We start from the raw sequence: 72,089 nt of genomic DNA, 5'->3' as shown, positions 1-72,089 counted from the left end.
GAAATCCGTTTCATCCGCCCATGAAAAATGTCCGACAGGTTTGACATCGGCGAGAGGTGGCAGCGCTGGCCGAGTCAGCTCAATTGCGTCGGTGACAACAGGCGTGCTATGTTGCATGGCTTCTGGCCGTGGGGCTTGCGCACGATCTCTGTTGTACGGTTCACCATCTTGTGGATGACGCGTCTCCGTGGCAGAGGAGAAAGTGTTATCGTGTTCTCCGTCAGTGTGATGTGCCAGCTCTTCGTCCTGCGGAGGGGGCTGAATGGTCGATTCTGATGTCTCGCAGCGTTCTTTTCGTCGTTTGGGCGACTTCTGCTTTCGGCAATGAGTTTCGGTGTCTGAGGAAGGAAGAGATTCACGTCGTTCCGGTACAAAAGCCGCGGGTGCCATGATGCGGTCTTCATTCTCCAGAACACTCTCATTGGTATCCTTGTGATCTTCTAGCGTTTGTGTGTCCGGCTGCTGGACATGTTCACGGGCGGCATCGCCGGTGTCAAGGTGCTCGGACGTCTCCGGGTGTATCGGGCCAGAGAGACGCTCATGAACGGCGCCTGAGGGCTGGACGTGCAGTGTCGCCGCATAGGTGACTGGAAGGGTGGTCGTGGTTCTGTCGGTGTTCGTATCGTCGTGCCTTAGTTGTGTGATGCTGCGTTGTAGGCATTCATTACGGACGTGGCCTTCTTTGCCACAACCGGAACATGTTCGAGGTTGTCCGTCGTAAATGACTACCGCACGGCAGCCGCCGATAGAAATGTACGATGGAACGTGCCGTTTGAGATCGATTCGGACTTGTCTCACACCATGAAGCACCGGATACGTCGTAAACTGCGCCCATGTCTCGGCTACATGGCTCTGGACTTTTCCGAACGGGCTTAGCGCCGCGATGACTTCATCTTCATTCACCTCGAAAGGCAGTTCGAATACACGGATCGTCCGAGGACCTAGTCCTGCATGGTCGACATCCACAGGCCCGACTTTTCCGTCGGAGTGCCGAAATTTTAGTCCATGTCGCGTCCTTTGAATAATCTCGTTGCAGGCAGCGTCGGAAGTCATCTTAACATAAACGACGCTGCTAATGATCGATAGGTGTATGCCGATGGGTTCGTCACGAGGGATCTTCACGTCTTCGCGTAGGAAGCGTTCGACGGCCAGTGCTCTGGGTCGTGCGTATTCGTTTGAGAAGGTGAACTTAAGAGTGTTTTTCCTGTAAGAGTTGGCCATTACAGCTTGTTCGACTGAGAAGCGCGGTGACGAGGAAGTAAACAAAACACTCCGCGCGCGCAGCGGCGTGGACGGCCGAGCGCGGTGCGCACTGTTGCCCTGCCGAACGCTGACTGCTACCACTGAGCTACCCAAGCACGACTCGCTCCCCGTCCTCACAGCTTTACTTCTGCCAGTACCTCGTCTCCTACCTTCCAAACCCTACAGAAGCTCTCCTGCGAACCTTGCCCGCGAAAGGCAAGGGTCCCGAGTTCGAGTCTCGGTCCGGCACACGGTTTTAATGTACCAGGAAGTTTCAGGATATAAGATGATCCTCAATGAAAGCAAAACACCGTTAGAGGAATGTAGTCTAATTAAATCAGGTGATGCTGAGGGAAGTAGATCAGGATACGAGACTCTGAAAATAGTAGATGAGCTTTGTTATTTGGGCACTAAAATAGCTGATGATGGCGGAAGTAGAGAGGTTATGAAATGTAGACTGGCAATGGCAAGGAAAGAGTTTCTGCGGAAGAGAAACTTCTTAACATCAAATTTTGATTTAAGTGTTTTGAAGTCTCTCCTGAAAATAAATGGTTCAAATGGCTCTGAGCACTATGGGACTCAACTGCTGTGGTCATAAGTCCCCTAGAAATTAGAACTATTTAAACCTAACTAACCTAAGGACAGCACACAACACCCAGCCATCACGAGGTAGAGAAAATCCCTGACCCCTCCGGGAATCGAACCCGGGAACCCGGGCGTGGGAAGCGAGAACGCTGCCGCACGACCACGAGATGCGGGCCCTGAAAATGTTTTTTTAGAGTGTAGCCATGTATGGAAGTGAAACGTGGACGAGAAATAGTTTAGGCAAGGAGAGAACGGAAGCATTTGAAATGTGATGCTACAGAAGAAAGCTGAATATTAATTGGTTGATCATGTTATTAATAAGGAGATACTGAAAAATATTAGGGAGAAGAGGTATTTCTAGTGCAACCTGAATAGAAGAATTGATCGCTTGATAGGACACATTCTGAGACACCAAGGGATCACCAGTTTAGTACTGGAAAGAAGTATGGGGGCTACGACTCGAAGAGAGAGATCAAGAGCTGAATACAGTAAGCAGATTCAGAAAGATGTAATTTGCAGCAGTTACTTGGAGATGAAGACGCATGCACAGGACAGAGTAGCATGGAGAGCTGCATCGAACCAGTCCTCGTAATGAAGACTACAACAACAAGCAACGGGGAGGACCGAGTGATAAGACACCTTTCAACGAAATCTTTGTAGACGAACTACAGGCATGCATTGCAGCGTAAAATTATCCTACCCTCAAGTATTCCAATGTGCCAACCGTGTGCTGTTTATTTTTGCAGGCAGGTTAAAATGTTCACAAAACAATTTCAAATTGTGCCCGGTTTGTTGCAGACTCATACGGAAATCGCTTTGAGAGATGATTTCATAAAAATGCATTCTATGGTTTTGCATCAAAAAACTAAGTGCATCTGCTTCCACAGGAATGATCCATCACGCGCAGTTCGCATCAAAGTTGTTCGAGGAAATTTAAACGTACTGTGTTTACCGGTACCGCTATTGAACAATTCGTTTGCCTGTAAAGCAATACTTACTTATTTACTGCTTGGCGCTACAGCCCATGTAGCTTCTCTGATGATCACAGCCAAATCCTGACGATTTTCTGCTCGTTTCCTCCACCTCCTGACTCCAATCTTCCTCAAATCATTTTCCTCATTCTCCAGCCATCGTTTCCGGCGTCTCCCTTTGCCCCTTTTGCCACCTGGCTTTCCTGTGTAAACCTTTTTGACAGCTCGATCCTCCGACATTCGCTCTACATGGTCCATCCATCTCAATCTGTTACACCTAATTTCTGTCACCAAGTCAGGATTTCTATACAGTTTTTCCAGTTCCATGTTTCTTCTTATCCTCCATTGCCCCGCGTCATACACGGCTCCAGAAATCTTCCTTAATATTTTCCTCTGCCATCTTCTCAAGAGCTCTTCTTCCGCTAGAGTCATTGTCCATGTTTCTGAGCCATACATTAGCACCGGTCTTATGACTGTTCGGTAGACAGTCACCTTCGATTTTCTGCTCAGTCTACTTGACTGAAGGATGTATTTCCTGCAGCAATCCTAGATTTTATTTCTTCTCTTATTCTGCTATCCACCGCAACCAGCACTCCCAGATACTGGAAGTTCTCACATCTCTCATAATTGCCTCTGTTCAACTTAATATATTTCTCTTTAACAACAGCTTTTTTCCTGGAAGCAAAGAGATACTGTGTTTTTGTGTTGCTTACTCTAAGTCCCAACTGTTCTATCTCCTTTTCCAGTCTGAAAATCTTTCTTCCATTTCTTTCAAACTTCTAGACAGCATACACACACCATCGGCATAAGCTAGATTTTGGTGCAAACGGTTAAATAGAGTGCCACCTCCGTTGTCAGTCTCCACCCTTCGCATCACTCTCTCCAATGTTGAAGAGTAGCGTGGATAATACATCACCCTGTCTTAACCCTTGTATTGTATTGTATGTTAACAGTGGGCCTAGAAACGACGGAGAGGCTCCGTCCCCACCGCAGCTGCAGTGGTCCAGAATCCCACGACGACTACCGCAGGCCATCCCTCCACCGCTCAACACCGAACCACTCTTTCAGGGTTTCTTGCGGTTCGGACCCCCCCCCCCCCCCCCCCCCTCCCCCGCGAACGTCTCACATCAGACGAGTGTAAACCCTGCGTTTGTGTGGTAGAGTAATGGTGGTGTACGCGTACGTGGAGAACTTGTTTGCGCAGCAATCGGCGACATAGTGCAGCAGAGGCGAAATAAGGGGAAACAACCCGCATTTTCTGAGATAGATGGAAAACCTCCTAAAAATCATCCACAGACTGGCCGGCTCACCGGACCTCGAAATAAGTCAACTGGGCGGACTCGTGCCGGGAACCCGGTGCTCCTTCACAATCCAGAAAGCCGTGCGTTAGACTGCGCGGCTAACCGAACGGGCTGTCTTAACCCTTGGTTGACCTCTTATTTCTTTAGAATGTTTTCCTTCATCTTTTACCTGGCATTTTGTGCTGCTGAGGGTCATCTGCACCAGTCTGATAAGTTTATTTGGGAATTCCATCTCCATTAAGGTGTCATATAGCTTTTTCCTTTTAACACTATCATAGACCTCTTTAAAGTCTACAGAAAGCTGGTGTACATCCACATTATTTTCAAAACTCTTGCCCATTATTTGCCTTATAATGAAGATCTGCCCCGTCGGAAACCGCTCTGGTAGTCTCCGAGTATTTCTTCTGTAATTGGTGCAAGGCAGTAATCTTCACTAAAATGTGTGATGCTCTAAGAATTAAAACTTCAACATCGATTTTCTCGGGAACTAGGGCCAAGCTCATGAAAATCCGCTAGCCATGCACCCAGGATACCTAAGACACACCAAAATGCGTTATTGGCAGGTCTGATGGTCCCACTGTGAGGGTCTTCCCTGGTCATTCATTACCTATCTGGTTCTTCCCCAGCTGCATGCAAAGGTCGTTCGTTGCAGCACAGGAATCTTGGTTCCGTTCATCTCGAGACTTTGTTCTTTCTTGTGAAAACTATTGTCGTGCTTAAGTTATTCGGTGGGTTCCTTGAAACAACGGACGTGGTAGCTATTCTCTGCAGCGAGAACCGCCTTATCTGCGAATTTTATTGCGTGTACGGTCTCATACAGTGCGTGCTGCGCCACTGCTGATTTCTCCACTTATCCCAGCGCACATTGCCGTTTATGTATGACGATCCTGGTTCTGATGGATCATCCGGTCATTGCGTCATAGACTTTTTCACACGCACATAGTTTGCTGTATACTTCCAACAGAAGGGTCACATTCACAGTATTGAGAATGTTCTTTGTATTTTACTACACATGATCTCATATTTACGTAATTTATGAACATTTTCAGGCTGGTAATGCACTTCGCAGCCGAAGAAGTTGAAATGTGAAAGCTGTTTCAAACCATGCTCAATGAGCACTATTTTGGCACGTAAGAGATATCTACATCTACATCTACATTTATACTCCGCAAGCCACCCAACGGTGTGTGGCGGAGGGCACTTTACGTGCCATTGTCATTACCTCCCTTTCCTGTTCCAGTCGCGTATGGTTCGCGGGAAGAACGACTGTCTGAAAGCCTCCGTGCGCGCTCTAATCTCTCTAATTTTACATTCGTGATCTCCTCGGGAGGTATAAGTAGGGGGAAGCAATATATTCGATACCTCATCCAGAAACGCACCCTCTCGAAACCTGGCGACAGTGTGCCTCTCTTGCAGAGTCTGCCACTTGAGTTTATTAAACATCTCCGTAACGCTATCACGGTTACCAAATAACCCTGTGACGAAACGCGCCGCTCTTCTTTGGATCTTCTCTATCTCCTCCGTCAAACCGATCTGGTACGGATCCCACACTGATGAGCAATACTCAAGTATAGGTCGAACGAGTGTTTTGTAAGTCACCTCCTTTGTTGATGGACTACATTTTCTAAGCACTCTCCCAATGAATCTCAACCTGGTACCCGCCTTACCAACAATTAATTTTATATGATCATTCCACTTCAAATCGTTCCGCACGCATACTCCCAGATATTTTGCAGAAGTAACTGCTACCAGTGTTTGTTCCGCTATCATATAATCATACAATAAAGGATCCTTCTTTCTATGTATTCGCAATACATTACATTTGTCTATGTTAAGGGTCAGTTGCCACTCCCTGCACCAAGTGCCTATCCGCTGCAGATCTTCCTGCATTTCGCTACAATTTTCTAATGCTGCAACTTCTCTGTATACTACAGCATCATCCGCGAAAAGCCGCATGGAACTTCCGACACTATCTACTAGGTCATTTGTATATATTGTGAAAAGCAATGGTCCCATAACACTCCCCTGTGGCACGCCAGAGGTTACTTTAACGTCTGTAGACGTCTCTCCATTGATAACAACATGCTGGGTTCTGTTTGGTAAAAACTCTTCAATCCAGCCACACAGCTGGTCTGATATTCCGTAGGCTCTTACTTTGTTTATCAGGCGACAGTGCGGAATTGTATCAAACGCCTTCCGGAAGTCAAGAAAAATAGCATCTACCTGGGAACCTGTATCTAATATTTTCTGGGTCTCATGAACAAATAAAGCGAGTTGGGTCTCACACGATCGCTGTTTCCGGAATCCATGTTGATTCCTACATAGTAGATTCTGGGTTTCCAAAAACGACATGATACTCGAGCAAAAAACATGTTCTAAAATTCTACAACAGATCGACGTCAGAGATATAGCTCTATAGTTTTGCACATCTGCTCGACGACCCTTCTTGAAGACTGGGACTATCTGTGCTCTTTTCCAATCATTCGGAACCCTCCGTTCCTCTAGAGACTTGCGGTACACGGCTGTTAGAAGGGTGGCAAGTTCTTTCGCGTACTCTGTGTAGAATCGAATTGGTATCCCGTCAGGTCCAGTGGACTTTCCTCTGTTGAGTGATTCCAGTTGCTTTTCTATTCCTTGGACACTTATTTCGATGTCAGCCATTTTCTCGTTTGTGCGAGGATTTATAGAAGGAACTGCAGTGCGGTCTTCCTCTGTGAAACAGCTTTGGAAAAAGGTGTTTAGTATTTCAGCTTTGCGCGTGTCATCCTCTGTTTCAATGCCATCATCATCCCGTCGTGTCTGGATATGCTGTTTCGAGCCAATTACTGATTTAACGTAAGACCAGAACTTCCTAGGATTTTCTGTCAAGTCGGTACATAGAATTTTACTTTCGAATTCACTGAACGCTTCACGCATAGTCCTCCTTACGCTAACTTTGACATCGTTTAGCTTCTGTTTGTCTGATTGGTTTTGGCTGCGTTTAAACTTGGAGTGGAGCTCTCTTTGCTTTCGCAGTAGTTTCCTAACTTTGTTGTTGTACCACGGTGGGTTTTTCCCGTCCCTCACAGTTTTACTCGGCACGTACCTGTCTAAAACGCATTTTACGATTGCCTTGAACTTTTTCCATAAACACTCAACACTGTCAGTGCCGGAACAGAAATTTTCGTTTTGATCTATTAGGTAGTCTGAAATCTGCCTTCTATTACTCTTGCTAAACAGATAAACCTTCCTCCCTTTTTTTATATTCCTATTAACTTCCATATTCAGGGATGCTGCAACGGCCTTATGATCACTGATTCCCTGTTCTGTACATACAGAGTCGAAAAGTTCGGGTCTGTTTGTTATCAGTAGGTCCAAGATGTTATCTCCACGAGTCGGTTCTCTGTTTAATTGCTCGAGGTAATTTTCGGATAATGCACTCAGTATAATGTCACTCGATGCTCTGTCCCTACCACCCGTCCTAAACATCTGAGTGTCCCAGTCTATATCTGGTAAATTGAAATCTCCACCTAAGACTATAACATGCTTTGAAAGACATTGTTAGTCTTTATGTGAGATACGTAAAAAGTCTGACCGAGCGAGGTGGCGCAGTGGTTAGCACACTGGACTCGCATTCGGGAGAACGACGGTTCAATCCCGTCTCCAGCCATCCTGATTTAGGTTTTCCGTGATTTCCCTAAATCGTTTCAGTCAAATGCCGGGATGGTTCCTTTGAAAGGGCACGGCCGATTTCCTTCCCAATCCTTCCCTAACCCGAGCTTGCGCTCCGTCTCTAATGACCTCGTTGTCGACGGGACGTTAAACACTAACCACCACCACCACCACATAAAAAGTCTACTCCTTTGATATCTGGACTAAGCAACGTATGGTTCTTCTCAGATCGTCTCAACTCTCTTTTAAAACTGTTTGGTCGTCAGTAAACATTGTAATGATTACCTGATTTTCTAGGCCTTGTAATAGATACTAAAAGTTGTGGCCGATAAGCTACGCCCTTATCTCACACCTCTGTTAATTTTTATGGTTATAGTCTTGTCTCTGTACATGTGTATGCTGATGTTTTATTACTTGTTACAGGCTTGTAATAATGTGTACTAACTGTTTGGAGTATCATCGTGCTCCCCAAATACTCCGTAAATATGTCGGATAACGTGGTCGAAATGTACGTCGTAGACTGTAAATGCAATATGTGTTTCATATTAAACTCTTTTTTCCTATGTTGCATTACAGTAATATTATTGCCACAAGTACTTCCCGTCCTAAACCTTTTGTGATCTTCTAATAGTAATAATTTGGTTAAGTTTATAATGTGATTACTTATTATTCATCCGTGTAACTTGTAACAGTTATTAAGAAGACGTACTCTACGCTCGATGTTGCAAGTTATTTCGATCAACTTTCTTACAAAGTGTTATTACTTCACCTACTATCTAGGCGAGTGTTATTACCTTTTTCCAGCAACTGTTCACTATTTTCAAGAAGTTTAGTTCCAGCAATGTCCTCCATATTATAGTAGCTCTGTGTTAATTTCATCTGGTTCCATGGCTGTACTACCTTTCACTTGTCGTAGAAATTCCCGTAGATCGTTCATGGTTACCTAAGATTGGCTGCATTTTTCTGAGATGTTGCTGGTAACTGCCCGCTCCTCATTTCTCTCCCTAGCATCCAGTAATCGTCAATAGGGATACCTTAGTCTGTTACTTGCAGTCGAGCATTATCTCGACCAGTTTTCTTGAGTTGTACCTTGAGTTTGTATATCACTTCCTCCCTGCCTAGGCTATCACATTCTATATAATTTTCTATCTTCTCCCAAGACTCGTCATAGGCTTTTTGAAAGGGTACCGTCTATCTTTTCTCTGCTTCCGTGTGGTTGTTATTCGATTACAGAAGTGCTCCGTGTCCTACTAATCGGAATGCTCCTTGGTCGACAACTCGACTTTAAATTATTTTAACGAATTGGCCCCATAACTGACTAATTTACGGGTTAAATGTAAACCTGTAGAATCTGGTAATGGAGTTAATTGAAAACGCAACGGTTAAAGCGTTGGGTTAGGATAGGTTAGGTATGGCACGCTGCCAAGGAACTCCATGTGCACCACATGAAGCATGTACTTCTTTCCTCTAAAATACATTTTTTTATCAAACGTTGCAAAACGAACCTCTATGGATAATAAATCGTTCCCCAAAAACAGTTGGAATTGGGGTAAAATACTCTCAGGATTATTACTTAATGGGAGAGTAATTTCACATTGCAGTGAAACGAATCTATATAAATAAAAAATCAATTATGTATGAAAGATCACCACTTGAGAACGGCTCTTCGGATTTGGCTGACATTGTGTGTGTGTGTGTGTGTGTGTGTGTGTGTGTGTGTGTGTGTGTGTGTTCGTAATTGTCAGGAAAGGGTTTGTATGAAGTAAAATTTTTGGAAAATCCACTGGAAAAGTTGGAAATTTTGATAGTATTTTTGTATGAAACCTCAACGGAAGAAACGCCACGGTCTGTTTGACAGTTCTGATTTCATGTTTTCATACGAAAATAAAACTTTGGCGTTCAGTTGGGCTGCTCTGCCGTCGCATGTTTTCATAGCAACAACAAATTCCCCATTGAATATCGATGTTTCGCGAAAACGTATTGAAAACGATATTTCAGCGTGTTATCGGTTGTGATCAAATCTTTAGTGTGCTGCAAATACTGAATTGATGTCAATTCTTGGTAATTTGGTGCGTTGCACACATTCAGTTGATTTCAGTTCGTGGTTAATTTATTTGAAAAAATGCCACCACTGAGGCGTCGAAATACCGGTCGGCGCACGCGCAACGCAGACCAACTACAAACTACGTACAAGATCGTCGAGTCAGTGAGTCTGACGAAGAGCGTAGAGAGTGTTTGGAGGCAAAACAAATAAGAACTTCTCAGGTGGATCTGTCATGGCTCCGAACAACGGATACGGCCGAGCTCGACCAGATACGTTGGAGTTTACTCGCAAAATAATTTGGAACGTCGACAAAACAGGCGGCCATACGTGACAATTCGAACTCAAATGTCTGACGTTCAGGTACGATCCAACAGTCGATTACACCGCGAATGTATTGGTGACTTCAGAACGATGAACAATGTTTGTCGACAATGCAGTACTTTGAGGTTTCGTCTTGGGCCGCCAGGAGTATGTTGTGCGGTTGGAAAGAGCAAATTACCACAACTGACACCGCCAGCAAAGGCACTGGCACCATCAAACCCACTTCATTCGTGGAGCAAATACCACGACAAATTGGCTGAAGACATTTTTCATCGAATACTTAGAACAATATAGAATCTCGAACTTGAATTTCATGCTGGGATCCACAACGAGGAGTTGACATATCTGTAGAGAATTTGTGCCTGGTGATGTCGGTAAATATTTTGCACAAATTGGAAATACCAGCGTCGAATCGCCCTTTGCATGATGCATTCAGGCGAGCAATTGAACGAGTACAGCAATACTATCGAGATTCTTTGAGTTAGTCAGCACGAACATATGTCCCACTTTTGAATCAGCACCAAAATTCCACGTATGACGTATAAAGAACGATCCTCTTCCTCGATAAACCTGGCGGAACTGGCAAACCGTTTCTCATGTCAATAATTTTGCCTTAAATTCGCGAACCAAGCAAATAGAGCTGGCCGTACATCGTCTGGGATCGCAAGGAGTTCTCAAACTGGCACTGAAATTGCGAACGATAGATGAACCGACGTGCAACATTGCCATAAATTCAGCAGTGGCGAAAGTACTATAGAATTGTAAAATACTCATTTGTGGCGAATGTACAAGAGCGTGCGAGCATTGTGGAAGCTCAGTGGAATATTGAGTTATTTTCGCAGTAATCTGGATATCTTTGGAGGTACCATGATTCTGCTGGCAGGCGATTTTAGCCAAGCGTCGCCGGTCATTTCAAGATCAACAGCTGCTGATGAAGTATAAACGTCATCGACTCAGTGGAGGTACATGAAAACTCTAGCCATTGTGGGAGACGATTCGAACATGAAAATTCAGTCAAATCTTTGGCCAATTTCATTCATTTAATTAGACAGCCTGCGTTAGCGATCCAGATGAAGTCGTCTGTTACGCAACTGAATTCTTGAGTTCACTGGATTTTCCAGGAACGCCACCATACAGTTCGAAGATCTTGGACGGCTTGGTGATGATCCTGTTGCGCAATCTGAATTAATCGAAAGTACACAGTGGTATATTCGCTGTTAAAAAGCTGATGAACAATGTCATTGAAGGAATGATAACTATAGGGAGGTTCAAATGGGAGGATATTGTTATTCCAAGAATACCACTGATTCCAAACGACTTGCCGTTTCAATCTAAGGCTTGTCCAGGTTCCCGTTCGCCTTGCATTCGCGATGGCGATTAATAAATCGCAAGGTCTGTCGTTAGGAGCGTGTGAAATAAACCTTCAGTTTTTGAGTTTGCATTCGCGATGGCGATTAATAAATCGCAAGGTCTGTCGTTAGGAGCGTGTGAAATAAACCTTCAGTTTTTGAGTTTCCCCCATGAACAGATGTACATGGTGTGCTCGAGAGTCCATAAACCACCGTTGCTGTTCGTTTTCCCTTCAGATCGAAAGACAAAAAATATCGTTCATCACCAAGAGGCAATAAACTACTGTGAAATAATGAATTCCGATTTATTTCGTTGCAATAAATTCATGATCTTACTGAAATAGTTTTGTTTCAGTTCACACAGATTCATTATGAGACGAGAGGTTTCACTTTACTGCCCCGAACATAGACTGATAAAACTGTTATATCAATGTCTCCAAACATTCATTTGTTTTAATATTAATGCTTTCACTTGTTTGTTTTATATCTTATCCGGCCTAGCTAGGTTATGGAAGTGCAGATATGCTCTCAATTAATAAAAATGCGTCCTCATTTACGATTTTCAGAGCCATGAAACAAATTAAGCTATCTTACTGCCCAGATGTTAAAGAATATTACCTCGATATAGAACGCATACTTCCGTCAACGGTTTTGTAACGGATAAAGCAAAATAAAATTGAATTTACGTGAATCTGAGTAATCGCAGCAAAGCATGAAAACTGTGTAATGCAATGTGGTTTAGAGCCCCGTACAGTGGTTTGGACATGTGGAAAACACAACACAGCACATCAAATAAACACACTTTCTGTAGCACAAATAGCTGCGGCTCTGCTGCCGGGTCAACACAGACACTTGCCTATCATGCCTAAATATCGTGCGCAAAACTTGGAGTGCACTATTCACATTAATTAATGGTGGTTTTTATGGTAATTGCAGTGAGAAATTTACACAATTTTACCAATTTTGGAACCCAAGTAGCGCGCTTCATATCACTGATCGTGTGCTGACTGCTGAGTACAAGTCAGTCTGAACAGGTTCAAAATGGTTCAAATGGCTCTGAGCACTATGGGACTCAACTGCTGAGGTCATTAGTCCCCTAGAACTTAGAACTAGTTAAACCTAACTAACCTAAGGACATCATAAACATCCATGCCCGAGGCAGGATTCGAACCTGCGACCGTAGCGGTCTTGCGATTCCAGACTGCAGCGCCTTTAACCGCACGGCCACTTCGGCCGGCAGTCTGAACAGGAAAGTGGTCTACAAGGAAAGACTGATTAGAAGCAATACTTGAATCTACAGGGTGATTCAAAAAGAATACCACAACTTTAGGAATTTAAAACTCTGCAACGACAAAAGGCAGAGATAAGCACTATCTGTCGGCGAATTAAGGGAGCTATAAAGTTTCATTTAGTTGTACATTTGTTTGCTTGAGGCGCTGTTGACTAGGCGTCAGCGTCAGTTGATGCTAAGATGGCGACCGCTCAACAGAAAGCTTTTTGTGTTATTGAAGTGAATCATGAGATAAAGATGGGGCACTGAGAATCCGCGGGAAACAACTCAGTATGAACGTGACTCGCCTAAGGTGAACGTTTTCTGTGCCATTTCAGCCAATAAAGTTTTTGGTCCCTTTTTCTTGGAAGGTGCTACTGTAACTGGACTACAGTATCTGGAGATGTTAGAGAATTGGCTGTTCCCTCAGCTCGAACAAGATGCACAACAATTCATATTTCAGCAGGATGGAGCGCCACCACATTGGTGTCCGTAACTACCTGAACGTCAACTACCCGAGGCGATGGATCGGCCGCCAGGCAGCCCGTGACAGAGCACTTCATCACTGGCCTCCAAGAAGCCCTGATCTTACCCCCTACGATTTTTTCTTATGGGGGTATGTTAAGGATATGGTGTTTCGGCCACCTCTCCCAGCCACCATTGATGATTTGAAACGAGAAATAACAGCAGCTATCCAAACTGTTACGCCTGATATGCTACAGAGAGTGTGGAACGAGTTGGAGTATCGGGTTGATATTGCTCGAGTGTCTGGAGGGGGCCATATTGAACATCTCTGAACTTGTTTTTGAGTGAAAAAAAACCTTTTTAAATACTCTTTGTAATGATGTATAACAGAAGGTTATATTATGTTTCTTTCATTAAATACACATTTTTAAAGTTGTGGTATTCTTTTTGAATCACCCTGTAAATGCAAACAACTTTCTTCGAAATGAATTAAATTACAATAGCTCGTGTAACATTCGTGTTCAGAAAACACTGAGTTCCAACACGTAATAAAATCAAAGAAAGATCAATATGAGTCACATACCACTGACAAATGTGAGAGTAACGAAATTAAAAGTCCTACATCCCAGATGAATGAATACCAAAGAGAGTCTCTACCGAGTCTCGAAATTTACTCTCCTTACAAAGACAAAAAGATCCCATTTCCACTTATGAAAGTTTCAGTATCTTCATTGTGTGAATCAAGAAACTAATTATGCATGAGCCATATGCTCGCTATGAATGATTAACAAAATCGTCAAAACAAATATTTCTCCAGTCACGCATGACGCGAAGTGTTTGCTAAAACTCGCGATCCAGCATTCCCGGTGAGGCGGGACATGACCTGATTGGTCGGCTCAACCGGAACTCAAAGAATACTTCTAGAACACATGAGCGACTGACCCAAAGGAAACTAAGGTGTTCGGAATCGGTAACTTGAATATATAATTGCAGTTTTGCAGTAAACCTGCAATAACCAAAACACGAAAGAACTGACTACTGGAAATCGCAAATTAAATATTGAAAGTTGTAAACGCAACAGCCAGTTTTAAAGTTTTTTACTAATTTAAATGCGTCACATTTTTCTTTAATTTTACCGTGCGCTAAAAGATCAACTACAGTAACAGGAAAATATATCAACAAGTTGAGACTGAACATAGTGCATAACGTTTTTGCTCGTTCTTGCATGCTGTAAGAATTTCGTGCGGGAACTCCACGTGATGGCATAAAATTCTGACAACGATTGCTGGCCTCAGTTCTCATACCCTATGCACCGTTGCATTCGATGGAGTGGAAAGAAATACAAAATTGAACAGCGAAAAATCCCAGCAGTTAAAAAATGTGTGCTATTGCTGACGGGAAGATCATAATTTGTTTAGTGCCTAGGTTGATTTATGACACCGTATTCCATTTGCTATTGGATGCTAAGAGGCAAGAAAAAAACTCCTATTTGTCTGTAAGAGTTTGTCCATAAACGTCTACACCTATACTCCGTAAGCCATCTTAATGTGTGTGGAGGAGAGTGCCGTGTACCGCAGTTACTCTCCCCCTCGACACCATTTTCTATTCCAACGCAAATGGTCGGTGGGCAGAACAATCGTTGCTTAATCTCTCCGTCATTTCACAGTCAAAGTCTTTACGCGAGATGTACGTAAGAGCGGGGAATATGTTAAGTGACTCTTCTAGGAACAGCTGCTCACCCAATTTTAACAGTAAACTGCACCATGATGCGCAACGCCTCTGTTGTGGCGTTCGCCACTGAAGGTGACTGACTTTTTCCGTGATGCTTCCGCAGTTGTTAAGCGAACCTGTAACAGAGAACGGCCTTTTTTGGATATTCGCTATGTCATCTATCGTTCCTGTCTGGTTCTAATCCCAGACCGATAAGCAACACTAAAATATTGGACGAAAGATGGTGGGCTATATTTCCTTAGGGTTTTTCTTATGAATATCAGTCTGCGCGTACTTCCAGGAAGTTAAAGATGTAACTGTTTCCGGCGATTGTCCTTCAAACGTTCAGTTATGTAAGCGACAGTAAATGAAAGCGAGACATGTAAATTGTTTATTACACTACTGGCTATTAAAATTGCTACACCAAGAAGAAATGCAGATGATAAACGGGTATTCATTGGACAAATATATTATACTAGAGCTGACATGTGATTACATTTTCACGCAACTTGAGTGCATAGATCCTGAAAAATCAGTATCCCGAACAACCAACTCTGACCGTAATAACGGCCTTGATACGCCTGGACATTGAGTCAAACAGAGCTTGGATGGCGTGCACAGGTACAGCTGCCCATGCAGCTTCAACACTATACCACAGATTATCAACAGTAGTGACTGTCGTAATGTAACGAGCCAGTTGCTCGGCCACCATTGACCAGACGTTTTCAATTGGTGAGAGATCTGGAGAATGTGCTGGCTAGGGCACCAGTCGAACATTTTCTGTATCCAGAAAGGCCCGTACAGGACCTGCAACATGCGGTCGTGCATTATCCTGCTGAATTGTAGGGTTTCGCAGGGAACGAATGAAGGGTAGAGCAAAGTGTCGTAACACATCTGAAATGTAACGTCCAGTGTTGAAAGTGCCGTCAATGCGAACAAGTGGTGACCGAGACGTGTAACCAATGGCACCCCATACCATCACGACGGGTGATACGCCAGTATGCCGATGACGAACACATGCTTCCAATTTGCGTTCACCGCTATGTCGCCAAACACAGATGCGATCATCATGATGCTGTAAACAGAACCTGTATTCATCCGAAAAAATGACGTTTCGCCATTCGTGCACCAAGGTTCGTCGTTGAGTACAGCATCGCAGGCGCTCCTGTCTGTGATGCTGTGTCAAGGGTTACCGTAGCCATCGTCTCCGAGCTGATAGTCCATGCTCCTGCAAACGGCGTCGATCTGTTCGTGCAGATGGTTGTTGTCTTGCAAACGTCCCCATCTGTTGACTGAGGGATCGAGACGTGGCTGAACGATCCGTTACAGCCATGCGGATAAGATGCCTGTCATCTAGACTGCTAGTGATACGAGGCCGTTGGGATCCAGCACGGCGTTCCGTATTACCCTCCTGAACCCACCGCTCCATATTCTGCAAACATTCATTGGATCTCGACCAACGCGAGCAGCATTGTCGCGATACGATAAACCGCAATCGCGATAGGCTAGAATCCGACCTTTATCGAAGTAGGAAACGTGATGGTACGCATTTCTCCTCTTTACACAAGGCATCACAACAACGTTTTACCAGGCAACGCCGGTCAACTGCTGTTTGTGTATGAGAAATCGGTTGGAAACTTTCCTCATGCCAGCACGTTGTAGGTGTCGCCACCGGCGCCGACCTTGTGTGAATGCTCTGAAAAGCTAATCATTTGTGTATCACATCATCTTCATCCTGTCGGTTAAATTTCGCGTCTGTAGCACGTCATCTTCGTGGTGTAGCAATTTTTAATGCCAGTAGTGTATTTCGAAAATGTCGGCGTGACTGTTAATACATTTTTCCAACTGCGAGACAAGACGGTCAGTGCCTTCATGGAAAAGTGTTCACGGTTGCCTGCCAGACCATGATTTTACCCAGTCATGAACTTCGTCTGAATCCATAGATGACCACGAACGTCTTTCCTCAGGGCTTCAAAAATATGGAAATCGCTTGCGAGAGACCGGGACTGTATGAAGGATGCATAAGGGCTTCCCAGTGAAACTGCTGCAGTGCAGTCGATACAAGCTTGACAATATGTGGGTGGCCATTATCCTGCAACAGAATGGTGATCAACATTGCTGAGCGTTTGTTCTTCATGGTGCGTTTCAGTTTTTGCAAAGTGTCCAGGTGTCTCCAAGGCAGTTTCGTCTAGGCTGCAGATATTTTGCTAGGAACTGTCACACATTCTTAGTGTAGTCCTTATCTCTTCTCATGCTATTCCTAAATGTTTGGTGGCCTGAGGTACAGCATAAGTGGCCATCGATTTGCTTCGGACGAATAGGTTCATATTTGGCTATAATCACGGATCCAGGACGCAACCTCACAGTGGGGTAAGTGTATTAAAATTCATACCGAATACTTTTGAAATAATAAACAGTTTACTTACCTTCTTCCATCTGTTTCTTCTCCAGTTACTGGCTCTTATACGATAATGGATCCTTCTGCCAACTCGCATTTATGCGTGGTACGTTACCGATCTTAGTGCTGAGAGTCAACTACCAATGTCTGCACCAGGAGTCGATCCACTGCAGGTTTTCCTGCATTTAGTTTCAGATTTCTAGTGCTGCGACTTCTCTGGTAAACAAAAGCATCATCCTCGAAAAGTCTCATGGTACATCCGACATTATCCTGTGGGCCATTTATATACAGGGTGATCCATTGATCGTGGCCGGGTCAAATATCTCACGAAATAAGCGTCAAACGAAAAAACTACAAAGAACTAAACTTGTCTACCTTGAGGGAAACCAGATGGCGCTATGGTTGGCCCGCTAGATGGCGCTGCCATAGGTCAAACGGTATCAACTGCGTTTTTTCAAATAGGAACCCCCATTTTTTTATTACATATTCGTGTAGTACGTAAAGAAATATGAATGTTTTAGTTGGGCCACTTTTTCTGTTTTGTGACAGATGGCGCTGTAATAGTCACAAATATATGGCTCAAAATTTTAGACGAACAGTTGGTAACGGGTAGGTTTTTCAACTTAAAATACGGAACGTAGGTAGGTTGGAACATTTTATTTCGGTTGTTCCAATGTAATACATGTACATTTGTGAACTTATCATTTCTGAGAACGCATGCTGTTACAGCGTGATTACCAGTAAATACCACATTTGTGCAATAAATGCTCAAAATGATGTCCGTCAACGTCACTGCATTTGGCAATACGTGTAACGACATTCCTCTCAACAGCGAGTAGTTCGCCTTCCGTAATGTTCGCACATGCATTGGCAATGCACTGACGCTTGTTGTCAGGCGTTGTCGGTGAATCACGATGCCAAATATCCTTTAACTTTCCCCACAAAAATAAATCCGGGGGCGCCAGATCCGGTGAACGTGCGGTCCATGGTATGGTGCTTCGACGACCAATCCACCTGTCATGAAATATGCTATTCAATATCGCTTCAACCGCACGCGAGCTATGTGCCGGACATCCATCATGTTGGAAGTACATCACCATTATGTCATGCAGTGAAACATCTTGTAGTAACATCGGTAGAACATTACGTAGGAAATCAGCATACATTACGTCATTTAGATTGCCATCTATAAAATGGAGACCAATTATTCTTCCTCCCAAAATGCCGCACCATACATGAACCCGCCAAGGTCGCTGATGTTCCACTTGTCGTAGCCATCGTGGATTTTCCGATGCCCAATAGTGCATATTATGCCGGTTTACGTTACCGCTGTTGGTGAATGACGCTTCGTCGCTAAACAGAATGCGTAATTTCTCTTGTGCCCAGTGGCAGAACTGTACACGACGTTCAAAGTTGTCGCCATGCAATTCCTGGTGCATAGAAATATGGTACGGGTGCAATCGATGTTGATGTAGCATTCTCAACACCGACGTTTCTGAGATTCCCGATTCTCGCGCTATTTCTGCTAGTGATGTGCGGATTAGCCGCGACAGCAGCTGAACCACCTACGTGGGCATCGTCATTTGTTGCAGATCGTAGTTGACGTTTCACATGTGGATGAACACTTCCTGTTTCCTTAAACAACGTAACTATCCGGCGAACGGTCCGGACACTTGGATGATGTCGTCCAGGATACCGAGCAGCATATATAGCACACGCCATTTTGATCACAATAGCCATACATCAACACGAGATCGACCTTTTCCGCAATTGGCAAATGGTCCATTTTAACATGGGTAATGTATCAGGAAGTAAATACCGTCCGCACTGGTGGAATGTTACGTGATACAGCGTACTTATACGTTTGTGACTATTACAGCGCCATCTATCACAAAGCGCAAAAAGTGATCCAACTAAAACATTCATATTTCTTTACGTACTACACCAATATGTAATAAAAAATGTGGGTTTCTATTTTTAAAAACGCAGTTGATATCCGTTTGAACTATGGCAACGCCATCTAGCGGGCCAACCATAGCGCCATTCGTTCCCCCCTTCAAGCTAGAGGAGTTTCGCTCGTTGCAGTTTTTTCGTTTGATGCTTATTTCGTATAAGGCAGGGACAGTCATTGCACGCTCTCTTTTTATTTCTGCTCTGTTCGGTGTTAGACACACGCTATACTGGATAAGCTCTGTAGGTGATGATAAGGTTCTTTAATTAATTATTGCATTTAATATAACGAAGGAGAAAAGACAAGGCAAGATGGCAGCACCATCTAGGGGGCCAACCATAGCGCCATTTGTTTTTCCCTTCAAGGTAGACAAGTTTAGTTCTTTGTAGTTTTTTCGTTTGCCGCTTATTTCGTGAGATATTTGACCCGGTCACTATCAGTGGACCACCCTGTGTACTGTGAAAATTAATAGTCCTATAACGATCCCTTGGAGCATGCCTTAATGTACTTTCACGTCTGCAGATTTGTGTCCGTTAAGAATGACATGCTGTGTTCTGTTTACCATAAACTCTTCAGTCCAATTACACAGTCCTATCTGACATCTAGGTACGGCATATCAAAGGTTAGAAAATAATAACCTTGACGACAAAGCGTACTCTACTGGACGACTAGCGGAGGAAAGAAACCACCTTACAGAGCATCTGCCGCTGCAGTAACATCATTAGTCGCCGAAGTAGAACTATAGCGGAGGTTATCCTTTCTGGAGCATTCAGGCGTCCTCCAATTAAAATTACCGCCATCCAAAATTACCGCCATCCGGCGCCACTTAAGACCCGTAAGGGAAAGGAAACAAAAGGCTACGGGAAGACCGGGAATGGGGGAAGGAGCGGAGGCAACTGCGCAGCGCAGGAGGTGGGCGTGGCCGTTCCGCTTGAGCTGGCGCACCCGCGGGTCCGATCATGCTCGATGGACGTGCCGCAAGGGAAGGCGAAAGGGACCGTCGGTCGAGCCCTTCTCTTCCTGGTCCCTGCTTTCCTGCAGGTAATTTCAAAAGACAGTTCTGTTAGTAACAGACTGCTCGAAGGAGTGTTACAAACACATTTTACCGAAAAAAGGAAACGGGTAAACACATTTTCTGTCGTAGCCTGAGAGCAAGAGAATAGGGTAGATCGTATCAGCGAAACATGTAGCGCATGGAAACGAAGACCTACACTGAGACGACTCCAGAAAATGCAGTTGAGACCGAATTTACTTATAGTGAGCTCAAGTCAGTAGCAATAAACAACACTACACACAGATTTCCAAATTAAAGATAGTTGTTGCTGTTGTTGTTAAATAAAAAGTAAGTGGATGTCAACACATGAAGAAAGAGATTCAGCACCAAACCTCGCCTCAATTAACCGCAACGAATCAGACAGAGGAACACGAGTGAAGAGAGAGACCACATAGAAACTCACTAAAATATCAGAGTCATTCAACCTCAGTCCCTCCAAATGGGTTTTCCGACCTCCATCTAAAATTAGAGCGCTTTTCAGTTCCGTTAAGAATGATCTTGGACTGCGTAGGGCGGGTGTATATCGTATTCCTTGTAGCTGCGGCATGGCATATATTGGTCAAACTATCAGGACCGTGGAGGACCGATGTACTGAGCATAAACGGCACACACGATTACAGCAGCCAAATAGATCTGCTATTGCCGAACATTGCTTGGATACTGGTCACCCCATGTTATATAATAACACCGAGATATTGGCATGCACGTCCAGCTATTGGGACAGTGTTATTAGGGAGGCAGTTGATATTAAATTAGCGAGAAACCTCGTTAACAGGGATGGAGGTTTCTGTTTAAACTCTGTTTGGAATCCGGCTCTCTCCCTTGTCAAAAAACAGAGGGACAAAGCCAATGCTACCTCACCTGCGAATTCATAGTCTCGCTATCGATAGCTCTGACTTTGGTCATCTTTGGTGGCACTAGTGTTCAGTGTGTGTGTTATCTTTCCTGCTTCAGTCCGAGAACCGAGGTTTTAAATTTGCATGTACGCCGCCTGTCCGTTGCAGTTTGCCTTGAAAATGGCGGGGTGTGCTCCTGCCGAAATATCGGCGGTCGCTGAAAGTGTTACCTGGCTGAATTCCCGGAAGTTATTTGAAACATCCCACAAATGTCTTTTCTCTCAAGTTCAGTTCCTCTTCATTAGCTACGCCTTCTACCTATCTAAATTTCAACATTTTTCTGTAGCACTACACTTGAAAAAATTATGTGCTGTTCTTCTATGCCGAACTGCTTACCGTCTCCGCTTCACTTCCGCGCAAGGTTACATTCCAGACAAGTGCCTTCAGAAAAGACTTTCTAACACTTAATTTTATATTTAATTTTAACAAATTTCTCTTCTTCAGAAAAACACTTTCCTTGCCATTCCTCTTTGCTACGGCCATGGTTAGTTATTTTACTGCCAAAATAACAAAACTCATCTCCCACTTTAGTGCCCCATTTCCTAATCTAATACCCTCCGCACTGCCAGATTTAATTCGAGTGCATTAAATTACCCTTTATAGCGGTACGCCACATAATGTGAAAAAAAAATTGAAGAATTTCGCAAATTTAACAAATCTGACGTCGTAACGAAATAAATATTATGTTACAAAAATCGAAAAGACTATGTAATCAACTAATATGATCTGTGATTGTTACTGTAATCCCTGTTCTTTTTGATGAAGGATCACACACACACACACTTCCCTTTTGTTTCTTGGATGTGTAATAAGCCATTTTGTGACGAAAACGTGTGAGTTTCATGTAATATTTAGACTAAACATAATCGAATAGTACTTAAAAGCGTCGCTAATGTTTTACTGTAACAGATCCTATACTCATGAAGTGAGTGACTTAAAAAATTTATGCAAATTTTATAGGGGAACATTGGTGCAGAGATGAACGCCGTTGTTCTTAGTGATAACGGCCCTACTATCCACTATCTTCGACAAATAACAAATATAAATTTAAATGAAGGAGATTTCTCTTGATTAGCGGTTTTTCTTTTGAACCACTAGTAGTAAACAGTTTTACTAACATTTACCTATAACATAATTAAAATAAATTTTACTGATGCCCACTTAACGGAATTTACGAAAATCTCCTCAGCATTGCAATTACACAAAAGTAAAATAATTTAAACCTGAGGTTATGGACTTGTAGTCCGGGGTGATATGTTACAATACAGCATCACCGGTCTATTGCGGTCTAACTGTGTTGGTGAGGCGGTAAATTTCCACAGGGCAGTGACTGCGTCACTGCAATTCACTTTGGAGGTGTGGCGGTGGGACTTGTAACAGATCCTATACTCATGAAGTGAGTGACTTAAAAAATTTATGCAAATTTTATAGGGGAACATTGGTGCAGAGATGAACGCCGTTGTTCTTAGTGATAACGACCCTACTATCCACTATCTTCGACAAATAACAAATATAAATTTAAATGAAGGAGATTTCTATTGATTAGCGGTTTTTCTTTTGAACCACTAGTAGTAAACAGTTTTACTAACATTTACCTATAACATAATTAAAATAAATTTTACTGATGCCCACTTAACGGAATTTACGAAAATCTCAGCATTGCAATTACACAAAGGTAAAATAATTTAAACCTGAGGTTATGGACTTGTAGTCCGGGGTGATATGTTACAATACAGCATCACCGGTCTATTGCGGTCTAACTGTTGGTGAGGCGGTAAATTTCCACAGGGCAATGACTGCGTCACTGCAATTCACTTTGGAGGTGTGGCGGTGGGACTTGTAGTCCCGTACCACCCTCTTACGGTGATAGTACTACATGAGTCAGGCAGTAAAATTTCGCCTAACAGAGGCGGGTGAGGGTGTGGCGGTGGGACTCACCCTCCGCATGTGTGCACGACCTGAGGTTGGTGGTGTCTTATTATAAAAACAGACGGTAGGGCAAACTAACTGCGAGAAGTACCATAGCAGAGTCAATGATGTAAATAATTTTTCAGTTGTGAAGCAGGCAGAATAATACAAATACCAACAATATAAATACCATTTTTGTCCTCCTATGGGGACGCTGTCCATTCCATTCAACTGCACTTCGAAATCTTTTGCTGTCCGTGACAGTGACAGAATTACAGTGTCACCGATAAGCACAAAAGTTTTTTATTTCTGTTCATGAACTTTAATTCCTTCTTGAACTTTTTTTTTTGGTTTCCTTTACTGTTTGCTCAACGTACTAGAATAACATCTAGGATCGCTTCCCTTTCATGCATTTAGATTCGTATAACTACCATCTGGTTTCTGAACAAGCTGTAAATATAACCTTTCGATCCCTGTAGTTTACATCTGCGACTCTCTGAATTTCATCCCTGCGAAACCCTACAATTCAGCAGGATAATGCACGACCGCATGTTGCAGGTCCTGTACGGGCTTTTCTGGACACAGAAAATGTTCGACTGCTGCCCTGGCCAGCACATTCTCCAGATCTCTCACCAACTGAAAACGTCTGGTCAATGGTGGCCAAGCAACTGGCTCTTCACAATACGACAGTCACTACTCTTGATGAACTGTGGTATCGTGCTGAAGCTGCATGGGCAGCTGTACGCGTTATCCAAGCTCTGTTTGACTCAATGCCAAGGCGTATCAAGGCCGTTGTTATGGCCAGAGGTGGTTGTTCTGGGTACTGATTTCTCAGGATCTATGCACCCAATTTGCGAAAAAATGTAATCACATGTCAATTATAGTATAATATATTTGTAGAATGAATACCCGTTTATCATTTGCATTTCTTCTAGGTGTAGCAATTGTAACGGCCAGTAGTGCATTCAGATTCACTGGTAACCTTCCTTCCAAGATTTTAGACTGCTGAATTCAGTTATGTGCTCCTGTAATGAACTTATTATGAAATACAATTTCATTATTTGATTCCAACTAGTATAATTTGAGAATATAAACCTGGTACTGAGCAAAGATGAAAGTATCTGCACCAACTAAAGGCCACTGTCCCAGAGACGGAGCTAAAGGCAGGTTCGCACTAAAAATGTTAAAAAAAAGCGATATTTTATTGCATTTTTAGAAAGTTATAGGTGTCTAGAATGTTGGGAAGGAAAGGTTTTTTAATCAGCCCTTTACAAAAGTTTCACCCAGATCGTCTGAAGCAGCGTCACGGCCGCCGTGGGCTTCTCTTTGCCGGAGACGCTCGGCTCAGGTAGAAATCTTGTCGTGTCGTGGAGAACGTTCACAAAATGATTTATAGTGGTGTACGCATGCAAACATATTCGCCGAAAAAGCTGAAGAACATCGTGTGCAGGCCGCCGAAAGCAGCATATCCTGCTCACCCAGATCGGCTTTTCTCGCCAACAGGAAGGAGGGACATGATCTCCGGGAACAATTCCAGTTATAGGAGGGGTTGATAGAGGATTCTGGAATTGCAGACCAAACGTAAGTAATCAAAACACTCTGTTCAAATTTTGATCAAAATTGGTCGAAAGATAAAGTTTGGTCCTCCATATTGGATTAGCCGTTTTCAATTATGAAAATCGAACTTCAGATTTGTGTTTAGCGACACCAAAAATACATGTACTTTTCATGCAAATTGAACTAATAATACGTGGGTCACTCCAAAAGAAATGCACACTATTTTTGTAAAAATACAGTTTTCATTCTGCATGTGTGAAAGTTTTACAGTGTGTAGATACATCCTTCCCACTTATTTTCGAACTTAGTTCAACACGTTCCCGTGAGTGGCGCCGTCACAGCACGTCTTCAAGATGGCTGCTACACTTGACGTTCGTCCTTCGACCATAGATACTAGTAGACTGGCCTCGCTGTGCAGAAGCTATAGGGCTGGTGTGGCTCCAACATAAACGACGTGACTGGTGGCAAAACGTTGCGCGATTTCAAATCAGCGGTCTGCCATCCTATGTCTGTATCGTATTTTCCCGACATTTCTCAATTGACTGCCAAACGCTTCCAACAAAAATTACTTTTTTATTTGCGAAAAATTATGCCAGAACTACATTTGACCTCGATTTGTTCACAGTACCATTTACAAAATCTAACAAATACGAGTACATCGAACACCAGTCTGGTGGGCAGCGGGACGAAATTACTATAAACTATCAATTAAAGTAAAATGTCGTTAACATTCTTTTAAACAGTAAGAGTGGGCTCGTTCAAAGCTTTAAACATTGGATTCGCCGCGTTTTGAGCTCTAGTCGCTTATAAAATAAAATGGGATATGGGAATTACGTCAACTATAGGTGCCAAAGTTGTCGACTTTAGGAGCAGGTCCATTTTAGAGTATCAATTTTAGGTGTACTTCAAAGGTTCAGTTCCCACTATTTTTACAAAAGTTTAAACTATCAGTTTAAAAAAAAAAACGTAACGTGCTATAGCTCTGTTCTAATACACTATTTTACTAACTCGCAGTTATCACATACATTCTAACAACACTCAGACTTACAGGTATTGGAAGCACAGATTTCAGAAGACGAGGCATCATCTAACGAACGCCTTCTAGTGTGTGATTTATGGAGCTTAGGCCTCTTCGATTTCATATGCTCCGGAAAATCAAAAAGTGTCGGGATAGCATCACTACTTAATCAATTCCCTCCAGTCTTAGCCCTATAAAAACATCAGGATTAAAATTGACAGACACTGTAAATATAATTTATAAATATACATCGTTAATCATAACTAAACTATCAAAACACTTCTCCTCGAAGTGCTTCGAGCAAAGGCGCGTATGTGCAGATGGCTTAAAGTTGTTCCGTTTCAGGGCCTGTATCCAAAGCTGCCTTCGGTTTTCATCCTTAGGGAAACTTTGAGTAGGAACGAGAAAGAGTTATACTTACTTCTGTGACCGAATTATCACAGATACTTTCCAAAATGTAATATGAGTCTAACTTTACAGGCATCACTTTCAACACTTTAATTTACGTGATACTCTATTTCAAGTGTAAAAAACATATAAAAGTAACTTCAGCATCTGCACTATCATAGAAACACTTACACGTGAAATATAATGCCATTTCCCCCGACAAAACGCTGAGTACAGCCATAAGCGCAACACGAAAAACCATGTTTTGCCAACATTCACGTGACTTCAGCCCAGAGATGTTGGAGCCACGAAAATGGCCTCAGGGCAAGTCTATTATATTTATGGTCGAAGCGTTCGTCAGAAGCAACGTGCTGTCATAGAATTCCTGCGCTCTGAAAACGAGACAGTGGAAAACATCCACAAGAGGTTAAAAAAGGTGTATGGAGATGCTGCTGTCGATCGCAGTATAGTTAGTCGGTGGGCAAGCAGGTTACGTGATGAAAGCGGGCACTGCAATATTGAGGATTGTCCTCGCAGCCGCAGGCCTCGTACTGCACACACTCCAGACAATGTGCAGAGAGTTAACGTATTGGTGACTGCTGAAAGACGCATATGTGACGACACTGAAGAAACTTCAAGCTCGACTGAGTCGTGTTCGATCACATCAGCAAAAGCAGGATGTTTTGCTGTTGCACGACAATGCACGGCCACATGTCAGTCAAAAATCCATGGAAGCGATCACGAAACTCGGATGGACAACACCGAAACACCCGCCTTACAGTACTGACCTGGCTCCATGTGACTATCATCTCTTTGGGAACCTGAAAGACTCTCTTCGTGGAACAAGGTTTGAACATGATAACTCTCTTGTGCACGCTGCCAAACAGTGGCTCCAACAAGTTGGTCCAGAATTTTACCGTGCGGATATACAGGCGCTGGTTCCAAGATGGTGTAAGGCAGTTGAGAAGGATGGAAATTATGTGGAGAATCGAAAATATTGTTTCTAAAGGATGTATCTACACACTGTAAAACTTACAGACACGTAGAATAAAAGATGGATTTTTAAAAAAATAGTGTGCATATCTTTTGGAGTAACCCTCGTACATATAGAAGTTTTCCTTAAACTTCAAACAGGTTACTCTCAAGAAACGATTTTTGAGAACTGCGCACATCATAAAATAAAAACGGTTAATACTATTAATTTCTACCACTGACACATTGGGAGCTTATATCTATTGTTGTTGTTGTGGTCTTCAGTCCTGAGACTGGTTTGAAGCAGCTCTCCATGCTACTCTATCCTGTGCAAGCTGCTTCATCTCCCAGTACGTACTGCAGCCTACATCCTTCTGAATCTGTTTAGTGCATTCATCCCTTGGTTTACCTCTACGATTTTTACCCTCCAAGCTGCAATCCAATACTAAATTGGTGATCCCTCGATGTCTCAGAACATGTCCTACCAACCGATCCCTTCTTCTAGTCAAGTTGTGCCACAAGTTCCTCTTCTCCCCAATTCTATTCAGTACCTCCTCATTAGTTATGTGATCTACCCATCTAATCTTCGGCATTATTCTGTAGCAGCACATTTCGAAGGCTTCTATTCTCTTCTTGTCCAAATTATTTATCGTACATTTTCACTTCCATACATGGCTACACCCATACAAATACTTTCAGAAACGACTTCCCAACACTTAAATCTACACTCGATGTTAACAAATTCTTCTTCTTCAGAAACGCTTTCCTTGTCATTGCCAGTCTACATTTTATATCCTCTCTACTTCGACCATCATCATTTACTTTGCTCCAGAAACAGCAAAACTCTTTCACTACTTTAAGTGTCTCATTTCCTAATCTAATTCCCTCAGCATTACCCGAGTTAACTCAACTACATTCCATTATCCTCGTTTTGCTTTTGTTGATGTTCATCTTATATCCTCCTTTCAAGATACTGTCCATTCCGCTCAACTGCTCTTCCAAGTCTTTTGCTGTCTCTGAGAGAATTACAGCCGGCCGAAGTGGCCGTGCGGTTAAAGGCGCTGCAGTCTGGAACCGCAAGACCGCTACGGTCGCAGGTTCGAATCCTGCCTCGGGCATGGATGTTTGTGATGTCCTTAGGTTAGTTAGGTTTAGCTAGTTCTAAGTTCTAGGGGACTAATGACCTCAGCAGTTGAGTCCCATAGTGCTCAGAGCCATTTGAACCATTTTTGAACAGAATTACAATGTCATCGGCGAACCTCAAAGGTTTTATTTCTTCTCCATGGATTTTAATACCTACTCCGAATTTTTCTTTTGTTTCCTTTACTGCTTGCTTAGTATACAGATTGAATAACATCGGGGAGAGGCTACAACCCTGTCTCACTCCCTTCCCAACCACTGTTTCTCTTTCATGTCCCTCGACTCTTATAATTGCCATCTGGTTTCTTTACAAATTGTAAATAGCCTTTCGCTCCCTGTATTTTACTCCTGCCACCTTGAGAATGCCGGCCGATGTGGCGAAGCGGTTCTAGGCGCTTCAGTCTGGAACCGCGCGACCGCTACGGTCGCAGGTTCGAATCCTACCTCGGGCATGGATGTGTGTGATGTCCTTAGGTTAGTTAGGTTTAACTAGTTCTAAGTTCTAGGGGACTGATGACCTCAGATGCTAAGTCCCATAGTGCTGAGAGCCATTTGAGCCACCTTCAGAATTTGAAAGAGAATATTCCAGTCAACATTGTCAAAAGCTTTCTCAAATGCTACAAATGCTAGAAACGTAGGTTTGCCTTTTCTTAATCTAGCTTCTAAGATAAACCGTCGGGTCAGTATTGCCTCACGTGTTCCAACATTTCTACGGAATCCAAACTGATCTTCCCCGAGGTCGGCTTCTACCAGTTTTCCCATATACTTATAACATGCGAAAAATGTTAATGTGAACTATTTTTGTAAAGCCGTAAAGAGTGAAACTAGACCTCCAAAAATCGAACTCAAAGTTCGATTAGCACCATATCGTTAAATTTAATGTTATTTCATTGTGGTTGGGTATAAGATGCCACACATTTATCTAAGTATCGACTGATGTTATCCCTTTTTTATTTCAGATAACTCCTGAGGGGCTACACCGTACGCTGACTGCGTACTTCAAACTCATATGCCCCTAGTCAAACCTAATTATGGGCACCATTTTTTTGCATTGAAATTATAAAATAAAGTTCAAAGTATGGTCAGTCATAATCCACAAACAGACTCTTTATATTTCTTTTCATTGTCTCAGAAATAGCTCCAAACTTTGCCTGTTCTTTGGTTATTTGAATGGGAACCTGGTCTTAAAAGAACTGATTCCGGTTTTTTAAAATATTTGTCACTGGAATTGATATAGATAAAACCATTAAAAAAACTCTTAGGGTAGAAAATCTCTCACCTTTAAAATAAATGACGTGTTACAACATTCGCAGCAGACGGACAGACGGATTCTATTTAAATTTGAGCAAGATAACGATCTCTTCACTTGAAGTGTCGTGTGCCATACACTAAAATTAATTTTCCACCGTGATGGCGCTATTTTATTACAGGACGGCACGCAGCAAGCGGATCCCGTTAGGGCAGATGATGGCCCGGATATTTACTCTGCATATGTGAAATCCACCGTTTAGGTCGTAAAGCCACGGGCGATAGCGAAGAAGGATTGCTCACTAATGCGCATTAATTCGATAACGGATGGACGCGGATCTGACGCGAGCTTCTGCTTCCGTTTGGGCGAATAACTTAGTTGAGCAAACAGAGGCACTGCGCAAAGCCCATCTGACAGCTAGCTAACTGCTCTGCGTACACGATGGAGAGCGGCCAGAGGCGGTAGAACTTTGAGGTCCTCTACAGAACCCGCGGCGCGGAGTCGTCGCAACACGATTGTTCTCTACCGCCATCAAACGTTCCACGGTAATGGATTCTTAAAGCTAAACAATCAGAATTTAGTCTTACGATAAGCTTTTATTGAACTCTAAACTGAACGCTGACAGCTTTTACTCGTCAACTGGCATTTGTGAGCATTGCAGCAGCCAGAGAGATTGACATCAGTAAATCCTAGCCTGAATAAATTCTATGTTACAGGATGTGTAAAATGTACTAGGGATGTTCTTAAAATATCGATATATCGATAACTTTAATTGAAAATATCGGTACATAGTGACGACGTTTTACCATCAGTATTTTGATATATCGATTACGAATTGGTAATATCGAGTGCCGATATTTTTATATTACACTTTTTTGTGCAATTTTTGATAAATACACACATTAAAAAAGTTTTGCGTCACCTCTGTTCCGAGAGTTCCGGAACCTGTACAGGAAATTGGAATATAAATCAACATAAATATCATTTCCGCCCTCTATATCGCTCATGAAAATTACACATTGCATGTTGTACCATAATACAGCGAGACCTACAAAGGTCGTGGTCCAGATTGCTGTACACACCGGTACCTCTAATACCCAGTACCACATCCTCTTGCATTTGATGTATGCCTGTGTTCGTCGGCACTGTTGGTCCAGATTGTCCCTCTACTCAAAGGCGATTCGGCGTAGATCTCTCAGAGTGGTTGGTGGGCCACGTTGTCCATAAGCAGCCCTTTTCAATCTATCCTAGGCATGTTCGATAGGGTTCATGTTTGGAGAACGCGCTGGCCGCTCTAGTCGAGCGATGTCGTTATCCTGAAGGAAGTCATTCACAAGATGTGCAAGATGGGGGCGCGAATTTTCGTCCATGAAGACGAATGCCTCGCCAATATGCCGCCGATATGGTTGCACTATCGGTCGGAGGACGGCATTCATGTATCGTATAGCCGTTACGTTGCCTTCCATGACCACCGGAGGCGTACGTCTGCCCCACACAACGCCACCCCAAAACAGCAAGGAACCTCCAACTTGCTACACTCGCTGGACAGTGTGTCTAAGGCATTCAGCCTGTCCGGGTTGCCTCCGGCAATTGTCTGGTTGAAGGCATATGTGACACTCGGTGAAGAGAACGTGATGCCAATCCTGAGCGGTCCATTCGGCATGTTGTTGGGCTCATCTGTACCGTGCTGCATGGTGTCGTGGTTGCAAATATGTACCTCGCCATGGACGTCGGGAGTGAATTTGCGCATCACGCAGCTTATTGCGCACAGTTTGAGTCGTAACACGACGTCCTGTGGCTGCACGAAAAGCATTATTCAACATGGTGGCGCTGCTGTCCGGGTTGCTCCGAACCATAAGCCGTAGATAGCGGTCGTCCACTGCAGTAGAGGCCCTTGGGCTGCCTGAGCGAGGCATGTCATCGACAGTTCCTGTCTCTCTCTCTATCTCCTCCATGTCCGAACAACATCGCTTTGGTTCACTCCGAGACGCCTGATACTTCCCTTGTTGAGAGCACTTCCTGGCACAAAGTAACAATGCTGACGCTATCAAACCGTGGTACTGACCGTCTAGGCATGGTTGAACTACAGAGAACACGAGGCTTGTACCTCCTTGCTGGTGGAATGACTGGAACTGATCGACTGTCAGACCCACTCCGTCTAACAGGCGCCGCTCATGCATGGTTGTTTACGTATTTGAGCGGGTGTAATGACATTTCTGAACAGTCAAAGGGTCTGTGCCTGTGATACAATATCCACAGTCAACGTCTATCTACAGGAGTTCTGGGAATCGGGTTGATGCAAAACTTTTTTTGATATGCGCACCTCATTACGGAGTCCTATTTGGTAAATGACCAATATTTTGAGGTGAACATCCATTCAAACTCCTCGCAAGTATCACGCATTGTAGAAACTGCATTTACCCTAGGGTCAGCGTCTCTGTGACATATGACACTATGAACTGAGACCGCTACGGTCGCAGGTTCGAATCCTGCCTCGGGCATGGATGTGTGTGATGTCCTTAGGGTAGTTGGGTTTAGGTAGTTCTAAGTTCTAGGGGACTGATGCCCTCAGAAGTTAAGTCCCATAGTGCTCAGAGCCATTTGAACCATTTTTTAACTTAATCTTGTGATGCTGTGACCACGATTTTGGAAAAATTTTCTGAAAGCTCTTAATAAAAACTACGGAATGTGTCACGTCGTTCTCGGCAGAATAGATTTGGAATTGCTTACTCTTCGTTATGCTCTGCCCCAAATTCATGGGATCGAAATTTTAATTCCGATTATAGCACATACACATTCCTGTTCGCAAAAAACAGTCTGCCATCTAGTCTTCCCATTTTTTCGAATGGTTGACGAGGTATTCATCAACTGTTTTTTTTTCTAGTCATCCCCATATTCTTAAATTTGGTGTTCAAATCGTGCACAGTTGCCTCAACTGTACACTGTGCTGTTTCAACAGCCTGTACTTCGTCCTGAAGCTGATTCACTAAAACAGGAAGGCCTCCATATTTCATGTTAAATCATTTAAATCGGATCTGATCTGTTCTAAATCACCGAGTGAGGTGGCGCAGTACTTAGCACACTGGACCCGCATTCGGGAGGACGATGATTCAATCCCGCGACCGGACATCCAGATGCAGATGTTCTGTGATTTCCCCAAAATCGCTCCAGGCAAATGTCGGGATTTTTTAAAAATCTCGCTCGGCTTCGTTAGAAGACAGTCGTCGTTCAACTACATATACAAATTTCTTATTCTGCTGTACTTGTTTTTGACTCCATTTAGCCTCTTTCGCTACCAGAATACGCTCCCAATCAGCCTCTTTAGTTGCTTGTCGTAGTTTAATTTCGGCAAGGAAATTCTTATTCCTGCTCTGCGAGTATTAGCTAACTTTCGGCATCGAGAGCCACACTTTTTTAAAAAATTATCACGCTCACTGTCTCTCTTCCAGTTTTCTTAAGAATTCGTAAAAAATGGTCTCCGAACTTACTCCTACTTCGGATTTGCTGTGTGCATTATTAGGTAAATCCGACAAGACGCAGCTAGACGCCTCGTCACTATGGTCTATTAAAGACGAAGTTTTCTCCCCACCAGCCTGTGCTGCCTCGGTCATATCTGCCATACTGGTATCATCTCGATGTCCAAACCGAGTTCGGTTAAATTTTCTCAAGATCCAATTTCTACCAGATTCGTGAAGTCCATCCTTCCCTTAAGAATTTTTCACACCATTTCACCCCGCGCTCAATTACATAAAGATTCTGTTAAAAAATCAATATTTAAAAAATTTTCGGTCAAAATTTCACATTTCGAAATGATAGGAAAATCCTAATCCCAGTTTCACACGACCAAAAAAGGTCACTGTGGCTGACCACAAACAATGTAACGATCTTGCCTTGTCTTTTCTCCTTCGTTATATTAAATGCAATAATTAATTAAAGAACCTTATCATCACCTACAGAGCTTATCCAGCATAGCGTGTGTCTAACACCGAACAGAGCAGAAATAAAAAGAGAGCGTGCAATGACTGTCCCTCCCTTATACAGGGTGGTCCATTGTTAGTGACCACGCGAAATGTCTTCCGAAATAAGCATCAAACGAAAAAACTACAACGAACGAAACTCCTCTAGCTTGAAGGGGGGAACCAGATGGCGCTATGGTTGGCCCCCTAGATGGCGCTGCTATAGTTCAAACGGATATCAATTGCGTTTTTAAAAATAGGAACCCACATTTTTTATTACATATTCGTGTAGTACGTTAAGAAATATGAATGTTTTAGTTGGACCACTTTTTCGCTTTGTGATAGATGACGCTGTAATAGTCACAAACGTGTAAGTACGTGGTATCACGTATCATTCCACCAATGGGGACGGTATTTGCTTCGTGATACATTACCCGTGTTAAAATGGACCGTTTACCAATGGCGGAAAAGGTCGATAACGTGTTGACCCATGGCTATTGTGATCAAAATGCCCAACGGGCTTGTGCTATGTATGCTGCTCGGTATCCTGGACGACATCATCCAAGTGTCCGGACCGTTCGCCGGACAGTTACGTTATTCAAGGAAACAGGAGGTGTTCAGCCACATGTGAAACGTCAACTACGATCTGCAACATATGATGATGCCCACGTAGGTGTTTTAGCTGCTGTAGCGGCTAATTCGCACATCAGTAGCAGACAAATTGCGCGAGAATCGAGAATCTCAAAAACGTCGGTGTTGAGAATGCTACATCGACATCGATGGCACCCGTACCATATTTCTATGCACCAGGAATTGCATGGCGACGACTTTGAACGTGGTGTACAGTTCTGTCACTGGGCACAAGAGAAATTAGGCGTTCTATTAAGCGATAAGCGTCATTCACCAACAGCGGTAACGGAAACCGGCATAATATGCCCTACTGGGCAACGGAAAATCCACGATGGCTACGACAAGTGGTACATCAGCAACCTTGGCGGGTTAATGTATGGTGCGGCATTATGGGAGGAAGGATAATTGGCCCCCATTTTATCGATGGCAATCTAAATGGTACCATGTATGCTGATTTCCTACGTAATGTTCTACCGATGTTACTACAAGGTGTACTTCCAACATGACGGATGTGCGGCACATAGCTCGCGTGCGGTTGAAGTGGTATTGAATAGCATATTACTTGACAGGTGGATTGGTCGTCGAAGCACCATACCATGGCCCGCATGTTCACCGGATCTGACGTCCCCGGATTTCTTTCTGTGGGGAAAGTTGAAGGATATTTGCTATCGAGATCCACCGACAACGCCTGGCAACATGCGTCAGCGCATTGTCAATGCATGTGCGAACATTACGGAAGGCGAACTATTCGCTGTTGAGAGGAATGTCGTTACACGTATTGCCAAATGCACTGAGGTTGACGAATATCATTTTAAGCATTTATTGCATTAATGTGGTATTTACAAGTAATCACGCTGTAACAGCATGCGTTCTCAGAAATGATAAGTTCACAAAGGTACATGTATCACATTGGAACAACTGAAATAAAATGTTCAAACGCACGTACGTTCTGTATTTTAATTTAAAAAACCTACCTGCTACCAACTGTTCGTCTGAAATTGTGAGCCATACGTTTGTGACTATTACAGCGCCATCTATCACAAAGCGAAAAAAGTGATCTAATTAAAACATTCGTATTTCTTTACATCCTACACGAATATATCTGGTTTCCCCCTTCGAGCTAAATAAGTATCGTTCTTAGTAGTTACTTTGTTTGACGCTAATTTCGTGAGATATTTTGCTCGGTCACGATCAATGGACCACCCTGTACACTACGAAAGACTCAGACAAAGTAAGCAAGCTATAGCCTCCTAAGCTTTTGTGTTCTTTACCTTTTCCCTTCACTTTTGTATGAAGTTTATATTGAAAATTTTCAAGTATTTTCTTGAAAATTATTACTGAAGGAAAGAAAAAACTAACCTAATCTTTATTTCATTTACCAAAAAGTGCGAGTAATGACGCCACCAGCCGTCTGACGCCAGCGCATCGCGACGATGGCAACTTGCACACGCTTCCGCTCTCGCACTGGCAAGCATAAATTCGTTTATTAATCTAGTTTGATTTTCCCGGGAAAAATACTTTCGATGAACCGAGTGAACAAAGCACAGTAACGCAACACGCGTTCGCTGCCACGAGTGTATTTACCAGTTGTCGATATAGAACGTGAAGTCAGAAAGCAAAGTCACAACGCTTGATGTGACGCAACGTGCGAGTCACTTAGCATATCACATGAGTATCTCCTGAAAGGATCTCTAATGCCACCCTCCAGTAATCTCAGAAAGAACTCACAAAGAGGTCTAAGAATTCTCTTCGAATCATATCGGAATCCGAGTTTCACATCGTGCATTCTGGGGTGATATATCACTGAACCGGAATAGATTCCGAGTGAGAATTTACAATAGTCTCGAGGAAAACCACTCCTCACAGTTTTCTTCACTTTGCCCAAGTGCGCTAAATATGCCGTCGTACCGTCTCGTAAGTGGTTGGTACGTTCTGAGACGTCATCCAGTGGAAGACCGACTGTTTGCCAACCCCTCCCAGTTTAGCTGCAGTCTACCAACGCTTCCAAAGGTCTCTGGGCGGCAGGTATCACGTGAAACGGCAATTCTGGCGGTGTGGAATGGGAGTGGGAAATTATGAAACAAAAAAGAATTTATGTATAAATATGTACAAAAATTATTGTCAAAACCAATTTCTTCATTCATTTAAAAGTTCTGATTGACAAAAATAGCGCCTTTCTTTAATTATCTCACTGATTATGGTCTGGTATGAATTCGTATTGAACCTGTCGCACTCTTAAATGAATTGCGCAACGTGATCTGACTAAATACCGACAAAAAGGATGTCGTCGAATTATGGCAAGAAAAGTAAACAATTCCCAAGTAAATCGGACAGCTTTTGAATATAGTATAGTGCCATGGAACTCATAGCATTTATTGAATTAAGGCCCTTTATTCTGCCGAGCTGCGGTATTACTATATCTAAGTCGACAGTGAAAGCAACTGCAGCTGTCTGTCTGAATACGGGTCCCACACCGTTGGTAGACACTTGCTGCAGCTCTCAGACCCGCCTACTCACTTGGACTGGCTGGTTCAAATGGCTCTGAGCACTATGGGACTTAACTTCTGAGGTCATCAGTCCCCTAGAACTTAGAACTACTTAAACCTAACTAACCTAAGGACATCACACACATCCATGCCCGAGGTAGAATTCGAACCTGCGACCGTAGCGGTCACCCGGTTCCAGACTGTAGCGCCTAGAACCGCACGGCCACCCCGGCCGGCTTCACTTGGACTAATATTGTCCTTAACAGTCCTCTGTGTCAACTGCTCTGGTATCTTGCCGTATGCGAGTGACAGGCATCAGCTGCTTGGCCACTGGCCAGATAAAGACAGTGTCTCACTACATGCAAGCGAGAGAAAAAAAAAAGCACTTCTAATGTCCAACTGGTCTTAGAGCTTCTTAATTTCCTCACTCTGCTTACAGAGTGACATATATATACAGCTCACAGAGCAGCGCTGGTACATCTACTCGATAGTCAATCAGAGTACAAGTGCCCCTGAATTGCACACGACATGGCACGCACACCGGTATGTACTCTTCACTCACGGAGAATTCTCAGACCCCTCTATCACTTTACACTAAACTAACAGCTCCGCAATTGCAAAAGAACTGCGGAAGGATCGCCCTTTCCTGTCCAGTAATAGGGCTCATCTCTAAACGAGTGCCCCGTTATTTCGAGTCGTACAAGCTTCCGCCATTCCGTACTAATCCACGTAGCAGCTGAATGGACTCCTACCTAGTCTTTTCAGAAGATACAATGCCTGTCTTTTTTTCTTATTTTTTTTTTTAAATTTAAGCTGTGGCCTTTGGACTGCGGCTGGGTTGGAGCTGTTTCGCCACAACTGGCTTCGCTTCCCACTCCACCTTCCGCAGACTCTCACGGCCCGAGCCCATATTAATGTGTACTGCTAAGAGATGGTTTTCAACCGGCTGGTCTACGTCCCCTGCCGTGTCATTGACTCCAGAACGCGGCCGCCGCAAACACATTGCCCTGAGGCAGCTAATGCAAAACTGCTGTTCCATCCCCGTCACGCAGCGTGGAGGGCCCTGCTAGTTCACTATGTCCGTTCTCGTTTCCTGTTGTTTCTCAGCAAAAACACTGTGCCGTATTCTGACTGTCAATTATCCCTTGACCGAGAGAGGTGGCGCGGTGGCTAGCACACTGGACTCGCATTCGAGAGGACGGCGGTTCAATCCTGTGTCCGGCCATCCTGATTTAGGCTTTCCGCGAATTCCCTAAATCGCTCCAGGCAAATGCCAGGATGGTTCCTTCGAAAGGGCACGGCCGACTTCCTTCCCTAATCCGATGAGACCGATGACATTGCTGTCTGATCTCTTCCCTCAAACAACCAAACCTCTTACCTTCGAAAGGGCACGGCCGACTTCCTTCCCTAATCCGATGAGACCGATGACATTGCTGTCTGATCTCTTCCCTCAAACAACCAAACCTCTTACCGCAATTACAACACAAGTTCTGTTCTAATCACTTCATGTAAAACGTCTATAAAATCCGACGCCTTACAGGCGTTCTCATACCCTCTCCCATTGCAGGCTGTGCCACCGTTTCCGGCTCGTTAACTAGCAGCTTACAAGCCGAAATTTCTTTATAAAACCGTTGAGAAAGCGTCTGGGTTTCTCAGTGTATTTCTGTGTCATCGACAAGTCTGCAGCTTAACAACAAGCCAGGTTTTTCTTTCAGCAAAGCATTTTAGGTCTTCGGAACTCGGACTGTGGCTCAGCTGTCAGTTACTTCTTATACGGCACACGTCTTCCTCGGCGAAGCACAGCACTTGAAAGCCGCACAAGCCTTTTGTGGCTTTCAGAGCAGGTTTACGATACCCAGGCGCGACATGAATACAGTCCTTTGTCCAGTGTGTCAGGTAAGTAGTAATCCAGATCCTTTACAACAACTTCATTGAATGATACTCAGGTCGTCTTTTCACACGCACTCTGGTTTCTGAATCAAAATTTTAATCGAACATCATTTTTCGAATGCCAGATTTGACAAACGCATCTCACTTTAATTTCAGCTTTAATTGATGAGAAAATTAATTCCGCAGATACTGATTACGCTTTCACAGACTGTTTAATTAGGTCAAACTTAATGTATAGATGCAATAAATAACTTTTGGAATTCATATAGTTCTAGAGCAAATTTTCGTCTTTCCAGGTGTCAAAGATTTTCTTTCACGCCTTTTTCTTCTGGAGCACTATTTATCCCTTTCCCAAATATCCCACTAACCACTTTATTGAATAAAATGCTGTAAGAAATACGCTTGTGAGCCAAAACATCACGACAACCGCCACTCCTGCTGTTCGACTAAATTACAAGCCGACAGTTTGTGGACGTGGAGCTGGTCGCCGATAGCGTCCAAAATGTATTCCACTGCGTACAAATCAGACGAGTTTGATGCCCAAGAAATCAACTTGAGATAACAGTCACGATTCTTAAATCACTGTAGTACGATTCTGCCCTTGTGATACAGGTGGTTGTCCTGAACAAGATCTTGATTTTCAGATCGCATCAATTCGAATAAAATTCTCGAGCTGTCAATGGCTATCTGCGCCATCGTTGCCAGGAGTAAAACCACAGAATGCCGCTACTGTTTTTTTTTTCTTTATTGTAATTTCATGCCCCTGCCTCATATGGGTAAGGGAGGGCTGGCAGTGGCACAGTCCACCGACCTTCAGCCAAATGGCTTTACAAAAATACATGAAAGGGGAACTATTACATAAAAAGGCGATAAAAGGGGGACATAGAAAACACAGTAAATGGAGATAATGGGAGTTAAATAAACACTAATATCGGGACATGCACTGGGGGACAGTTAAAAACTCGACATAATTTTAAAAGAACACAGCTGGAAATTCGTTGCACACTTAAAATCACTGGAGTCAAACCCAAGTTAAAAGTTAGCCGCAGTATAAAAATCACACAGAGCGAGACACTTAAAAAACCATTGGAAATGACGGAATCCTCACGAGGCAGAAAACCGCTGTGAGGGACCTGCCGAGTGTACTAGAGACTGGGGAGGAGGGTAAAAGAGGGGACGAAGGTGCAGTGGGAAGCTGGGGGCCGGGAGGAAGAGGAAGAAGGGGAGGCAGGAGGCGCAACAAGAGGCAGGAGATGGCTGGGGCAGAAGATGAAGAGGGAAGACAAGGCAGAATTGAATGCAGAGACACAGAAGGGGGACACAGGAAGGGAGGGGGTGTAGGTGGGGGAAACCCCTTAGGGGAAGGGAAGAGGAGGGCAGAGGGAGCCCTGAGGAGTAGGGGAGGAAGGTGGGATTAGAGATGGTGGGAGGGGTAGATGTCAGGGCAAAGCTCATAATCTGGGAGGGGTAGGTGCTGGAAGTTGTGTTGGGAGAGGAAGTGGAGGACACAACAGTAAAGGTGTGGTAACGGGATGCGGGTGGAGATGCAGGGGGACACCAGGGGGTGAGAGGGTGATCGAGTTGGAGGATAATATACAGTATGTGGTTGTGTTCAAGGAGAAAAAGAACTTGGGGGAAGGAGATGAGGTCATAGAGGATGTGCATAGGGGGCAGAAGGTGGATAAAGAAGGTGAGGCAGAGTGCATGGTGTTCTAGGATTTGGAGGGCCTTAGAGAATCTTGAAGGGGCAGAAATCCAAGCAATGCTGGCATAACAAAGGATGGGACGCATCAAGGCTTTGTAGGTGTGAAGGATGGTGGAAGGATGCAATCCCCGTCCCTGGCCAGACAAGAGTTTCCGGAGGCAGAGTCTGTTGTGGGCTTTGTGTTGGATCGTAAGGAGGCAGGGAGTCCAGGTGAAGTGGTGGTCAAGGGTGAGGCCCAGGTATTTAAATGGTTAGATAGTTATCATGGAGACGGAAGGAGTAGGTGATGTGGCCTATGATAATTGCCTGGGTCTAGAGATGCATTGATATGAAGGAAACACTGGTTGCACCAAGTGATGAACTGGTAAAGGTGGGTTTCTAGGGCACATTGGGACTGTTGAAGAGTATGATAAAGGGCTAGGAAGGTAGTGTCATCAGCAAACTGGAGATGAACAGGTGGGGGAGGTTGGGGCATATCAGGAGTATACAGAAGATAGAGGAGAGGAGAAAGGAGAGAGCCTTGGGAACGCCAGTGGTGTGACATTAGAGGGATGGCAGGAGAGGAAGGAAGCAACAAGATGGACGAAATTGATAGGGAGAACATAGGTCTGAAGTTTGAAGAGGAGCCCGGGATGCCAAACATGGTCATAAGCATTCTGGAGGTCGAGGGAAACAAAGATGATGGATCGATGGGAGTTAAGTTGGAGAGAAAGAAGATTGGTAAGGTTAAGGATCTGGTACCAGCTGAGAAGGAGGGTTGGAATCCACAATGGGTAAGGGGAAGGAGGTGGTGCTGGTTAAGGTGGCGATGAATATGGTAGGAGAGGATGGACTCAAAGACCTTACTGAACACAGACGTGAGGCATATCGGATGAGAGGAAGAGGTTTCAGAGGGGGGTTTGTTGGGTTTAGGAGATAGCAGGACATGGGAAGTCTTCCACAGGTCAGGGTAAAAGCCAGTGGAGAGGAGGACATTGTACAGGGTAGCAAGGAAAGCCAGGAAGGATGTTCGAATTAGAGAGGATATAAAATGTAGACTGACTGTGACGAGGGAAGCGTTTCTGAAGAAGAGAAATTTGTTAACATCGAGTATAGATTTAAGTGTCAGGAAGTCTTTTCTGAAAGTATTTATATGGAGTGGAGCCACGTATGGAAGTGAAACATGGACGATAAACAGTTTTGACAAGAAGAGAATGGAAGCTTTCGAAATGTGGTGCTACAGAAGAACGCTGAACATTAGATGAGCAGATCACGTAACGAATGAGGAGGTACTGAATAGAATTAGGGAGAAGAGGAATTTGTGGCACAACGTCACTAGAAGAAGGGATCGGTTGGTAAGACATGTTATGACGCATCAGAGGATCACCAATTTAGTATTGGAGAGCAGAGTGGAGGGTAAAAGTCGTAGAGGGAGACCAAGAGATGAATACGCTACACAGATTCAGAAGGATGTAGGTTGCAGTAGTTATTCGTAGATGAAGAGGCATGCACAGGAGAGAGTAGCATTGAGAGCTGCATCAAACCAATCTCTGGACTGAAGACCACAACAACAACAGTGTTTACTAGACTGTTTTTTTTCCTTGATTTGGTCTGTACCGCCACCTCCTAAAACGCGGAAAGCAAAGTGTTGCACTAGAAGAGAGCTGTTTCAGAATACCGCAGATAAAGTGCTCAAAGCTTTTAAGGTATGAATTTTAAAGGCCCATGTTTACTAGACTTTGTTGCTTCGAATATTTACTATTCCTAGCCCTGACATCCGCTGTATACATTTAAGACTGTCAAAACAATGCATTTTTAAATACTGAGTGTCAATTGTAAAATGATACTAAGCCATACGAGATATGTCACATCAAGATTCAACACACTAAAAATCACAAGATCTAGTAACATTCATTGAACAGTCTTCTGGTAGGTTAGTGTAATTTATATTAAACTAGACACCTTTTGCTGTGTGACTCGCCGTTAACTTGTTTATGTAGCTCAATGCGTTTGGGATCCATGCTGTGGAAAGAAAGATCTACGCACCTAAGAAAAGAAGGGAGCTGCTGAAATGCGTTTTGCAAATTTCATATGGGTTAACAATGACTCAAAAGAAATCTTTTTTATTTATGGCAAATATTCGTTGTAATTTCTGTTCATCATTGTTCAAAGTACAACTTCAGGCGGATGGGTGACTCAAAAAAAAGTGCTTCTTGAAGGTGCGCTTTACTTCAGTACAATAATTTCTTTTTTTCTTTTTAAAAAATGGTGTTATCAGAACTGCGGCTTATGACTACAAGGGGAATAATCAGGAAATGGTTGCACCTTGGGAGAATATTATATATAGTTCAGAGTTCTAGTAAACGTCTGCATTCGTTTTGTCGAGTCACAAACTCTGTGGAGCCATTAGCTAAATAAGCACTTAAGCTGCAAACTTATACAGCGTTATGTACCTTCATAGAGGGGGGTCGCAGGTGGCGTGTACAGTACACAGTAGTCCAACGCATGAGTGGTAACTTGCTGAAAGCCAGGTGCTTCTGTTTGTTCAATAAATCTGTTAGTTTAACGGTACAGATTTCCACGGTCGTAACTCTTTCCGAATAGTGTAAATATGTCGAACACATCGTAATAACAATAGCGAAATAGCAGTGATTCATCGAACGCAGTTTTCATTGGCCGGAAGAGCACTTTAGGAAATGACTGATAACACTGGGGATGGAACATGCTACCACATATTTCACAATCACTCTTCAACACCTGTTTGTAGTATAATGTGATGTTCCTCAATAAATTTATGATTACTTTTCATATTAAGAGTTCAGAAGAGTAGTATAATATGAAAAAAAAGTCATAGGCGCGACCTACTTAGCATATACACACTAATACTTGTACCTTTGAGACGGCGTTTTCCAGTTACTCCTCGTCATATGTTATTACTGCTATGCATCTTCACTGGTATCGGAAAATGAAACATAACTTATATTGATAAGTAATGACGCAGTTCAATTAAATACTTTTTAGGGCTTATTAACAATTTCACACAACATTGAATACGATTCATTATTAAAGACTGATTTCCAAGTAGACTAAAACCATATGTAAGAGTCCTCATATTTTAACGCGACTCTCTGAATACAACAACTTTATTGAATTCTGTATCAGATAGTTAATTTTTATCACGTCTTATAATGGACAACTTCTAGGTTCAATTGAAGAATAAGTATGTTTACTACGCTTATGTATGATAGCAGTCTAGACATATTTTAACTACTGCACTTTTTTAAACAGTGCGCAAAGGTTGCTGTTCCTGAATTTGAGGCACTAACCCACCTGGATCCCCGGCCCTATCTGTCTCTCATTAAACGCAGATTATTTCTTAAACATCCCAGTAACACTCAAGTTCTCCTTAACTTTCAATTACAGGTTTCATAAGTGCGCTCTGCACTGTTATTGGACGCTCCACTGATGTCCGACTTTACTGATAAGGTAAATAATTTTCAGTGACCAAGAATGTTCTAATATGCGTGAAATCTTATGCGACTTAACTGCTAAGGTCATCAGTCCCAAAGCTTACACGCTACGTAACCTAAATTATCCTCAGGACAAACACACACACCCATGCCCGAGGGAGGACTGGAACCTCCGCCGGGTCCAGGCACACAGTCCATGACTGCAGCGCCTAAGACCGCTCGGCTAATCCCGCGCGGCTCAGTGACCACTCGTCGTAGCTCCCACGTGCACAACAGCAGAATGTGAAATATCTGATATCACCAAGGTACAAGATACGGATAGGGAAATCATGCAACCGATATATACAACCAGTCGTGAACGCTCACATCAGACGCATGCTTCAACAAAACTTTGGAGTACCCATATGAGTTTTAACAACACTATGCAAGGCTTTAGAATATATAGTTCACCGACAGTTCACTTATTATTTAACATCACATAACCTTTTAGATGAATATCAGTCTGATTTCCGGCAAAATCGCAGCACAACAACTGCTCTTACTGAAGTGACTAACGATTTAAAACAAGTCATGGACAAACATCAGGTGACTATTATGTACATTAGGAAACTATTATGTGCTTTTTAGGTTTCAGCTAAGCATTAGACACTGTGGATTTTGACATTTTACTTACTAATCTAAAAAAAATGGCTCTGAGCACTATGGGACTCAACTTCTGAGGTCATTAGTCCCCTAGAACTTAGAAGTAGTTAAGCCTAACTAACCTAAGGACATTACAAACATTCATGCCCGAGACAGGATTCGAACCTGCGACCGTAGCGGTCTTGCGGTTCCAGACTGCAGCGCCTTTAACCACACGGCCACTTCGGCTGGCACTAAACTCAAAATTCTAAACATTTGGTCAAGTGCTGTAGAATGGTTCTACTCATACCTTACATGTGTAATGAATGGAACATAAAGGTCACAGTGGAGGAACGTAGTATCGGGAATCCCAAGGATCAGTATTGGGTCCATTACTATTCTCATTATACGATAATGGCGTCGCAACTGTTCTCTCCCACTGTAAATATCAACTATACGCTGCTCATCTCCAGCTACATCTAACTGAAAACCCAATAAACTTGTGCACATCCATCCAGCATTTAAATACTGATTTACTTTCCTTGTTATTTTAGACTGGGCACAGAACTTAGGTTTGAAACTTAACTCATCTTAAAGACAAGCGATCTTAGTAGCTCATGAACGACTCATTATCCCTCAATACAGAGAATCTCTTCCACCATTAATTCTAAACGGCACAGAAATAATCTTTCCTTATCCTGTAAACCTTGGAATAATTCTGGACTATCACCTAGACTGGACTGAACACACAATTGCAATCTGAAAGAAGGTGTCAGCGTCACTTCATTCACCACAGAAATGTGAAAACGTGTTTCCTTTCGAGCTTAAAAACGAGCTTGTAGAGTCACTTGTCCTCCCTATAGTCGACTATGGTGATGCTATTCTCCATGGACTTCCATACGAAAGTTCAGGCAGGTTGGAACTGGTGATGAATGCTTTTGCACATTATATTTGTGACATTCGCTTTTTCGATCATATCACTCCTGTCTACAAACATTTATCAACGCTACGTGCCAGTACACGTAGGGCCTATCATACCCTTTGCTTACTCTATCGTCTTCTCCATTACTGTACTCCCCTTATTTATGGTCAACTTTTACACTACTATCTGAACAGCATAGCAGAAACACCCTCTCTCAACCCAGTAAAATCCTCTCTGCATTGGCACATAACACTGCCATATTCTCTAAATCATTCTCCGTATTAGGAACCCGACTCTGGAACAGTCTTGCACCAAATATCAAATCCCTTCCAAGCCTCAAAATACAGCTAATCGCCCACCTTCTATCACAAAGCCTTCTATTCCATGTTGAGATCCGCTGCTAAGTCTCGCAATCTCCCTCTACCCCACGACTCCGCCCCCTCCCCTTTTTTTCTATCTTCTACTGGCACTGTCATTTCAATCTTCTCCTTCATCTATATTCTTTTCACTCCTGATAGCTCAGATGTACTAAAATAAGGTATATAATTCCTTACGCCATTCAGTATTACTGTTATTATTAGTATTATTATCATTATCATTATTATTTTTATTATTATTATTAGTATCAACTACTACTATTGTTACTATCATCATTGTTAATATTATTGTGACTGTAATGACTGTAAACTTTTTTTGTTAAATCTTTGGTATGTGTTGTTCCTGGCCAGGCCAAATAAACAACAAATAATAAATAAATAAATATATTACAATCTCGTTGTTCATATATTTTAGCTAAAATTGCGGAAATGTTATTTTGATTGTTGATATCTGTAGCGCACTTTGCCAACGGCTTCGCCTCTTGCGTTCTTTGGTAGAAAGTCATAGCAGATGAGTTCTTGTGTGAACTGCTCTATGAAGCGGAAACTCGCATAACGGACTGTTAGTTGCTCTTTGAATGGCGGAGGGTTTCCTGAAGTCGCAAGTGATCAACATTACATGTTCATTTTTTTGGACGACGTCTGCCCTGAAAATACTAATATATATTTTTGTGGCTCTCCTAGGTGGTGTCAAAACATTTTGATTCACAGACAAATCGTCGCACATTTTAGGAGAATGTTTGATTTTGACGTCCACGTGCTATCAAAGCTTGTTCATCTTCACTACTTTGAAACACATGTCTTCTAATGAACAAGTGCTCATCACTTTGAAGGTATACATTTAAGAGCACATGTTCAATGAACCTTTTTTTCTTGTTTTGGTACAGAGTACCACTTCCCAAAATATGGAAAGCAAAGAGCTTGCAATAGAAGAGATTTGTTTCACAGTATCGAAGATCAAGAATGGCGCATAGCTCTTAAGGTATTCTTTTTAGAGTCCATGTTTACTTATTTGTTTCAAATTATCGTTCATGTCATATTCCTGAATATTGATCATCACTTCTGAAACACCCTATACAACTGTTAACACGCAACCATAAGCTTTATAAGGCACAGAGCTGCTGACAAATTAAATTACAATAAAGAACTGTTAAAATTGTAGTTTTTTATTTGCTGATAGATTTTTGCCAGTTTGCTTTATATGCACATTACTGGCCATTAAAATTTCTGCACCACGAAGATGACGTGCTACAGACGCGAAATTTAACCGACAAGAAGAAGATGCTGTGATACCCAAATGATCAGCTTTTCAGAGCATTCACACAAGGTTGGCGCCGGTGGCGCCACCTACAACGTGCTGACATGAGGAAAGTTTCCAACCAATTTCTCATACACATCTACATCTACATACATACTCCGCAATCCACCATACAGTGCGTGACGGAGGGTACCTCGTACCACAACTAGCATATTCTCTCCCTCTTCCATTCCCAAACAGAAGGAGGGAAAAATGACTGCCTATATGCCTCTGTACGAGCCCTAATCTCTCTTGTCTTATCTTTGTGGTCTTTCCGCGAAATGTAAGTTGGTGGCAGTAAAATTGTACTGCAGTCAGCCTCAAATGCTGGTTCTCTAAATTTCCTCAGTAGCGATTCACGAAAAGAACGCTTCCTTTCCTCTAGAGACTCCCACCGGAGTTCCTGAAGAATTTCCGTAACACTCGCGTGATAATCAATCCTACCAGTAACAAATCTAGCAGCCCGCCTCTGAATTGCTTCTATGTCCTCCCTCAATCCTACCTGACAGGGATCCCGAACGCTCGAGCAGTACTCAAGAATAGGTCGTATTAGTGTTTTATAAGCGATCTCCTTTACAGATTAACCACACCTTCCCAAAATTCTACCAATGAACCGAAGATGACTATCCGCCCTCCCCACAACTGCCATTACATGCTTGTCCCACCTCATATCGCTTTGTAATGTTATGCCCAAATATTTAATCGATGTGACTGTGTCAAGCGCTACACTACTAATGGAGTATTCAGACATTACAGGATTCTTTTTCCTATTCATCTGCATTAATTTACATTTATCTATATTTAGAGTTAGCTGTACACCAATTAAAAATCCTGTCCAAGTCATGTTGTAACCTCCTACAGTCACTCAACGACGACACCTTCCCGTACACCACAGCATCATCAGAAAACAGCTGTACATTGCTATCCACCCTATCCAAAGATCATTTATGTAGATAGAAAACAACAGCGGACCTACCACACTTCCCTGGGGAACTCCAGATGATACCCTCACCTCCGATGAACACTCACCATCGAGGACAACGTACTGGGTTCTATTACTTAAGAAGTCTTCGAGCCACTCACATACTTGGGAACCAATCCCATATGCTCGTATCTTAGTTAGGAGTCTCGAGTGGGGCACCGAGTCAAACACTTTCCGGAAATCAAGGAATATGGCATCCGTCTGATACCCTGCATCCATGGTTCGCAAGATATCATGTGAAAAATGGGCGAGTTGGGTTTCGCAGGAGCGATGCTTTCTAAAGCCGTGCTGATGCATGGACAGCAACTTCTCTGTCTCAAGGAAATTCATTATATTCGAACTGAGAATATGTTCGAGAATCCTGCAAAAAACCGATGTTAAAGATATTGGTCTGTAATTTAGAGGATCCGTCGTTCTACCCTTCTTATATACAGGCGTCACCTGCGCTTTTTTCCAGTCGCTCGGGACTTTACGTTGGGCAAGAGATTCGCGATAAATGCAAGCTACGTAAGGAGCCAATGCAGTAGAGTACTCTCCGTAAAACGGAATTGGAAGCTCATCAGGACCTGGCGATTTATTTATTTTCAACCCATTCAGCTGCTTCACAACCCATGGGATGTCTATCACTATGTCCTCCATACGGGAATCTGTACGAGACTCAAACAGCGGTATGTTTGTACGATCCTCCTCCGTGAAATATTTCTCAAATGCTAAATTTAAAACTTCAGCTATCGCTTTGCTGTCTACCGTTGCTAGGCCTGACTGATCAGTGAGTGCCTGGATGGAAGCCATCGACCCGCTTACCGATCTTACGTGATTCCAGAATTTCCTTGGATTTTCAGAGAGATCTATTGCTAACGTATGACGGTGGTAGTGGTTGAATGCTTCGCGCATCGCTCTTTTTACAGCATCACGAATCTCTACTAACTTTTGCCTGTCCTCATTCTCCCGATCTTTCTTGTACCACGAGTGCAACTGCCTTTGCTTCCTGAGCATTCTCCGAATTGTGCTGTTAAACTACGGTGGGTCTTTTCCGTCCGTAACCCACTTTTTCGGCACATACTTGTCCAATGCGTGATTTACAATGTGTTTAAAATTTGCCCAGAATTCTTCCACGTCCATCGTACCGGAAGTAAATGAAGTCGATTCATTTACTAAGTGTGATGCTAACAACTGCTTATCTGCTCTTTCTAGTAACAATACTCTCCTAGCCTTCTTGACCGACTTTTTAACGTCCGCAACCATAGTCGTAATGGCAACATCATGATCACTAATCCCTGTCTCAACACTGACACTGTCAATGAGCTCATGTCTGTTCGTGGCTATCATATCTAAAATATTTCCATTACACGTTGGCTGTCGATTTAGCTGCTCAAGACAGTTGACCGGCATTGCCTGGTGAAACGTTGTTGTGATGCCTCGTGTAAGGAGGAGAAATGCGTACCACCACGTTTCCGACTTCGACAAAGGTCGGATTGTAGCTTATCGCGAATGCGGTTTATCGTATCGCGACATTGCTGCTCTCGTTGATCGAGATCCAATGACTGTTAGCAGAATATGGAATCGGTGGGTTCTGGAGGGTAATACGGAACGCCGTGCTGGATCCCAACGGCCTCGTATCACTAGCAGTCGAGATTACAGGCATCTTATTCGCATGGCTGTAACGGATCGTGCAGCCACGTCTCGATCCCTGAGCCAACAGATGTAGACGTTTACAAGACAACAACCATCTGCACGAACAGTTCGACTACGTTTGCAGGAGCATGGACTATCAGCTCGGAGACCATGGCTGCATTTACCTTCGTCGCTGCATCACAGATAGGAACGCTTGCGATGGTGTACTCAACGACGAACCTGGGTGCACGAATGGCAAAACGTCATTTTCTCGGATGAATCCAGGTTCTGTTTACAGCATCATCGTGGTCGCATCCGCTTTTGGCGACATCGCGGTGAAGGCACACTGGAATCGTTTATTCGTCATCGCCATACTGGCGTATCACCCGGCGTGATGGTATGGGGTGCCATTGGTTACACCTCTCGATCACCTCTTGTTCGCATTGACGGCACTTTGAACAGTGGACGTTACATTTCAGATCTGTTACGAGCCGTGGCTCTACCCTTCATTCGATCCCTACGAAACCCCACATTTCAGCAGGATAATTCACACCCTCGTGTTGCAGGTCCTGTATGGGCCTTTCTGAATACAGAATATGTTCGACTGCTGGCCTGGCCAACACATTCTCCAGATCTCTTACCAAGTGAGAACGTCTGGTCAATGGTGGCCGAGCAACTGGCTCGTCACAATACGCCAGTCACTACTCTTGATGAACTGTGGTATCGTGTTGAAGCTGCATGGGCAGCACGCCATCCAAGCTCTGTTTGACTCAATGCCCAGGCGTATCAAGGCCGTTATTACGGTTTTTATGGGTACTGATTTCCAGGATCTATGCACCCAAATTGCGTGAAAATGTAATCAGATGTCAGTTCTAGTATAATATATTTGTCCAATGAATACCCGGTTATCATCTGCATTTCTTCTTGGTGCAGCAATTTTAATGGATAGTGACAACTGTTTATTCACAGCCAATAGAAAAGAATTACATGTTTTCAGCTGTTATTGTCCTTCAGAGTAGTCACTGGCTTTATGTAAAACCCTTTACCAGCGTTGTGGAAAGCGTAGTATACCATTAGCAGAACTTGTTCTGTTGATGGTGCGAATGGAGCAGTCTACTGCCTTCCGAATCTCTGGAACAGTTTTGAAGCGAATGCCACTAAGTGGTTCTTTCATCTTCGGAATCAAATCAAAGTCACAGGGACTTAAGTCCGTGGAGCGTGGTGGATGGTACAGTACTTCCCAGTCCCATCGACGGAACAGAGCAGGCACAGATTGCGCTGTATGCGCACGCGCATTGTCGTGCAAAATGATGGGTGGGTTGCGCAGAAAGTGTTGCCGCTTCTTTCCAAAGCTGGTCGCAGGTGATGCTCCAAAAACGAATAGTAATACTGTGCATTGACGGTCTGCCGTGGAGGAACGTAATGCGTTAGAATAACACCATCACAGTCGAAAACATAGTGACACCGTTACGTTAGACCGCTCACTCACAAGTGACTGTTTTTCCCTCGATTGTGCGCACGCCGGTAAGGTAGGTACGTCAACAACGTGTACTATCGGCGACAATAGTAGATCCCATTGCATAGTGTCTCCACAGTAGTGTTGCCACTATTTAAATTCCGACATACGTACTTATATTTCTGAAATAACATTCGTGAAGTTCGAATAGATAGTCGTAGGGGGAGAGATCGGCTCTGTATGGAGGACGTGTAAGGGCTTCCCAGCGAAACTGCGGCTTAGTGGAAACAAACTTGGCAACATGTGGGCGGGCACTACTATTCTGCAACAGAATGATTCCGGCCATCAACATTCCTGGGTGTTTGGACTTGACTGTACGGTGAAATTATTACATAGTGTCTACTTACCGCGTTGTACGTTAACTGTGGCGCCGTGTTCCAGAAAGTCAATGAGCAATGGGTCCTTGCAGCCAGTGTAAGAGGTCATCATGCTTCTCCCAAAGCTTGCATACACGGCATGGAATGTTTTCGGTGGGGGTGAATCCATGTCGTTCCATTATTGGCTCTGACGCTTGCACTCCGGCTCAAAATGATGACACTATGTTTCATCTCCAGCGACTATACGGGACAGGGAACGATATTCTTCATGGGCTACCGTTCTAGGTGCTGAAATGGTGTTGACATTATGTTCAGCTTCTACTTGTAACGCCGGAAATGGATATCCTCCTATTTCCATCTATTGTACTATAAATTTTTTCCTTATTTTGTTACCTAAAGATATGACATATCTGTGTCTTTATATATTGTAATTGTTTTACTACTTGTATATATATATATATATATATATATATATATATATATATATATATATATATATGGATTTATGTCGACGTATAATTGGTTTGTTTTGTAAATACTATTTGTATTTTTACGCTAGGTCTTGCCTAGGGAAACTATGCTATCGAACGATTACGTCTATAGGTCGAGTGGAGAACCAAAGTGTTGAGAATCTTTGGTTGTGTTAACTCTGCCGCGTGGAGCGCGGGCAGAGGGGAGTCTGGCTGGAGTAGGGCGGTGGAGCAGGTGTGTTGTGTGACGCTCCCGCGAGTTGCCGCGCTTTCGGGGTTTGGCAGCATGTAATTGCGCTCGAATTGCTATGATAGTTTCTGACACGGTGTCGCGGACGGGAAGCATTAGGTGGCGCACATCAAGAGCCCGTTTCGCCTGGTGACCGTGTCGAGAAGAAGGCGCGCCAACATTCAGCTTCTGCAACAGCGACGGCCGACAACGAGTGACTGTCGCCACCTCCTCGACCGACGACTTCAAACCTTCAATCAACCAACAAGGAAGACTGGAAGCACGAAAAGTTTTAGAACTGTATGGCAGACCTCAGCTTTTAAAACTGTTCCATTTGCCTCACAAAATTACTGCAACTTAGGATGAACCTTTGTTGCTCATTGTTCCAATTGCATTACCAAGCGCAGTCCCTTCCTTTTCTGAAATGAACCCGAGTGTCGTTGAAACTCAAACGCCAGCATTAAAGTAATATCATTCGATTTCACTGCTTTAATTTCAAAGGTCAGTTAAGGTATTCATAGCTGGCTACAATATTTAGATTACACAAGCACAAATTAAGAGTGTGAGTTTTGTTACCATATTTTAGCTTACCTGTGAATGCAGCTCAGCTTGGTACGTACTAAATTTTACTATTGTTGATTGTTCAGAATCATTTAATTCAAGTTCAAAGTTAAATCTCTTATTTCTAAATTGCTTAGATTCAAGTACCTTTTGAAATGATTGTTGAGGTAGCCCAAGGCTAACCTTATTTTAATGAATTTCTTAGTGCTTCAGAAATAAAGTTCACCATTAATTTCAGTCACTAAATTAACTTTCAATTTTCCGGTTTTATTAATTCTTTTGCTAAATTAAGCCAGAGTGTAGCGAAATTTATTACTTCTGACAAACATTCAGTTTTCACACAACACGTGTCAACCTTCAGTTGCCACGCTTTTAGTGCTAATTATATGTGCAATAACCTTTCTTTTTCAGCCGCCGGCCGCGGTGGCCGTGCGGTTAGATGGCTTCAGTCCGGAACCGCGTTACTGCTACGGTCGCAGGTTCGAGTCCTGCCTCGGGCATGGATGAGGGTGATGTCCTTAGGTTAGTTAGGTTTAAGTAGTTCTAAGCACTAGGGGACTGATGACCGCAGATGTTAGGTCCCATAGTGCTCAGAGCCATTTTTTTTCAGTTATTATAGTAGTTGTCCGTAGGACTAGCGACCGTAATTTTCCCCAAATCTCAAATATCTAATTAACGCCAGTTAATATTAACGTAACGACCGCACATTTCCTTTCTTTATTAACTTTACCCCTTTTCAAAATTAATTTCCACCAATTTCATTTGCATTTTTCCTTTCATTTAGATGTAACCCTTTCCTCCCTCTTTACCGACAGATCAACTTCGGTGACGATTGCTTTTCCCAAATTTCCATTAGGTACACGCGGTTTAATTTTTACTGTCATTAAGGTCGATAAGTGAGGGGGAGGTTACACACTCCTCCGTCTAGCGGTGGGGAACTGCGCACAATTTTTCAGAACTTCAGACCCTCCGTCATGATGGATGATGCCTAAAATGAGCCGAATGTCCTCGACTGTATTTCCTAAGACAACTCCCTCCTCGGCAATGACAGAAGGGGTAATGACGCGAAGAGCCTGTCCTGGCCAGCTGGTGCCTTTCAAAGACACCGTGGAGCGGCGGCGCCGCCTGCCTATGAGAGACTATTTTTGGGATCAGCCAGAAAGCGATGGAGAACATACTAACAGTAATTTCCAGTCTGCAAGTCCACATTCTCCTTTGATTCACTAAAGAAATGCTTCTACTCTCTATTTACTCAACAGGATCAGGAACTATGATTATAAATGAAAGTTTTGAGTGCTAATTGATCGATGTATGGCTCTGAGCACTATGGGACTCAACTGCTGTGGTCATAAGTCCCCTAGAACTTAGAACTACTTAAACCTAACTAACCGAAGGACATCACTCACATCCATGCCCGAGGCAGGATTCGAACCTGCGACCGTAGCGGTTGTGCGGTTCCAGACTGTAGCGCCTTTAACCGCTCGGCCACTCCGGCCGGCAAGATCGATGTATCTGATGATCTATCACGCACACAACATAGTAATATTCATGATAATAATAATAATAACAATAACAATGGTTCCATCATGAACAGCACTATGAGCACTTAAGAGGCAACCTCTACGTTAAGTTCCCATGAAATGGTCTTTCGCCCTGACTTCTGATAGTCAAAGTTAATTGCTCGCCACAAAAGTGGAAAATAATGTCACCGGTTACTATGCGGTTTTGTTAAAATTACGGGTGGCACAGAAACAGTTACTTCTGTGAAATCTAAGCGATCCAGGACGGTGAACTTTCTATTTGCACCGAAGACATGAGTTTAGTTGCAGCCTGGCTGTGACGTCACCCTAGGCAGCTCGTAATCCGGCATTTGAGTCATATGGACCATATGGTAGCGTCTACTGCCTCTCTGGCTGTATTTATAAATGGGCGCAGCGGACGGCCGAAGGGAACATCTGTCATCATCCGCTCTATCGTGAGGTAGCAGCATCTAAATGGCCGCTTTCTCGGAAACGTATCATTTTATAAGACTGTTGCATATCAATTTACAATTTTGGTAATTTTAGTATGAGGAAGCTGGCTTTAATTACAGAAAAAGTTTCAGCTTGACTGTAATTAAATTTTGCCGTTTTAGAGCGGAAGACCGTAGAACATGACCTGTGAACTACAACTTTAAGAGACCTTGTATTGATTGTTATTTGCATCAGAGTTTTGAAACTTTTTATAGCATTATTATTTAATGAATCTCATCAGGTGCTGTAATCAAAACTTTCTATCATTAATATAATCGATACTTAATCTACTACAAATAAAGACGTTTTTGTTCCAAATTTAGTTCTCAGTAAATTACTCGAAAACTATTAGAGGTAGCTTAATGGGGTCCCGTGGTTAATATTTTTATATCAAACTGAAGCTTCATACGAGTTTTTATCTTTCTAAGTCCAATATTTAGCGCCATCAATCTGTTTTTTTTTAAATTTTGTTCCGATCAAGTTGAAACTTGTAACACTTAATTTTAACATACGTTTGTACATTCCCTCCGATTTTTGGCTTTATAGCTTTATTATTTGGAGCCACTTGTTTTTTCTTTAAAACCATATATTCAGGGAAATATATTCATCTGATCACTCTGAGATTTGACAATTTAAACATTAATACACTGAAGCATATGTTGACAAAGTTTGGAGAAGCTTCTTTAATTTTTAATTTTATTCTTAAATTATGGCGCAATACTTGAATGCTACGCACAGGCGCGTTTGATGACGTGGCGCTACTAGCAGTGGACTGGGGTAAGTCCCGGCACACTCGCTCCCCTCTATATCTCTCAAATGATACAGCGCTTGTTTCGCCACAACGCCTGACCTGGTCGAAATCCTTTATTGCACGCAAACACACGCAAAAGTGACATACTGTGTGCGCCATACAAGGCAGACATTCGGGCACGAAGTTCATTTGCCGACACTCTTTTCGCACGCACAAATCGCACGACACTTCGCTGTTCCTCTTTTCCAAACTCTGTAGTGAAGTTGGACGCCCATACGTCTCGCTGACCTTACGTCGAGCACGTCTAGCAGACAAATGACACAACGGTGAACTTTAACTCTGATCCTCCATGATTCCCAGTAGACAGCACTTCCATACAGCTACCCACCTGCGTTGCCATATTCTTTGCTATGTTTGCTACATAGTCTGTGTCGTTATCTGACTGCCTCGTAAATTTTGAATTTTAATCGAATTTAATAACAACGGCATTGATACCACGACTGCCAAATATTGCCCACTGTACCAAAACAGGCAACATTATCGCCTCGAAAAAGCGACAAGTAATAATAATATAGATGAACATTGCAGCAATATAAGGGCCTCTATAGAAAACGCAGGGGGAAATAAACCATAAAACCGAATCGATCATCAATGTGGAATGAAACAGGTAAAAAAAGAGAAACAAATGTCATATGAAGAGTTTCTTTAGAAGAACGACCAGAAGCAAAAGCAAAATGATGCTAGCCAACTTGCACAACAGGCCCATCAACGATCTTGGGACAGACTGATCTCGCACATCGAACATTTTTCCAAACTCGAGCATACAAGGTAACGCCATATCTAAATCAGCCATAAAAATACATCAAAACAATATAATCGAGTTCTATGTGTTATATCTTACCAATAGTTATGATGCAAACAAGATGAAGCCGGGAAATCTGTGCGTTTTGATGAGGAAAGATACGAGTAAATATTGACAGTATAACATTGGATTAACTATAAACATAGGAAAATTGCAGGAAGAGATGGAATAAATGTAGAGTTAATCGAGTACGAAGGGACTTCACTTCACGTCAGATTCCTAATCTTATCGATACCTTTGGCATAGGAGCAAAGCCCAAGCACAAGGAATATAGCGGAAGTTATTTATCTGTTCAAAATCGGCAGGAGAAGAGAATTTGGAAACTATAGAGACATATCTCTTTTTAACGCTCCATGCAGTATCTACTCAAATAACGACAACAACAGATAACAGTTCTAGCAGAAGCACTTCTCTGAGAACATCAAAGTGTATTTAGGAAAACGATTTTACTAATAAAAAATAGATAAAAAAAGACAAAACTGAAATTTAAGGTTGCGGAAACAATGACCACATAGAGACGGTTCAGAAGCTCTGATCATGGAAGGCTGGAGAAGAAACTCGGCCATGCCCTTTCAAAGAAACCATCCCGGTCTTCGCCTTAATAATCTAGGGCAGGCTGTTCCAACCGAGCTCCAGGGAGCCGGAGCGCTCCGGAGCGCTCACTGCGGCAGCTCGGAGCCCGCGTGGAGGGGGAAAGCGAACTCACTGGCCCCTGGCCACATGCAGCCGCCACTGACGGAATAACCCGTACCTCTATTGGAGGATACCTTTCTATTCATTGAGAGGGATGGTCGCCTGCAGTGTCTTGTATGTCATGAAGTATTTAATTCTGCGAAGAGGTACAATATACAACGACATTATACACGTCTTCACGCAGCGCACTACGATCAGGTAGAAGGCGTTGCACGCGGAGAACTGGTAGCCAGGCTTAAGAACGACATACCAGGAGACTTAAGTTTAAAAACAGTTTCGTAATACGGAGGGTATCAAAACATGCAACATAGTTTGTGTTCTGTAATGCGTTTATAATTTTCAGGTGAATGAGAGCGGAGAAAACACTACTGAATCTGCAATCCGAGCAAGCTACAGGGTCGCTCACATCATTGCGACGAGTGGCAAGCCGTTTTCGGTGGGACCACTCGTAAACTCGTGCGTGGTAGCAGTTGCAGAATGTTTATTTCCAAGGGAGGTGCAGGCAATTGAAGGGGTTCGCCTGTCGAAGCAAACAATGTCACGTCGAATCCTGGACATGGCAGCGGATTTAGACACAGCTCAGGAAAAAGGCGGAGAGCTTTGTTGCATTTTCGCTAGCGCTTGGCGAAAGTACCAACATATCGGACTGTGCTCAGCTTGCAGTCTTTGTGCGTGGTGTCGACATGGAGCTGCAAGTAACTGAAGAACTCTTGGATGTGGCACCACTCGATTACACCGCAACATAACGTGACATTTTTGAAACTATTTGTGAATCAGTGGACAACATGAATTTGCCGTGGGATAAGCTCCATTCTGTAGCGACAGACGGTGCACCACAAATGATCGGGCGTCACCAAGGTTTTGCTTCTCGGTTGAAAAATAAACTCAGGGACGAATTCGGGAAAGACATTATGACTCTTCATTGTTTTATTCTCCAAGAGGCACTGTGCGCTGAAACAGTACAGCTAGGTGGCGTAATGAAAGATGTGAAGTGTGTGAATTTTGTGCGGCGTCACAGTATGAATCATCGCCAATTCAAAGGATTCCTGAAAGATATCGAAGCGGAGTATGGCGATATACCTTACCACAGTACAGTTCGTTGGCTGAGTCGGGGAAAAGTTCTTGATGTTTCCTTTGCCATTCGTGAGGAAATATCCCCTTTTCTCGAAATGAAAGGGGAAGAAATGCGTTGTCTTAAAGATATGAAATGGATGTCAGACCTGGCGTTCCTAGCTGACATAACTATGCATCTGATTAATTTAAATCTGTCATTGCAGGGCAAAGGGCAGCTAATCTTTGACATGCACGACCAGATCAGAGCGTTCACGGACAAGTTGCGTTTATTTGAGAGGCAGATGAGTAATGGACATTTAACGTTCTTCAATCGTCTTGCTTCTTTAAAAGTTCCTGAGGGTACTACTTTCGGCGATTACCAAGCAAAGTTAAAGCAGCTCATCACGTCGTTTGAAACACGATTCCCAGACCTCACTAGATTGGAAATGGAACTTAGGTGTTCAGCACTCCTTTTTCAGTTTCCCCCGATGACTTGTCATCGTCACTTCAATTGGAGCTTATTGATTTGCAAAAGTCAACTTTGTTGAAAGAGAGGTACTACAACACATTGCATTTGTCACGATGATATCGTTCATTACAGCAAAAAACATTTCCCTAGCTTCACGACAATACCGCTCAGACCATGTGCATGTTTGGATCTACGTATTGTGAGCAGCTTTTCTCAGCAATGAAAAGAGTAAAAAGTAAGGAACGGTCGTTTCTTCAGGATGCAACAATGAAGGCCAGCCTTCGCATTAACGCTGCGAACATTTTGACGCCTGATATTTCCGATCTTGTAATGCAAAGAAAATGTCAAGCTACAGAGGCCCAATAAATTTAGTAAGCAATTTCTTGTGGAACAGTTGTTTCTTATTTATTTCCCGAACTTGTTATTTCCAGGTGCAGCATGTCACCACGTCTTAGCAGCTAAGAGTATGATGTTGTAGATCCTGTAAGACGCAGCTGGCACATCAAAACGCTTGCCTTGCCGCCTGCCTCAGCCAGCCGTGCCACGTGCCGGCGTGCCGGCCCACTTGGCTGGTCACAGCGAGCGACGCGGCTCCCTGGAGCAGGGAGCGCTCCACGGCTCACAACGGAGCCCACGAGCTGGAACAGCCTGATCTAGGGAAATCTAGGAAAAGTCAAATCTAGACGGGCGGCTGACGACATCAGCCGTCGTCAACCAGAATGTGTCTACTGTACTAAAGGACGTTCCTATAATCACAATATTGTTAAAATAAAACGACTTATAGGAAAACAAATAGATCTCAATAGTGAAACACACCTTGCCTTTATAGATATGGTTAAGCATTTGATCGAATTAACTGAAATAATCTTTGCATCTTAATAAATGATAGTGGCTACCCATCAGGTTTTTACTGGCAATTAAGAGGTTATATCTGAAAGAAAAATAGTATTAAACACAGAAAGGAAAGGACATACGAGATAAAAATTGATCCAGGAAGCAGAAAACTTGGTCTCATCTCGATTTAACAGTCCTTTAAAAGTCTTCAAAATTGTTCAAAAAATTCAAATGGCTCTGAGCACTATGGGACTCAACTGCTGAGGTCATTAGTCCCCTAGAACTTAGAACCAGTTAAACCTAACTAACCTAAGGACATCACAAACATCCATGCCCGAGGCAGGATTCGAACCTGCGACCGTAGCGGTCTTGCGGTTCCAGACTGCAGCGCCTTTAACCGCACGGCCACTTCGGCCGGCTCAAAATTGTTAATCAGACAATTATCTAGGAACGATATTAGATAAACACACTAATGCACGTGTATTACAATTTGCAGATATTAAACTCGTAGTACAATTACATGCAGGTTGGACTACAACTGCCACGTATAACATCAACCAATATGGGGCGGAGGTAACAACATGGAACTTATATATATAAAAGAGTGACAAGACAGTAGCACATTATCTATCAGCCTCAGTTGTATTTCAACATTCAAATAAATAACAAACACTTACGCATCAGTTACTCGCCTCACTGGAAACATCCGACGAGCCTGTTGTAAGTATTCCCGCTGAAAATGGCCTTCTGTGTTCACTTGCAGTTTGAATCTGTCACATTATATCACACTTACGTACCTACGATTTATTTGCAGAGCATTAAGGGAACCACGAACCTACAAAGAATTTGTAATTTTTAACCAGTTTCTGTGTCGTAAATGGCTCTGAGCACCGAGACTTAACTGCTGTGGTCATCAGTCCCCTAGAACTCAGAACTAGTTAAACCTAACTAACCTAAGGACGTCACACACATCCATGCCCGAGGCAGGATTCGAACCTGCGATTGTAGCGGTCACGCGGTCCCAGACTGAAGCGCCTAGAACCGCACGGCCACACCTTCCGGCTCTGTGTCGTAATGTGACATCAGATCTTGTATGTATATGACTGTTAACACACTGCAAATTTTTTGTATGTACTGTTGTCCTCCTATGATGCGTTTCTTAGTGCATTGTACTATTTCTCTGCAGATGTACTATTGTACATAGGCCGAAATTAAGCTAAAAGTATTACTAATCAGCTTTAAGGAAAGCTGCAATTAGTAAGCAAGCATTAGTTAAAACCCTGGCCAAAGCCTTTTTCGGGGTTATAGTTGCTGAAAAACTCTGAAATCGCGTTGTTTTTGTGGCAAATGCACACAAAATACACTCTTGTTGAAGGAGAAAACTAAATGAAACACGATATATTACTTGTAATTTGTGCTACAGTAGCTAAATCACAGACGTTAGTTAATATGAAATTTGTTATGCACAACACTCCCAATTTCCAGAAATTCAGAAAAATGTATGTCTATTTACTCATTCAAACCGAAAATCAGAGTTAAAGATTCTTTGGACGATGATACTACAGCTGAAAATGTATGAAACACTAATTTTGGTTGTAACTGTTGCTACAGGACAAAATACTTACCGTCGCAGCAAACAACATACGAAAATACACTCTAAGCCTTGACACACGCACGTGTCTTCATACAATCAACGCGAAAAACACGTTCAAACATAACACTGTGTTTTCGGACCGAATTTTTTAGGCAAATGTATCTGAGAAATGATTTTAATTCGACACGAAGAAATACCCGATGTCGGCTTATGTATGTAATCATTATTATCATCTGTAACTCTTCAGGGTTTCCCGGCGATCTAATGACATCTTGGGTTGTTGGGTGTTGTGTTGGATATCAGCGTCGTTCTTGCACGACATTTCGTTAACGTAGCTCGCAACCTTCATCAGGTGCGATCTGAGACTGCTCCTCGAGTGGGCCTGGTCCAGTATATATGTTCGTGGCCTTCCCACTGCACTGACAGATGCAGGCATTCCCTCTGCTGTCCGCGCCCGCTCGTTGGACCTGTTGGCGTTGGCAAGAACGACGCTGACATCCGACAAAACACCCGACAACTCAAGATGTCGTCATTATCATCATTAGGCGCTTAACTCATTGCTGAGTGAAGTGACTTCATTTCTTCTTCATTTTTTTTAAGATATTGAAACTTCGCCTATACGTGTTGTAGCACAACTTTCTAACATAAGAAATCTTCGCAGCATTAATGTTGTAATTTTGAGTGTTGAGTAATTTTTTATGTAATATATTTTGTCACTAATTTCTAAATATTTCTCTATGAATGAGTATGATTATGTAAATTAAAAGAAATATCTTAAAAAAAAGAATTAGTCATAACACGTAGTAAACACACTGGACTAGTCAAGGTGATTTGCTTTTGTGAGCAGTCAAAGGGGATATTTGATGTAGGGAACATTGTCGCTGGTCGCAGTTGAGGTCTTATGCATTAGAGTCTGATGGAAGAGCTCAGGTATAGTGGTTGCTAGCATTATGCAGTGCCTCACATTGTAAGGTAGCAAACTGGATGAATGGTGTGTCATGACCAGGCATAATTACAATGTTATTTGGTCACTGAGCAAAAGGAATCAAGAGGGATTAATATGAAAGTAGAGCAATGTGGGCCCAAAATTGTTTATTTCAAAGGACGCTAAGAAGAGCCTGTTCCCATGCATTGTTGGCTATTTACCTTATCCAGCACCGGCACCCATTCACTGAAGTAAGACGAGAGGAACTTCAATATTTAGAAGTCTCTCAAGGCTAGCCAGCGTAATAGCTACATTTTGTGAATAATTACCAACTGAATGTTAACTCTGTGATACAAGTACTTAAACGTTAATAGTTACCAAGTAGGGTATGTTAATTAAAGCAGAACCGCACTGTTCATAATAAAAAGACTACAATTGCTGAGAATTTAATTTTGATAATTTGTTTAAAAAAAGTGAAATTTATCAAAAGATAATTGAGGCTGGTAGTTAAAGATAATGGAGTTTGTTGGTCAGCGAAATCTTCACTTAAAAACATTCAGCGATTATTAAAAACTATTTTCAGTGATTTCATGAAGATTACTGCAGACGAGAATCTTTAATTTCTTTCTGTGATCAATAATTTCCGATCTCATTTCCAAAATACGTAACAGTTTCACAAGCTCTGACATCGTCGCGAATAAAACGGTGACCCATATATACAATAAGTTTCCTTTGATTTACGTCTGTGGTCACAATCATTTTGTTAACAGATTACCGGTTTCGGTCTATAATGACCATCATCATATCTGTTTTATAAAGCCAAAGTCATAATGTACTGCAGCCATAGTGGCATCGTCAAATGCTAAATGCAGCTCAGTTTGTTTTGAACAGTAGTGCTACTGCCAACATGATTCGTGCATATGATGTTATTTATATACCGGGTGACCAAAAAGTCAGTATAAATTTGAAAACTTAAGAAACCACGGAATACTGTAGACATAGAGGTAAAAATTGACACACATGCTTGGAATGACATGGGGTTTTATTAGAACAAAAAAAAGTATTGCTAGACGTGTGAAAGATTTCTTGCGCGCGTCGTCAGCTGATGATCGTGTGCTCAGCCACCACTTTCGTCATGCTTGCCCGCCCAGGTCCCCAAACCTCAGTCCATGCGATTATTGGGATTGGGGTTACCTGAAGTCGCAAGTGTATCGTGATCGACAGACATCTCTAGGGATGCTGAAAGACAATGTCCGACGCAAATGCCTCACCATAACTCCGGACATGCTTTACAGTGCTGTTCACAACATTATTCCTCGACTACAGCTATTGTTGAGGAATGATGGTGGACATATTGAGCATTTCCTGTAAAGAACATCATCTTTGTTTTATCTTACTTTATTATGCTAATTATTGCTATTCTGATCAGATGAAGCGCCATCTGTCGTAAATTTTTTGAACGTTTGTATTTTTTTGGTTCTAATAAAACCCCATGTCATTCCGAGCATGAGTGTCAATTTGTACCTCTCTATCTACATTATTCCGCGATTTATTCAGTTTTCAAATTTATACTGACTTTTTGACGATGCTGGTGCCGATTCTGCATTTAACATTTGACGATGCCACTATGGCTACAGTACATTAGGACTTTGTTTTTATAAAACAGATATGATGATGGTCCTTATAGACCGAAACCGGTAATCTGTTAACAAAAAGTATATGACCATAGACGTTAATTAAAGGAAACTTACACGTAACAGTGTTATGAAAATGTTAATCAGTAGTACATGCACATGAGACACATTTTCTTTAACAGAAAATATTTATTTACGAACAACTGCAAAAGTAAAATATTAACAGTGGCATTATGGTACGCTGCGTGAAACCGTTTCTTACGCAAACAGAGTGCCAACAATTAGCACTCAAGTGCATGTGCTTAGGGGAATTTGATTTACCGATTTCACGATTAGATTTATTACATGTTGCTAACTGTGATTTTGAGTCGAAACTCGGGTCAGTGTTATTGTGCCCGTACCCCCTCATTACCTCGCATTATACACTCCTGGAAATTGAAATAAGAACACCGTGAATTCATTGTCCCAGGAAGGGGAAACTTTATTGACACATTCCTGGGGTCAGATACATCACATGATCACACTGACAGAACCACAGGCACATAGACACAGGCAACAGAGCACGCACAATGTCGGCACTAGTACAGTGTATATCCACCTTTCGCAGCAATGCAGGCTGTTATTCTCCCATGGAGACGATCGTAGAGATGCTGCATGTAGTCCTGTGGAACGGCTTGCCATGCCATTTCCACCTGGCGCCTCAGTTGGACCAGCGTTCGTGCTGAACGTGCAGACCGCGTGAGACGACGCTTCATCCAGTCCCAAACATGCTCAATGGGGGACAGATCCGCAGATTTTGCTGGCCAGGGTAGTTGACTTACACTTTCTAGAGCACGTTGGGTGGCACGGGATACATGCGGACGTGCATTGTCCTGTTGGAACAGCAAGTTCCCTTGCCGGTCTAGGAATGGTAGAACGATGGGTTCGATGACGGTTTGGATGTACCGTGCACTATTCAGTGTCCCCTCGACGATCACCAGTGGTGTACGGCCAGTGTAGGAGATCGCTCCCCACACCATGATGCCGGGTGTTGGCCCTGTGTGCCTCGGTCGTATGCAGTCCTGATTGTGGCGCTCACCTGCACGGCGCCAAACACGCATACGACCATCATTGGCACCAAGGCAGAAGCGACTCTCATCGCTGAAGACGACACGTCTCCATTCGTCCCTCCATTCACGCCTGTCGCGACACCACTGGAGGCGGGCTGCACGATGTTGGGGCGTGAGCGGAAGACGGCCTAACGGTGTGCGGGACCGTAGCCCAGCTTCATGGAGACGGTTGCGAATGGTCCTCGCCGATACCCCAGGAGCAACAGTGTCCTTAATTTGCTGGGAAGTGGCGGTGCGGTCCCCTACGGCACTGCGTAGGATCCTACGGTCTTGGCGTGCATCCGTGCGTCGCTGCGGTCCGGTCCCAGGTCGACGGGCACGCGCACCTTCCGCCGACCATTGGCGACAACATCGATGTACTGTGGAGACCTCACGCCCCACATGTTGAGCAATTCGGCGGTACGTCCACCCGGCCTCCCGCATGCCCACTATACGCCCTTGCTCAAAGTCCGTCAACTGCACATACGGTTCACGTCCACGCTGTCGCGGCATGCTACCAGTGTTAAAGACTGCGATGGAGCTCCGTATGCCACGGCAAACTGGCTGACACTGACGGCGGCGGTGCACAAATGCTGAGCAGCTAGCGCCATTCGACGGCCAACACCGCGGTTCCTGGTGTGTCCGCTGTGCCGTGCGTGTGATCATTGCTTGTACAGCCCTCTTGCAGTGTCCGGAGCAAGTATGGTGGGTCTGACACACCGGTGTCAATGTGTTCTTTTTTCCATTTCCAGGAGTGTATATTACGTAAACACTATTACAAATTGATTCTCAACTATACAATATTGTTCGCACACACCGTGAGCTGTTGACCGTTTGATATTACCATTGCAATCCAAACTAAAAAATATTTAACTTCATTATTTGCAATTTCACTACCTACTTGCAGTTTTTCCCGTTTGCAAAAATTCTTTCAATCATTATTATGCAGAAATAGTCGCACAATAACTATTCAGCTGTAAATGATCCTACATTTCCTTTGAATTTAATTTGTTCTTCGGAAACTGTGCCTTTTCCCAGGCAACAGGCGCATTAGGAACACATGACATCAGTTATTTCAGTTATCGAAAAGTGTAGTCCGTTATATGTGGTGACATGGTGAGAGGGCATTTCTTAATCGAGGGAGTCTACAGTGGCCAAACTTTGAAAATTTTGGTTGTGAAATTATTATCAATTAGTAGAATTTTGGATTAAGCAGTAGAGAAAGCAAAATTTGCTGAAATTGACAACGCAGGCGGAGCTGCAACAAAAGCGTGAACCGAGCTTGGAATTCTTTGATGACGAGTTGACTAATGACAGTGAGGCGGGTAGCGCAATAAGCATGGCAGATGTAAGTAACGTGTCAATAAAATAGCAGATCGACTATTCTTACCAGGAAAATACGAAGAGATGTCCTCAAAGAGCGTAGGTCATATCGATGAGATCGAAACGAAAACAGAAATAAATCCGGTACTAAATCAGTAGGGTGACACGCATTTTGGCATTTTGAACGAACTGAAATAATTAGCGATGAATAATGATTAGAAAAATGAAATAATTCCGTCAAGATAAAATCTCTATTTATATCTGTTCGATAAAATAACTAGGAAAACAAATGAGCTAGATGGTAAATTGGACAGTAAAATGGAAGCTTTAAAGGAGTCCGTTGGCGATGAAACCAAAAATGAAAGAGATCTGTACTATCCAGTTAGCAATAAAGTAATTGAAGATCTTGACAGCTATTCCTTGGGATTTAAAGACGAAAGTAGACCAGGAAATTAAAATAGTAAATGATGTGCAGAGAAAAATTCGTAGCTAGCTAGATCGGTCTATAAAAACTTTCAAGGGACAGATCGTAAAAATTCGAAACGCGACAGAGACCAAATTATAAGAAACCGCGTATGCTATTAACGCCGACGTTCAGGGTAAAACTCAGACGTTATAAGTTAATGTCAATCACAAACTGGTGGAATTTAAAAATAAAGAAGTAGAGATTTTTAGATCTGAAACTAATAAGACCAAAGAACAAATGAAAAATTTGGGGGATATGAAAAATTTGGGTACTACATTTCAGTAGGGGCAGATTACTTCGAACCCAAAAAGCAGAGTCCGTGCTGTTATTTTTGTGGACACTTGCAGGAAAATAATCCCTTCAGAATTACCTGAAGAGAATCTAACGAGAACTGCGCGAACAAAATTAATCTGACGCGAACAGCTGGGAAGCCCACACCACAGAAATTGCCGGACTTGAGAGGACTTTTAAAATAAATTTGAGGAGAAATACTGTTCTTTAGATAAACAGGACGAAGTATTGCAGGAATTTATGCAAGTTTCTCCATACCGGCCAGGCAAAGTAACAAACATGAAATCGTACTGGAAGGAACTGTTTAAAGAATTCAAGTGCTTAAAAGGCCAAATGTCACAAAAAAGCATGTTAACGGTCCAGCACGGAATATTACCGTGGACTTCCCGAGGCCACTCAGTGTTCAAAAATGACTAAACATCTTTTCTGAAAAAAGGAGGTGACATTGATGCTTGGCAATGAGACAATGAAAACCGGTCCGACAGCGACAAGAATCACCAAAAAGGATTAACTTTGACCACAACAAACAGAACAATGACCTTAGCAATGATTACGAGGTGAGATGTGCTCACATAGGAAGAGGTAAGAGGGAAGGAAGATGTTTCGGTCGTGGAAGAGGATATGAGAGTGGACGAATGTGCGAAAACTATTGTTCGGGAAACAAGAGTTCCTCAACAGTAACGGACCACAGCGGTGCGGAGAGCAGTCTACGGCGCCACCGTCAAAAACAATGTTACTGTAGCAATAATAATAGAGTTCTCAAAAACCAACAGCATGCATACACGAGGAGGTTCAAGTAAGAAATAATTTGCATGAATATCAATCCAAGGGAAATAAACAAAGTAAAGCAAATGCGGACTAAATGAAATCCGAGGTGATGTCGAAGCGACAGCGGGTCCGACGCGTACGAGTAGTACGGTGGCGCCGATAATGGATCAGTGTCCGGTCGCGAAGAAGCGTTTTGTCGTTGTTAAGGAAATCGAATCAATAGGCAAGGAGAAGTAATGGCTAATGCAGTTAAGTAAAATGTATAATGGGTGAGAAGAATGGAAGAGAAGGAGGAATATAAGTTTCACTGGGAAGATAATCAAGAGTAATGACAGTTATGTATGTGAGGCGAAGAGGGCAAGCAACCTGAGAGAGCCGTTGTGCGATGTATATGAAGTTAATAAGTGTATGATGAGTAACGTCGATGACATTAATGAATATAGTGAGCAGGGTGGGGCACACGAAGTGTCAGTGAATAAGAATTTTGCAGACGCCATTAGCGATTCAGTCGAAATGCACAGATTTAATCAGGCAGACGGAAACTGTAATGGAGGGGAAGAGTATGTAGCTTCTGTCAGCCGAATGAAATTAGTAAGCGAAACAGCCTGGAGTGGTTTGTTGGTTTAGGAAGGGAATGATAGGGAAGGAAGTCGGCCATGCTCTTTCTAAGGAACCATCCCGGCATTCGCCTGAAGTGATTTAGGGAAATCACGGAAAACCTAAATGAGGATGGCGGGATGTGGGTTTGAACCGTCATCCTCTCGAATGCGAGTCCAGTGTGCTGACCACTGCGCCATCTCGCTCCAAGGTTGCTAGGTTGCTGTGATACGTTCAGATGACACTGACAGTGAAAGTGAATGTGCCAATTACTTAGTTACACCGATGGTTAAACATCTGTCAAAAGTAGGAAAGGGGTAGGGGAAGACTGCAATAAACCCCAGGATAAATTAGCTGAAGGGGATAACGTTTTGTGGAATGACTGGATGTGGGGCAAAATTTGTGATGGGAAGATAAAGGTAATGAATCGTCGTGAGGTAATGAATCGTCGTGAGCAATCTGTGATATCTATAGAAGAGTACGGAATAGAAAATCAAGTATCAGTTGCTAGTGGTATTCAAATCAGTCATTTTATCAGCATATCACAACTGATAATGTTGAAACGTCTGTTAATAAAGTTACAGTGCTACTGGTCTCTATAACAAACCTATTTAGAAGCAAGTCTTTCTGCAATTTTGTATTAAAGAATTGGAGCACATGGATCTAATCACTATGGGACTTACCATCTGAGGTCATCAATCCCCTAGACTTAGAACTACATAAGCTTAACTAACCTCAGAACATCACACACATCCATGCCCGAGGCAGTATTCGAACCTGCGACCGTAGCAGCAGCGCAGATCCGGACTGGAGCGCTTAGAACTGCTCAGCCACAGCGGCCGGCTTGTATCGAAGATATTTTATTTATTTATTATTATTTTCATTTAACTTTTGGTCATCGCAGAGTGACCATAAGCAATTGATGCGACTATGGCATTAACCGTCAGTAGGTGAGCTAAGTATTTCTCTGTGACAGTTACACATTGCGCTCACAGTTCTTGTTCTGTGAGAGGTACGGGCTATCACTACGGAAACCTCGAAGTTAGTAAGCGAATGAATCAAAAATTTTCGTACTTTTACGAAAATAACTCACGGCCGTCAGGTGGTTCTGAGGAGTTTACAAACAACTGTTATCGCCCTTCACGTGATCCACCATGCCACCACAGATGCAGCAGCCGTTAACCTGTATGCAGTAGCTGTTAGCCTGAGCCCGCGCACCAAAATCAACTTGCACAGGTACCAAACCAAATAAAAATAGTTAAATATCTCAATGTACGTTTCGCAGAGTTAATTATAGCATCAAAAAAAATTGAAAACTGGCGCTCAGAGTTAGTAGTACCCGTGTCTAGGGGATTCGGCAGTATATTCGACAGTTATAAATAACTGTTGAAAGTAACTCACAAGAAGAGTAACTGCAAGCACTATTACCAGTATTCCGAAATAACCATTTGGTCAGTAGCACGAATCACCTGCTTCGAGAAGAAGCAATAATCCGGATGTACCACTATGTAATAGACTTGGCCACTGTTTCTATGTTTCGAAACAGTGTATAGATACGTGCAGCCGGCCGGGGTGGCCGAGCGGTTCTAGGCGCTACAGTCTGGAACCGCGCGACGGCTACGGTCACAGGTTCGAATCCTGCCTCGGGCATGGATGTGTGTGATGTCCTTAGGTTAGTTAGGTTCAACTAGTTCTACGTTCTAGGGGACTGATGACCTTAGAAGTTAAGTCCCATAGTGCTCAGAGCCATTTGAACCATTTGATACGTGCAACTGTTTCAGTGTTTCGGAACGGCTGTGGTTCACTGTTTCATTCCGTCCCTGTCACGGATAACTGGACCAGATTCGATCTCGAGCCAGACACAGAAACTGTATCGTTGTTTCAAAACAAGGCTGTTTCAGTCCACCTGTGCTTGGAACGGACTAATTGTATCGAAACAGTGATGTTTCATTCCACTCTGTGTAGGACAAGGTTTGGGCTCGGCACAGGTACTGAAACACAACATACAACTTCAAATAACACTTTCAAAGAGTGTCGAAATCTTTTTGACAGGCAATAGCATGAAGCTTAAGATATCCGAAAAGAAAGCTTCGTTTCTAGCCGACTGTCCTATTCCGAAATGGCGTAACATCTGCTTTGTAAACACTAACCAAACAATAAAACAACGCATACTATTCACATTCAAAATAATAAATATGTGAAAATCATTCAAATAAATTACACTTTTTTTATAACATACGCTTCTCTGTTCATGTACAGCAATCATATTAAGAAACGCAACTAAGCCTACAACATTTTGAATAAAAAAAGGCGTAGAATGACAGTTATTAGACATATACATAAATTTGATGTAGGTTTGATTTCAATCAATCTGTCTTACGTATGAGTTATAGTGTAATGGTGAACGGGAAGGGTTGGGGAGCATGGTGAATTTATAGTAACGGTTCGAAACCCCTTGAAAGACAAAATTTTTTTTCTGTTATATTTTGTTATTTATTCGAATTATTTAGCGTTATTTGTGAGTCTATAGTAAATGATTCCCTTTGTGTGCATGGAAATGAGCAGGATGGGTATATTACCCATACTAACGTAATGTGGGAATCCCAGTAGCATATCCGTAATTTCTGCAGTTTGCTCCCACCTCCAGTTCTTCTGTCTTCAGCTATGGCTGTCCTCAGCCAATTGAAAAGTATGAAAGCAGTGCATTTGCTGCAGGAAATACGAAACTGCCAATACGCCTAAGTGATAGTTTCATACTTTCAGCGATATGATTAGCGCTCTCGCAACTCATTTGTGTTTATATGGACATATTTATACAGTAGACATTCAAGATGATAAAATGTGTAGGTTTATTAGATTACAAAACACAAACTGTTTCACTGTTTCGAAACAGCGTATCAAAACATTACATTGTACTGTTTCATTTGTTTCGGAACAGTTAAGTGTTTCAGTTTGCCCATCTCTACTATGTAATGAGTTTTTGTTTGCTTAGCTGATTTCAGGGGAAAATAACATGTACTACATACACCTCAAAGGCAGACACACATAGTACAACTCTATGATGCAATGGTTTTGAAATACCAATTTTTCCCTTAGGCGCTACCTATGTGAGCTAATATGTATAGCACGCTTTATTAACAGATAATGATGAGAAAGAACCATTCATGAAGCAGTGGATTATACAACTCACGTTCGCTTATAGTAACTTTGATAATAAACTAAAGTAACGTTGCTCATGTAGCCATATGGATTGCTGTTATTTTTCATGTTTCTCCTAGAAATTGCGTAAAACGAAATAAAACAAAAATTGATTGGTGCAGCTCTCTGACGGTGAGGCGTGCAACAGCGTTCCCGCTGCTCTGTGAAACAGGTATATGGCAGCAAGATAGGTCATCTCTGGCAGGCGCACACTGCAACGTATCGAAGTTCGTCGCAAATGTCTGGCGTCGTTATCTGCAAAGGTAAATAAAAAATACCTCATGAGCAAGCTCGCGCAATGCGATTTTTGCCACGCGACTTGAACACCCCATTATATCTCATTACATCTGAAATTGACCGAAAAATCTTCCGTCTTCCTTTATTCCTTCAATTTTCGTTTTATAGAAGTATTCAGCAGGTGCTTTTTATAGTCAAACTACTACTTTTTTGAGGCCGTGATTGATACGAATACATAGTAAATACCTCATTGTCAGTGGTGGAAGCTGTCGTATCGTTTCACCTTTCACTTCACTTGTTATGTTGCTTATTGTATGAAACAGTTCATCTCCCGGCCTAGCGGTTCTACGCGCATCGGTCTGGAACCGGGCGACCGCTACGGTCGCAGGTTCTAATCCTGCCTCGGGCATGGATGTGTGTGATGTCATTAGGTTGGTTCGGTTTAAGTAGTTCTAAGTTCTAGGGGACTGATGACCTCATCTGTTAAGTCCCATAGTGCTCAGAGCCATTTGAACCATTTGAAGTTCATCTCCTCATCTACCACTGGACCGATTTCAACCATACTCGGTACACGTGTCATTTACCGTCTGGAACGAATCAATGTTGGATAAGAAACACACAGGTACACAACTATCAAAGGGGGAGGGGGAGCGTGAAAAAATAATGTAGTCCATGAAATGAGAATACTCATACTTAAGTCAGCCAGTATTTGAGAATGGGAGCGCTTAGAGAATTGCGACAAATTTTACACATAATTTCAAGCCTCTTTCTCGCTGACGACCGTCACAAAATGATGAAAGTTGTCCCTTACAACAAATTCGCTGTTCGTGCAT

Source organism: Schistocerca americana, chromosome 1 (genome assembly GCF_021461395.2).
Source record: "Schistocerca americana isolate TAMUIC-IGC-003095 chromosome 1, iqSchAmer2.1, whole genome shotgun sequence".
Classification (NCBI taxonomy): domain Eukaryota; kingdom Metazoa; phylum Arthropoda; class Insecta; order Orthoptera; family Acrididae; genus Schistocerca; species Schistocerca americana.
Note: the sequence above shows the minus strand (reverse complement) of the source record.